This window comes from Martes martes (genome assembly GCF_963455335.1).
Source record: "Martes martes genome assembly, chromosome: 18".
In the NCBI taxonomy this organism is placed as follows: Eukaryota; Metazoa; Chordata; class Mammalia; order Carnivora; family Mustelidae; genus Martes; species Martes martes.
This window is the reverse complement of record NC_137906.1, coordinates 9,130,226-9,191,173: the sequence shown is the minus strand read 5'-3', so window position 1 is coordinate 9,191,173 and position 60,948 is coordinate 9,130,226. Positions and strand designations below refer to the sequence as shown.

Genomic DNA, 60,948 nt, shown 5'->3' with positions numbered 1-60,948 from the left:
CTCAGTTAAAGAAATATATTTGTCCATAAAACCTGTCTGCTGGGGGTTTTAAGTGCACACACACTGTAGCATCTTCCTAACCCCCACTTTGATCCAAGGGTATCTGCTGGGCAGCTGTGGAAGAAGGGGTCAGAGGACTGCCCCGTGGATAAAGTATGACTAATTTCCCTCTGGTCTTCTGACTGCAAGTTGACAAGAGCCCTCTCCCTTGTTATCTCTTTCCCAGCTTTATGCCAAGACGATGTGGACCAGGAAGTTGTACCCAGGTCAAGAAAATCACCAGACAGACAGACCAGGGGAGGCCGATTCTGGCGCCACATTAAGATCAAACCCATGGAGGAGCAGGACAAAGGTATCATGGAAATTTCCTCCTGAAGTTGATCCAGAGTACTCTCTGTCTCACTAAGTACCATATGCTAATGAGATCACCAAAAAACCAAAAAACAAAAACAAAAGGATGGGCACATTTTTCTGTAATTTCCTGTGTACAAACTGATTTTTACCAAGTCAACTGGTGGTAATATTGAACTCAAATTTGAGTTCAATCTTACAGGAAACAACAAGGAAAAGTGAATTGTGGTAAATCGGGGGGCCAGACAAAGCATGAGAGACTATGGAATCTTACAAACAACCTGAGGATTTTGGAAGGGACAGGATGGAGGGATGGGTTAGCCTGCTCGTGGGTATTAAGAAGGGCAAGTATTGCATGGAGCACTGGGTGTGATGCATATACAATGAATCTTGGAACACAGAAAAATTTTTTAAAAAATAAAAAAAAAGAACAACATCTCTAGGTAAATCATAGAACTTATCTGAATCTGGAATACTGGGAGATATTGATCTCTCCCTGAATCACTGTTTCCAAACTTTCTACTTTACTGCACAGGATTCAGAACAGGTTTAGATGAACAGAAAGGCTGAACAGAGAATATAGAAAATTTCTATAAGCTACCCCTCCAGTTTTCCCTAGGAATAACTCCTTCCTTGGGTGTGGAACTTTCTTTTACAATCAGTGCAACCCTATCCATATATTTTAATTCATTCTCAGTACATAATTTACTCTACAATGCGTTTCTTGTGATTTGAGATTCTATGAGTTTTGACAAATGCATATGTCAAGGATTTCCGCATATGGCACATACACAGTCTTTATACCTATGTTCCTAGCACCATGAATCACAGCTGGAATTTGCCTGCAGAGAAAGACCTATATTGTAGGATTCCACTGACTGATCTTATACAGAATAGGCAAATTCCTCAGGAAAGAAAGGAGAGATACCAAGAGCTAAAGGCAGGAGGGAAGGTGGAGTTATTTCTTCATGGGTCCAGAGGTATTTTCAGCCTGGTGAAAACTGTGAATTGTGGGTAAATTGTAGGAATGGATACAAAGAACTCTGAATGCAATTACCACTCCTGAGCGTGGGCTTACAGATGATTCGAAGCATAAATACTATGTATATGACATCCCAATAAAACAAGGAAAAGCCAAAGGACTAGGTGATGAAGAGAGAACCTGTGTGAGTGTGCACATGGAAGTTGAAATAGTCCTTCAGTATGTGGAGAAGAGGGAATTTACACTGGGTAGGATGCATCACAGGACTCTGTCATGGAAACAAGGCATGCCGTTAGTGTTTGCTATACTTCACATTGACTGTTTCACACTGATTAGAGCCCCTTAGCTAAAAAAAGGAAAGACTGTCTCTCACGACTTTCCCACTACTCTGCTTTGCATTTTTTTCATCCACCAAGTAGGTGGGTCCAGCAGCAGCTCAGTCCTCACTTGTTCACCCATCACACTCATGCACTGTAGCTCTGTGTTCACATCAAGCAAAGCTCCCTGAATAATTCCTGAGCAACACAAGCGATGTCCTGACGGTTCGTCTGTGTCTTCCAGAACCTCCAGAGGGCCCAGTGGAGGAGCTTGCAGAGGACGGTGTGGAGGAAGCCACGCCCTCTCTCCCCAGGGTAAGGTCATCTCTTTCTTTTTCTGAGTTAGAAATTTCTCATATTCCCATTCTCTCTCTCTCTGTCTCGTTCCTTAATCATATTCAGGTATGAGAATCACAATGTACAGTAGCAATCTTATTCGCATTTTATTTGTTTAGGACCATGTTGAGTGAATGTCTCTAACAACTGAGAGCTGAAAAAAAAGATAATAGAACTGACAACATAAGTTCCATGCATACTAGCGAGCCTTTTCATTCACAGAAACTTTTCTTTCCTGAAAAAGAATGTTGTATTTGCTGATCAGAATGGACTACTGTCATGGAATGATGAGGCCTTTTCCATAGGTGTCCTCTTTAATTTGTGGGAGCCTTCCACGCTGCATACGTTCTGGTTTCCTGAAATCATTGGAAAACAGTGTATACAATGGTGTGATATTCATAGTGATTCTTTTCTCTATTTGCAGGTGGAGACATGAGAAACAACATTGTCCATAAAATGCAGGTAATGCAGAAGGTGGGGGTGCCCTGACTCCTTTGGAGAAACACCCAGGTTCCAGTTCCCACTGACAATGTGGGTAGGGGAAGCAGTGATAGAAACCACCTCTACTGTAAAACCATAACCAGGCTCCACAGACTCTGGCAGGAAGTTGTTAAGTGAGGTGAGGCTCTTGTGTATGAGGGTGGACGGGTGTCTATGTATGAGTCTAGGAAGCAAGATTGTAAACATGACTGTGCATGAGTGTATGGGTGTGTGTGCGGCTGTGTGCATGCATGCATGCACGTTTGCATGCAAGCGCGCGCGCGCACACACACACACACACACACATTTCCTCAAGAGTGCTTTCTCACTTAACCAGCATGTGCGAGTGCTGGTTTTCTAAACACTCCTTGCGTGCATGATTTGCCTACATTGACTCTTTCCTCCTTCACTGCATTTGTATCTAGGTAATGCTTCAGTATTCTTTTCGGTGACCAGAGATGGAGCAGACATGAATGGCCCTAGCTCTTGACTTCTTACATGGAAAGGTCGCAATGTGAACCAAGGCCTAGGTCCCACTGTTGATGTTCTGGGCTACTGACCTGCACTTATCTCTCAGCCACAGGGTCATTAGAGAGCAAGGGAGTTTCTGCATTCGAGTCCATAACTGGTAGTATCAGAGTCTACAGAGATCCTTCACACTGCCAAAACATGAGAAGGAAGCCTCAGTGGCCACATAAAGCAGAGTAGTTATAGGGGCACTTCACAGCCGATGGCACATAGCATTGATGTGCAATGCACCTAGAAGGCTCACATGGTCCTGGTCAGCCCACAGATGCTAAGGGATGAGAGGGCCCATGCAAGACAGTGCAAGTAACATCTGTCAGTGCTGGGGTCATTGTTTGGTCATGGCTGAGGCAGAGAAGAAGCAGGGAGAGATTTCAGTGTATTTGAGGACATTTGCATAAGCCTTACAAATGCTCAGCTCCTGCAATCACATACCCAAGGGACAGTGGGAAATGGCAACTCAATGGAAACCTCAGTTGTGAGCTAGGATGAATGTCCCCCCAGAAATCCTACCTCTCTTATACGGGCTGTCCCAAACAAAATGCCATATGATCTCATACAGCTCCAACTCATGTTTCTCACAGCTGCAGAGGAGGACACCCTGGCCATATACCATGCTTCTCATCAACTGTGAGCCAGACAGACCCATGGTATCCAGCTCCAGCTTTGGTGCTCCTGGAACCATTGGACAGTAACATGCCCGGAATAACTATTCAGGGGCACTTGACAGCTACAGGCCTCAGAAACAAGTGTGGACTTGTAGACATGTCCGACCTGGAGATAAGACTGGGGATCCCTGAAGACAAGACAAAGGGACCCTCTGAGACTGCCATCACCCCTGAGGCAGGTTTAGAATCACTGCTGAAGACATAGCCTCTCAGGAGGAAGCAGCACTCCAGGTCATGCCCAGTGCACTTCTGGGGGACTCTCAGGCCATCTTCAATGACAGCACTGGACAGCCTTCCAGTTCTTTCCCTCCTGCCTGCAGCAAGGTCCATTCCCCCTGCAGCTGTCCTCTAGCCACCAGCAGGAATGCACAGTAGGAGAGATGCAGGAGGACGCATGACTACCAGGGCCCAGTGGCCACCCTGGATTCCAACTGAGGGGCAGCTCTCTGCATCCTTTATCTCAGAGGGCACACAGCTTGTGTCAGAGCCCCTTCTGGTCACCTCTTCACAGTCACTGTCCCCAGCTCTGACCAGCTGGCTCACTGAACCCTGCTGACTCCCAAGAATCAGGCAGGCTCACCTGCTGGGTCCCCAAACCATTGCCCCTGCCCCCTCCATCTCACCAGGCAGAGCGTCTGCATGAGAAGCCCATCTCCTGACTGGATAGCTCCAGAAGCAGCTGCAGTCCCTTGTCCCCATTTACTGTGAAGCTCCTCCCAGATTCCACTCTCATGGGGAGAGGGAGGAGGCCCTCTGCAACCCAAGGCCTCGGTGACAGCTGAAGCACATGCCAGTTGTGCCTTCCCTGCTGCTCCCAGCACTTCTGAAATGGGAGTCCCCCACAGATTCTCCTGTTTTCAACTGGTAGAGCTCCCCTGCCACTCCAGTCCTAGGAGTGCCCGTCCTCAGACCAGCCTGCACATCACAACAGCTGACATTTCCAGCCTGTTATCAGCACACCTGAAGGTCTGGCTCCCCAGCCAGCCTCTGACCCTGAGGTCAACCTCATAGACACGACTGTGCTTCAAGCCACTAACTGCCCCTAATATCACATTCCCGGGGTCCCGCCTCTCAGAGCTCCCTGACTTCAAATGAAACCCTGCCTGCCCAGCTGCATATATGGGGACTTTTCCCAGGCCTCTCTTCTTAGCAGACCTATCTCTGGTGAACACAGCAGGAGCATGCTTGCCTTGAAGATGCTGCATCCATCCCCTACCCAGGCCTTGTTAGACCTTAAACTGCTGGATCACAGATCCTGATGTTTGCCTCCAAGGCTGGATTGTCTTCCTTGGGGCCCAAGAGGCAGGTGCTTGGCCTCAGGAAATTGCTTCCTTGAGAATTATCCAATGTCCGTCTTCCTCCCAGGCTGGACCATGTGTGAGCTCCGTTTAGAAATAGAGAAATGCATGGATAGGTAGGCCTGACTCTGTGCTCCTGGAGCCAGCTGAGTGCCTACAGTTACAGCACTCCAACCACAGCCCCTGTCCTGCACTTTTGCCCATCGGTGGATGATTTACAGCTGTCGTTCAATCCGTGTGGCCTCAGTCATCATAGGGCACTTCATGGAAATACTCGTCTCCTATTTTCCTCAAAGCCTGGATGTGGCAGGACTCTTTCTGCCAAGCTTGACTCCTCCCCTCTCCCTGTTTCCTTCCCCAAACCCCCATATCCTTCCAGAACTTATTATAAATCCTCATTTCTGTTCTTCCATATGATTCTGATGTTCTTGTGCTCTGTACATCAAGGATTCAAAAGCACTGATTTGGATGAGGGGTGGCATGGGAAACAAACCTGTTTCAAATTTCCTGTGGTTCAGCTAACACAGCATAGAGAGTAGCACACTTTGGTGGCTAGGAGAACTGAGCCCTGCATATGAGAGTGTGTTTGGGACTTAAGATGCAGTCCAGGGTATTGAGGGTCCCAGCAGATGGATACACCAGGAGACTTATACCTGCCTTCTGGAACTGCAGCTGCTCAAACTCCTCTCAGACCTGGAGCTGGCTGGACATCCCTACTGTACACACTACATGGGAAGGGCGAAAAAGAAAAAAGAGAGAGGGAAGCAAACCATAAGATACCCTTAACAAATAGAGAACAAGGGGCGCCTGGGTGGCTCAGGTTGTTAAGTGTCAGCCTTCGGGTCAGGTCTTGATCTCAGGGTCCTGGGATCAATTCCCACATTTGGCTCCCTGCTCAGCAGTAAGACTGCTTTTCCTTCTCCTTCCGCCCCTTCCCGCACCCCTGCATGGAATTCTCTCTCTCTCTCTCTCTCTCCCTCCCTCCCTCTCTCATTTTATGTTTATTAAAATCTTAAAAAATGGAGCTCAAACTGAGGTTTGATGGAGGGAAGTGGGTGGGGTTGGGCTTCATGGGTAATGGGTATTAAAGAGGGAGGGCACTTGATGAGTTCGGGGTGATTGTTGTATCCAAGTGATGAATCACTGAATTCTTCTCCTGAAACCAGTATTGCACGGTACGCTACCTGGCTAAAATTTAAATAAAAATTTGAAAAGAAAAAAATAAAATAAAATAAAAATAAGAACATATGAAAAGAAATAAAAGTTTTGAAGGGGCGGGGGGTGGGAGGTTGGGGGAACCAGGTGGTGGGTATTAGAGAGGGCACAGATTGCATGGAGCACTGGGTGTGGTGAAAAAACAATGAATACTGTTACGCTGAAAATAAATAAAAAATTTAATTAAAACAAAGTAAAAGTAAATACAAGCCTGGAAGAGATTATGCTGAGTGAAATAAGTCAAGCAGAGAGAGTCAATTATCATATGGTTTCACTTATTTGTGGAGCATAACATATAACATGGAGGACATGGGGAGATGGAGAGGAGAAGGGGGTTGAGGGAAATTGGAAGGGGAGGTGAACCATGAGAGATTATGGACTCTGAAAAACAACCCGAGGGTTTTGAAGGGACGGGGGTGGGAGGTTGGGGGAACCAGGTGGTGGGTATTAGGGAGGGCATGGATTGCATGGAGCACTGGGTGTGGTGCAAAAACAATGAATACTGTTACATTGAAAAGAAACAAAAAATTTAAAAAAATGTATAGAAATAAATAATTGACTTAAAAAAGTAAAATAATGGGGCAAATGACTGGATTTGGGTTAACTCAAGGTACAATCTACACAGTTGAGTTAAATGTATTACAATAAAAGTGACTTCTTGGGGCCACCTGGGTGGCTCAGTGCTTAAAGCCTCTGCCTTCAGCTCAGGTCATGATCCTGGGATCCTGGGATCAAGCCCCGCATCTGGCTCTCTACTTGGTGGGGAGCCTGCTTCCCCCTTCTCTCTGCCTGCCTCTCTGCAAACTTGTGATCTCTGTCAAATAAATAAAAAAATCTTTAAAAAAATTAAAATAAATAAAAATAAAAATAAGAAAAAAGAAAAAAAATTTAAAAAAAGGAAAAAAGAAAAATACCAGTGGAATTTTGATCGGAATGGCATTAAAAGTATAGATTGCTCTGGGCAGTATAGACATTTTGACAATGTTTATTCTTCGGATCCAAGAGCATGGAATGGTCTTCCATCTTTTTGTGTCTTCTTCAATTTCTTTCATGAGTGTTCTGTAGTTCCTTGAGTACAGATCCTTTACCTCTTTGGTTAGGTTTATTCCCAGGTATCTTATGGTACTTGGTGCTATAGTAAATGGAATCGATTCTCTAATTTGCCTTTCTGTATTTTCATTGTTAGTGTATAAGAAAGCCACTGATTTCTGTACATTGACTTTGTATCCTGCCACGTTACTGATTTCAAGCTTTACTACAAAGCTGTGATCACCAAGACAGCATGGTACTGGCATAAAAACAGACACATAGACCAGTGGAACAGAGTAGAGAGCCCAGATATGGACCCTCAACTCTATGGCCAAATCATCTTCGACAAAACAGGAAAAAATATCCAGTGGAAAAAAGACAGTCTCTTCAATAAATGGTGCTGGGAAAACTGGACAGCTATATGTAGAAGAATGAAACTTGACCATTCTCTTACACCGTACACAAAGATAAACTCGAAATGGATAAAAGACCTCAACGTGAGACAGGAATCCATCAGAATCCTCGAGGAGAACATAGGCAGTAACCTCTTCGATATCAGCCACAGCAACTTCTTTCAAGATATGTCTCCAAAGGCGAAGGAAACAAAAGCGAAAATGAACTTTTGGGACTTCATCAAGATCAAAAGCTTCTGCACAGCAAAAGAAACAGTCAACAAAACAAAGAGGCAACCCATGGAATGGGAGAAGATATTTGCAAATGACAGTACAGACAAAAGGTTGATATCCAGGATCTATAAAGAACTCCTCAAACTCAGCACACACAAAACAGACAATCATATTAAAAAATGGGCAGAAGATATGAACAGACACTTCTCCAATGAAGACATACAAATGGCTACCAGACACATGAAAAAATGTTCATCATCACTAGCCATCAGGGAGATTCAAATCAAAACCACATTGAGATACCACCTTACACCAGTTAGAATGGCCAAAATCAGCAAGACCGGAAACAACGTGTGTTGGAGAGGATGTGGAGAAAGGGGAACCCTTTTACACTCTTGGTGGGAATGCAAGTTGGTGCAGCCACTTTGGAGAACAGCGTGGAGATTCCTCAAGAAGTTAAAAATAGAGCTTCCCTATGACCCTGCAATTGCACTGCTGGGTATTTACCCCAAAGATACAGATGGAGTGAAAAGAAGGGCCATCTCTACCCCAATGTTTATAGCAGCAATGGCCACGGTCGCCAAACTGTGGAAAGAACCAAGATGCCCTTCGACGGATGAATGGATAAGGAAGATGTGGTCCATATACACTATGGAGTATTATGCCTCCATCAGAAAGGACGAATACCCAACTTTTGTAGCAACATGGATGGGACTGGAAGAGATTATGCTGAGTGAAATAAGTCAAGCAGAGAGAATCAAGTATCATATGGTTTCACTTATTTGTGGAGCATAACAAATAATCAGGTGATTTTATCTATTTTTAATAAATGTAAGTCTAAATGTAACTTGCCACATGTGTCCATGGGCTGTGTATTGAACGACACAGTGTATTGGCCTTTCATTATGGATACTTGCTCTTCAGTCCTGGGAAATTTTCTTGAATTGTTTCTTTCATTTTGTCCTTTCTTTGTTCAGAAACCCCTATGGTCAGATAATAGGACTCCTTGAATTATTCTCTAGTTTTCCTACCCTTTCCCTACCATTTTTTGGATTGAAATACTCATATAAATTAACCTAGTGAACATGTCTTTATATAAAGGTTTTTTTGTATGATAATTCTATTTTTAATTTTTTTTAATTTTTTATTTATTTTCAGTGTAACAGTATTCATTGTTTTTTCACCACATCCAGTGCTCCATGCAATCTGTGCCCTCCCTAATACCCACCACCTGGTTCCCCCAAACTCCCACCCCCTGCCCCTTCAAAACCATCAGGTTGTTTTTCATATAAAGTTTTGATTTGTAATGCTTCACTTATTTTCTTTCTGATTGACTTATTTTTATTTATTTATTCTTTTTATTTCCTGATAAAGAGTTCAGTTATTCATCAGTTGTGTATAATACCCATTGCTGATTACATCAAGTACCTTCCTTAATGCCCATCACCCAGTTACCCCATCCCCAACCCACCTCTCCTCCAGCAACCTTCAGTTGGTTTCCTATGGTTAAGAGTCTCTTATGGTTTGTCTCCGTCTCTGATTTTGTCTTATTTTATTTTTCCCTTGCTTCCCCTATGATCCTCTGTTTTGTTTCCTAACTTCTACATATGAATGAAACTGTTTGATAATCCCCTTTCTCTGATGGACTTATTTTGCTTAGCATAACACCCTCTAGTTCTATCCAAGCTCAGATGTCCATCAACAGATGAATGGATAATGAAAAGTGGTATATATACACAATGGAATATTACTCAGCCACCAAAAAGGATGGAATCTTACCATTTCCCTCATTGATTTCTTTGCATTAATATTGATTTTTTAAAAACATTGTGTTCAGATCAAGTGTATTATTTGTATGCTTCGTGATAATTTGACAATTTTGCCCTTAAGTGGAATGTGTCACTCTCTTCTCTGGTCCTAGTCCTGCCTGGAAGTCCGACTGAATTTTCTCAAACACTGTGTTGGTAAAGAGAGAATGAGATGTCCTTACTCCTACTGTTTTGTGCTTTTGGAGTTTACATTTTCTTGACCCACAAGGCCCTCCACCTAGGGATCTGTTTAGAGACAATTTCTGTCCACTAGGAAAGGAGGACAAGTGGGTTCTCATCCTAGAGTTTCCTTAGATCCTACAGAGGTGGGGAAAAGTGAGGTGTGGTTGTCCTGATCTCTGCCCTGTGTTTACACAGCAGGACAGATACTGCAGGCTCCAATTAGAATCCAGGAAATGAAGTGTCTAAACATCTTGGTCCTCAGTGGCTCCTCACCCATCAGGTGGAAAAAAAAGAGCCATTATTATGTGTAATAACTGATAAGAAGGAAAAAGGTCAATACTCCACACCCAGTGAACTCTCACCTTTTTACTTATGTTTCATTTAAAACTTGAACTCATGTCTCCTCCTCCTGCTAAAAGAAATGGCATTGTATCATTTGGGGCTACTCTATAACTCTCGTCCTCTCTCAGCCACCAGTTGAACTGTTTCTGAGTTCATATTCTGTGAATGTTTCTAAAAGGCCTGCGTGGCTCAGGTATCTGGCTGGGCAAAGTCAATAGATAAACCAAATACCATTACTTTATAGCAGGTTTTGATTTATAGCTTGATAGTTGTATGGTTATTTGTTTAGAGTCTCTCATTTCTTTAGAGTGTCAAGTTCATAAGGCAAGGATTTTTGACTTTTTGATATTTAGTGCTTGGCCCATGGACTAAATGCAGCAAGTATAGAATCCAAGCAATCCTGAATGACAGCGGGAGAGGGGCCCACCTGCTCCAATGGCAGGAATGTCCATGGACCTGTCAATTACCTCACCACTGCCACACCAGCCACAAAGCCCAGCCACCAACACTTAGATACCACCTGGTTATCCAGAATTGGCAAGATCAAGTTTGGCCTTACTGAAAAGAATGGGAGCTTGACAGCTTAGGAACAGACACATAATCTTGCTTTCATTTTTGTACACTTGAGATTGTGACCTGTGAAATTTGAATATAATGCACAAATCATTCCAGAACAACACTGGCTCCCCTACCACGAGCAGTTCTCTTGGCCACTAGAAATCAGGCCCCGCTTCTGAGAAGAGGTGCCATATGGGCTCATGATACAAAGGGATGGGTTTATTAGACAGGCAGGGCTCATTGCATCACTGACGTTCTAACAACCTGTCCATCTACGCTGATACCTGAGCCTAAGTCTTCCCTGAATGGTAGTTGAGATTCAATTTTGACCAATATCTAGGAAGACTGAGAAAGCAGATGAATCTTCTACTGTTGAGGAGGATGCATAATTTCTTTTCTTTGACTGTACCAGAACTATCTGTTAGATTCTTCTATCTTCACCCGGAATCACATCTGAGTTATATTTCTACCCTACGCATTAGAGCAGAAAATGGAAAGTACCTGATGGGAACAGTGCAGGAAGGAGTAGATGAGAAGCACAGGGTGTATGGGGTGTTCTTCTGACACATGGTGTCTTCCTTCACACCTTCTGTACAATTCTGAGGATGTGAGTTTCCTCATTTCAGGTGTTCCCTTCTGGGGAAGGGTGGGGTGCAAAGCTCAAGCCTCTGTTACCCCCTTGCAGACAAGGCCATTTGCACTGGATCAGTGCTGGTTGCATTTCAGGCCCCAGCAATAACTAGCCTATCACTGTTGGGATAGATCCAACCAGCTGGAGCAGGCGGTGAGGTGACAAAGGCAAGTGGATGCTCAAATTAGACTTAGTTATGAAATCATCATAACTGAGTATGCATTTTGGAGAAGGATGAAACCACATTAGTTACCACGGAGGCCTGATTTCCAAGTAAAATAAGAAAAGCTTGGTGTTGGACACCTGAATGTATCAGTTGGTTAAGCGACTGCCTTCTGCTCAGGTCATGAACTTGGAGTCCTGAGACTGAGTCCCACATCAGGCTCCCTGATCAGCAGAGAGTCTGCTTCTTCTGCTGACCTCTCTCCTCTCATGCTCTCTCCCTCCTTCTCTCTCTCTCTCTCTCTCAAATAAATAGACAAAATCTTAAAAAAAAGAAAGGCTTTGTGTTTAGGTGAGAGAAGTAAAATGTCTAGATTATTAGATGGCAGGAATCTCCCTAGTTTGTGTGTATTCTGTGTACCTCTCTGATGGGGAACACAGGGGGGAGATCTTGACTAGCTTGTGTCTTCCCTGTTGAGATGAGGCGGAGTTCTTTGTTCTGGAAGACCCCCAAGGAAGCTGCTGTGTAGGTCGCCATGGGGTTAGGGACAGAATTTTAACCAGTTTGCTGGTGCATCCTAGGTCACCCTATTTCCTGGAGTGACCCTTATCGGGGAAAGGCAAGCACTGAATAATGATATTTCAGAGCACAGACTTTTCAGTCTCTCTTCATGTTTACTTATTTACAATTTGTTCTTGTTATCAGTGGCTGTTGGAAACCCAATGCAGTCAGTAAGTCTCAGTTTCTGTATCTGTAAACAGGGATAATAGCATGACCTCATGGAATGGTGCCCAGTGAAGGCACCAAAAGGGGGCAGAAGTATTTCAGAATTCCTGGGACTCTCTCTCCTACTTTATCTGGGGATCATCTTCCAGCTTCCTATGTCTGTCCATTGTTGCTATTCAAGATTGCAGTCAGTTATTTCTTAATTTTTTAAAAAGATCTTATTTATTTGAGAGAGAGAGAGAGCACAAGAATGGCTAGACAGAGCAGCAGACAGAGGGAGAGAGAGAAGCAGCCTCCTTGTTGAGCAGGGAACCTGATGTGGGGTTCGATTCCAGGACCCCAGGACCACAACCTGAGCCAAAGGCAGATGCTTATCCAGCCAAGTCACTGGGAGCCATTAATTATCTATTTGTAGGGCTCCACTGTATCATGGATTCCATAGGTATGCCACATAATCCACAGTTTCTCAGGCCTTGTAGACAAGGAACATGGGTCAGACCTATGATAATGAGCTGGTATAATTTCCAGACTATGTTCTCAGATCTTTCCCATTAGGAATGTGGTCTGGTCACCAAAGACCCACAAGGAAAGGACACAGAGAGCCAAGCAATTTCACCTCTACCAACTCAACTCCATCAACCCTTCTGGTTGTCCCCTGAGCATATAGTGCTTTGAGGGGGACTAGGTTCATAATGTTGATGAGTACATAGACTGCGCCCTTGAGAATCTCTCTGTTAGGCTAATAGATGTCCAGGGGCTGAAAGGTAGAAAAGGTAATAATAGAACTGGGATTGAGGGGGACAGAAATTTCCCAGGGATGAAGTGGCTATATCTGTTCAAGGATGTTGAGGAGGAACGACTCTAACAGAGGGGATTCTGTTGGAGCTGAGTTTAATGGATGAGGAGGATCCTTATGGGAGTGTAGGGGCATTTCTAGGCACAGAGAACTACATCAGTAAAGATATGTAGATCTATACATTTTTGTTTGAAGAGTTTCAAGTATTTAGAGGTTCAGGGAGCCATGCTAACAAGGACAGGTTAGAGATTTAAGGACAGTGACTTTAATGAGTTTCTGTTACCTTTGAGATTACTGATAACACTGAGTTGTTTATTGATTTCCCACAGAATATGAACTCATAGGAGGTAAATCTGGGAGTGTCCAGGATGCTTTGTCAGCTCTCATGGCTGGGGAGTGCCTGCGGGTGGAGCTCTGGTGGCCCTGCCACTGGCTGTTGCTCCAGCCCTGCCCCCCTTTCAGTGTATATATCCCAGTCCCACTGAATCACCGCTGGTGAGAAGGGAAGCTCCACAGCCACAGGCCAACAAGGACTAGCACACACTGCTGAACGGAAGCAGAGAGAATTCACAGAGGAAAAGTGGCCATGGACCTGATCCCAAGCTTTTCCATGGAAACCTGGCTTCTCCTGGCTACCAGTCTGGTCCTCCTCTATCTGTGAGTAACTGTCCAGGCTCATTGCCTCTGGAACCCTGGATTTGGGTTGCTAATCAGCATCTACCCCATTTTCCTTGTCTGCTTTGAGGATCAAGAGTTAACAAAGGGGAAGTTGCTTAAGTGTTGGGTACCTCAAACATGCTAGGAACACGTAAGGGGTTATTATTGACCTCACCAGATTGAAGAAGTCATGCCCCCCTCACCCCAACTCCAATTGCTGTAGCCAGTAGGTAGAGTGACATTATTTGCTCTTAGGGATGAGCTTCTGATTGACTACCAGCTGGGACCTAAACTAATCAACCATAAGTGGTCAGAGGCAGAGTAAAACCACCAGGTCTGGTGCTCTGGGGCCCTCACCCCTTTCCCATGGTGTGGGAATTCTGGAGACTGAGGGAGTGGCTGGAGTCTTTGTCTCATTATCTTCACCTTCCCCTCTCTGTCCACTACAGAGAGCATGTGGAAGGATGGGGCCTGTGTCATTTAGGTGGTTACTGCTCCCCTCCCTCCACTGCCAAGCATGATGTACACAAAGCGCCTGTTGCAACCAGACTTCCAGGGGGGCTGGAAATGTCTCACCTTCCTCTCCAGAGTGGGCTCTTCCCTCTTTTCTGCCCTTTTCCTGGCCATAGCCTCCTCCGCCCATAATATACATAATATATAATATATACATAATATATGCCTAAATGAGCATCTTTAGAGGTGAGGAGACATGGCAGATTTCTTAAAATTTTATTCATCTCACCTTTTCTTTCTATTCTCTGGGAGAGTTTGCATCAGTATGGAGATTTCTTTACCCATGATATGAAATCTGCTAGCAGAAACAATGACAGAGCCCTGAAAGCAAATTTGGATTTTAAGTTGTTTTTGCCTTTATGTTATAGTACAGTAGGAAGAATCAAACCATCTAGCAGAGGACTTCCTTTTGGTGGTGGGATTTCAGGCATCATGGAACAGGTTGGGAAAAGACTTAGTTTCACAGTGAGGGTAGTGACAGACCATTGATGTCACATTTGACCTCTGTCTAAATTTCAATTTCTTTAAGTGTAGGAAATCATGAGGATATGAACATAGAATATGGAAACCTCATTTTCATTTCCTGAGAGGAAAGGTCAGGAATGCCATGTATTGTGTCAACACATATTCTGTGTGATAATATTTGAGGGGGGGGATAGAGAGAGAGAGAGAGAAGACTAGAAGATATATTTGAGCAAATCATAGCTGAGAATTTCCCTAATCTGGGGAATTAAACAAGCATTCATGTCCTAGAGGCAGAGAGGACCCTCCCAAGATCAAGGAGAATAGACTGATCCCAAGGCATGTAATAGTAAAACTTACAAATCTTAAAACCAAGGAAACAAAGAAACAGTCATCAAAACAAAGAGGCAACCCACGGAATGGGAGAAGATATTTGCAAATGACAGTACAGATAAAAGGTTGATATCCAGGATCTATAAAGAACTCCTCAAACTCAACACACACAAAACAGATAATCGTATTAAAAAATGGGCAGAAGATATGAACAGACACTTCTCCAATGAAGACATACAAATGGCTACCAGACACATGAAAAAATGTTCATCATCACTAGCCATCAGGGAGATTCAAATCAAAACCACATTGAGATACCACCTTACACCAGTTAGAATGGCCAAAATTAGCAAGACAGGAAACAACGTGTGTTGGAGAGGATGTGGAGAAAGGGGAACCCTCTTCCACTGTTGGTGGGAATGCAAACTGGTGCAGCCACTTTGGAGAACAGTGTGGAGATTCCTCAGGAAATTAAAAATAGATCTTCCCTATGACCCTGCAATTGCACTGCTGGGTATTTACCCCAAAGATACAGATGGAGTGAAAAGAAGGGCCATCTGTACCTCAATGTTTATAGCAGCAATGGCCACGGTCGCCAAACTGTGGAAAGAACCAAGATGCCCTTCAACGGATGAATGGATAAGGAAGATGTGGTCCATATACACTATGGAGTATCATGCCTCCATCAGAAAGGACGAATACCCAACTTTTGTAGCAACATGGACAGGACTGGAAGAGATTATGCTGAGTGAAATAAGTCAAACAGAGAAAGTCAAGTATCATATGGTTTCACTTATTGGTGGAGCATAACAAATAATATAGAGGACAAGGGTAGATGGAGAGGAGAAGGGAGTTGAGGGAAATTGGAAGGGGAGGTGAACCATGAGAGACTATGGACTCTGAAAAACAACCTGAGGGTTTTGAAGGGGCGGGGTGGGAGGGTGGGGGAACCAGGTGGTGGGTATTAGGGAGGGCACAGATTGCATGGAGCACTGGGTGTGGTGAAAAAACAATGAATACTGTTACGCTGAAAATAAATAAAAAATTTAAAAAAAAAACTCAATTAAAAAAAAAAAAACAAGGAAACCATCTTAAAGACTGTTAGGGGGAAGAGATTTCTTACATACAGAGGGAGGAACATCAGAATAATGTCAGACTTGTCCACAGAGACCTGGCAATCCAGGAAGGGCTGGCAAGACACATTCAGCTTACTAAATGGGAAGAACATTCAGCCAAGAATACTTTATCTGGCAAGGTTGTCATTTAGAATGATGGAAAGTTAAGGAGTTTCTAAGAACAGCAAAATATTAAAGAATATGTGGCCACCTAACCCACCCTGCAAGAAATGTTCAGGGGGGTGCTATAAATGGAGAAAGACCCCAAGACTGATATAGGACAGAAATTTACAGAGACAATCTGTAGAAATAAGGACTTCACAGGCAACATGATGACAATAAAATCATATCTTTCAATAATCACTCAAAGTGAATGGCCTAAATGCTCCCATAAAATGGCACATGGTTGCAGATTGGATAATAAGACAGGACCCATCCATATGCTGTCTACAAAAGACTCTCAAAAAGTATCTACAAAAGAAAGACTCTACAAAAGACTCCAAAGAACCTAAAGATACTTCCAGACTGAAGGCAAAGGGATGAAGAACCATCTTTCATTCCAACGGACCTCAAAAGAAAACTGGGGTAACAATTCTCATATCAGACAAATTAGATTTTAAGCAAAAGACTGTGCTTAGAGATACAGAAGGACACTATATCATTCTTAAAGGGTCTATCCAACAAGAAGATCTAACAACTGTAAATATCTATGCCCCCAACATGGGAGCAGCCAACCACATAAGCCAACTGTTAACCAAAGTAAAGAGACATATTGACAATAATACATTCATAGTAGGAGATCTCAATACTCCATCTCAGCTAGAGACAGATCATCTAAGCCGAAAATCAACAAAGAAACAAGAGTTTTTTTTTCTTTTTTTTAAAAAGATTTTTTATTTATTTGACAGAGATCACAAGCAGGCAGAGAGAGAGAGAGAGAGAGAGAGGAGGAAGCAGGCCCTCCGCCAAGGAGAGAGCCTGATGCGGGGCTCGATCCCAGGACCCTGGGATCATGACCTGAGCCGAAGGCAGAGGCCCAACCCACTGAGCCACCCAGGCGCCCCAAGAAACAAGAGTTTTGAATGACACACTCTACCAGATGGATCTCGTAGATATATACAGAACATTCCACCCTGAACAACAGAATACTCACTCTTCTCGAGCACACATGGAACTTTCTCCAGAATAGATCACATACTGGGTCATGAATCAGGGCTCAACTGATGCCAAAAGATTGAGATTTCCCCCTGCATATTCTCAGACCACAGTACTTTGAAACTGGAACTTCATCACAAGAAAAAGTTTGGAAGAAATTCAAACACCGGGAAGCTAAAGCCCATCCTGCTTAAGAATGTTTGGGTCAACCAGGAAATCAAAGAGGAAATTAAACAATTCATGGAACCCAATGAGGATGAAAACACTCCAGTTCAAAACCTATGGGATATAGTGAAAGCAGTTTTAAGGCGGAAATACATAGCTATCCAAGCCTCACTCAAAAAAATTGGAAAAATCCCAAATACAAAAACTATCTTTACACATTAAAGAACTGGTAAATCAACAACAAATTCAGCCTGACCCATGCTCAAGGTGGGAAATAATTAAGATTAGGACAGAGATCAACGAGTTAGAAACCAGACATACAGTAAGATTAATTGATATAATTTAATTTTATTCATTTAATAATAGGTTTTCTACTGAGATAAGACTATTTCCAGCATGTTCTTTCTGAACAATGCAACAGGGTTGTTGGTTCAGCTTTTGGGACTATAAAAGTAAATATCTAACCTCAGCCATCTAGAGTAATGTTGGCATTATGAATTTGGTGTGCCCATACATACTTCTATGGCCTAGATTGTATATTTTTTAAATACATGGACCCAGCAGATTATTTTAACCTCTCTGCACAGGTGACTAGTGAGACTGTGAGCCAGTACTGATGTGAGAAGCATCCAGGTAGGACTCTGGGATGGAGTAGGAGACTATTCCTCCTTCAGAACAGGCCTCTGAGAGATATTCCTTGATTCTGATCCTACAGAAGGTTGTCACAGGACCACAGGATTAGCATCTCATCTGCTAGAAGCCAAGAGACAGGACCACTATATAAGTCACACTTTGTGAAGTTTGTCTAGCAGTGGGTCTGTCCCTGGATACTCTCACCACCAGGCAAACAACCATGTAGACTTAGAAGACACTGGTATGCCAGGTGTTATTGCCTATAGACAGTACCTTCTACATACCAGTGTAATGTAAAGGCAAGAAACATGAGTGGCTTTATTTTAATTCCTTCATTTGTACCAAAAGCAGCATGACTCTACCAAGAAGAGGGAGACTGGAAAGCATCAGAAAAATTTACCCAGCCTACCCTCTGCTCCTTCCTATGGAGACATGTGAGTTTAGACACTAGACCAGATCTTTCCTTGGGTCACATCACTCACTTGCTTGGCCTCACTTGGGAGTTCATGGAGCATGTCAAATGTTCAGAAACAGGAATCAATAATTTGTGGTGGTGAGGCAAGGAAGGAATGGAGATGAGATGAGGCCACCCCAGCTTCTGGCCTTTGGTGTTCCTGCGTCCAACTGTTCTGGAGGAAGGATATGAACACCCAACTGTTCCTGACTGAAGTCCCTCTGCTGGTCCCTCAAACCCAGCTCCTTTCATGCAATTTTGAGGGATTATTTGATTATATAATATAAGATTTGCTGGATTTGTAGAGTATCTGGAATATGTAGTGCCTTAAAGGCTGGCCTCCAGAGAAGAAGAGACAAGGTCTTAATTCTAATCTTGGAATATGTTATCATTACTCATTTTATGTTGCATAACATGATTCCCCTGTCGACAAGAGGTATCTGGACTTTGGAAGGCCCCTTATCAGTCAGCTGAAAACACCTACAGGGCTTGTTGAGCCATTTATTCATAACATTCTTTTGTAGCATACTTTCCTAATTTGCCTCTATGGGTTTAGCTTTGTAGGCCTAGCAAGTTATGATTAAAATGCTTTCTGGTAGCTTCTCCCCTCAACCTGTCTTCTTCCTCCACTCTGCCATCTCTCAGCAATACCTAAGTGGAAGTCTTGCAAGGATCCAGAACCCTAATTGTGGGATTCCACACATGACCCATGAAAGATGATTGTAGACAAGCCTGCCATAGGGAGCACCATCTGTAATGGGTTTCTGAGACAGCTGATGCACAGCGTCAGTAAATGAACTGCTTTGTGAGTGACCATCTAAAAAAAAATAGTGTATCTGTTGATACACTGGTTGAAGGACCAGATGCCATGAGGGGAAGAATGGTTTGGAAACAGATTGTTTCCTTACTGATTCTTTTATATGGTATTATTTAGGGCACCTATGGCTCAGTCCCCTTCTCTGCAGCTCAAGAGAACCAGAGTGCCTGACAACAGAGATTTGGGTGGAGCTGAAAGCATCTCACTTTTCAATGAGCCCACTGGAGGCTTGGACACAGTTTTCATTGTATAGAAATGAGAAAACTGTTGTTCAGGTGTCTCAATGAAGATAGATTTAAGAAGGACCAGATCTCACACACTGATAGGTCCTACAAGGAAGGGAAAACACAAAAGTCTCTGAGCAAACTACAACACATTTTCATGGTAGGTTCTCACAAACCCTCTATTATTGAGTGGATATAATTAAACAAATTGTCATTATTGGAACAGAAAGAAATTTTTCTTATCCCTAGAGAAAGTTATGGAAGAGTCATTTACTAAATATGTATGAGGGAATTTTCTGGAAGAAATCAGCACGAGCCTTGAAGGAGCACTCAAGTATGGAAACACTTATCAAGTCTTCACTTTAGGATTGGGACGGTGAAGATTTCAGCTGCTCTTACCCAATCAATCATCATTATGTTTTGTAGGGTTTACAGTGGAGGTGGAAAGGAGATGATGAGTCAATGTAATTATTGCCATTGAAATTGCTCTTATTTCTTATGTTACCTCTTATTTCTATATGTTACCTCCCTCCCTTGCCTGCCCAGTTCTGTGTTAGTGACTGGCCAGCCTCAACACTTATTCCACCATTCCTGTGACCTGGTTTTCTCTTTCACTTCATAGATATGGGACCTCCACACATGGACTTTTTAAGAAGCTGGGAATTCCTGGCCCCAAACCTCTGCCTTTTGTGGGAACTGCTCTGGCCTACCGTAAGGTGAGTGTTGCTTGAGCTCCCTCTTTTGCATCTTATATTTGCTAATCCTAGCTTGACTCCATAGTGAATACTCTCCTCCCCAGGAGAAGTGCTTAGGTTTCAGACTTCCCAGGGGTGTTGTCACAGGCCCCACCCAGTACATGGCCATGTTTACCCCAGGGCTCTGTTGTCTGCTGTTAGGAGCCTCAGAGTTTGCCTCAGTGGGCAACCCAGCTCTCTGGCTGTTTCAACTCAGAGCTTACTGTTCTAGCTTGTGAGCATTGAGAAGAGGCTTTTGTTTCTGGCACGTGCAGATTCCTGGGAAGGCATCACCATACTTGGTATGAGGAGAAAAGTATCAAGGGGGTCCATGCTAGTGGTCCATTAAGCTGTGTATGCTAGAGTCAGACTTTTCTGTTCATCGTACAAGCTCTGGGCCACCTTTTGTTTTGCTGGATAGCTCTGGAACTTCATTTTATTGGGCAGCCCAAATTCACCTTTGGGGATATGCACACACTTGAACCGTCTCAAGAATTGCCAACCCCCGCAGTTATTTCCAAACTGGAACTCACCCATTGCTAATGGTGACATCTGTGGGGATTTGAGAGGTTGACCCAGAGCTCTCTGCTTTACTTATCTACCTTCATTGTGGGTACCTTTTGGGTGAGTTGAGCAGAGAGGAAGTTTTGCTGAGGGGAGATGGTGCTTGTCTATTGACTTCATATTTTAACATTTGATTGAGGTGTGTGTGTGCATGTGTTGTTTTTCACACAAAGGTAGAACAGTTCATACAAAATCACTAGAAAAGAGGTGCTTTGACAAAACTATTAAGAAATTAATGTACTTAATGGGATGTACTAGCGGAAATGCAGACTGATGTTGGTGGAGCCATTGTGGCTCATGTAGCTCCTATGCCTTGTGTGAGGCCCTGCCCCTGAACAGAAGGTTAGGAGCTCATATCAGAGGGTGAGCTGGCTAAGTCTCATGTGCAGACTGCTCTCTGCTGTGGAGTTCCTTTCCCCCAGACCTGAAGCTTGTTTCTCAGATCCCACTTCTCCCTGCTGAGACCCTCTCTGCCAAATATCATCTAATAACTTCCTGGACTTTTTCTCTCTGAAAAAGCAGTGATTCCTTTCCACTTTTCTCAGATCAACTCCTTAGTACCAGCACCTGAAGGTCCACATTTCTGGGACCCTGTTTTGCATGATTAGAACATCAAAATCACAGCTGAAACTTAGGGACAGGAAGTTTTATTGTTTTATCTTAAGTGACAAAACTGAAAACTCCTATCAAGTGTTCTAATTTTTCCCCCCCTTGTGGAGTGGTGGCCTGGTCCCCTCTTTCTGTGCGGGGCTGGATGAGTGAAAGGTGAGGCTGCCTTATCATTCATTCACTCATCTCTCACTTTCTCACTCAACAAACATGTTGAGATATGTAAATTTGCTAGATGAAAAGAGGTCACTGGTGTCTTAATTTCCTAAATCCATTGGAATTCTAGTTGGGCTCTTGAGATCAATGAACAGGATGCTGACTGGGAGTTCAGAGTGTGCAGGTCACACCTACTTTCCCTCAGCTCTTGTTTTCCCACGTGGCCCTGAGGTAATAATTCAGAGGTATCTGAGATTTAGAGACAACATATGCACAAGCCAAACATGCCAGAAATACAGAGGTTCTGTAGCCTTGACAGACAGGGTGAGTTGTTCAGTGTCTGCAGTATTGGAGGAGATTCAAGAGGGACTCGAATTTCTCCATTTCAATAACCTCTTGTTTTCTCTCCTTTCCAATAAGACAGCTGTGAATAAGAGCTTCCCTCTCACGATCTGGGTCATTTTTGTCCCTGTTGGAGGTAGGACTCAGTACATTTAGATTAGTAATATGTTTTCTTTCTTCTTGCAGGGTTTTTCTGTTTTTGATGAGACATGTTTTAGAAAGTATGGAAGAATGTGGGGGTGAGTATTCTGGGAACTTCCATTGGATAGGCTTATTATGATGAAGCCCTCATGGTATGAACAGTCTCTGTTGAGAGCCTTTTGGGATAAAGCCTGCTGTAGTAAAGCTTCTGGATCCTCTGCTTCCTGGGATCCCATGTGTCACCAGGTGTGCAGGTCTAAGTATGAATTGGGCCTGGAGAGGTATATGTTGTCCTGGGGCACTCACAGCCAGTGTTGTACCCCTCTGTACCTCCTTATCTTCTGTGGTCATGTCCTCAGAAACCGTAAGACTCTGCTGAGTTGCTTTGGCCCATAAGCAATATAGTGGCATAGAAAGAACCCAGATCTCAGGATGACCAATGGTTCAGCTCCATTGCCCCTTCCCACATTCAGTCCTGGTTGGCTCTGGATGGAGCCAGTCTTACATTGTGGGCCTTAGTACTGTCTTTCCTACATGGTTCTCATGCTTGGCTGTGGATAAGAACGACCTGGGAGAGCTTGTTAAAAAAGCAGATTCTTTGTTTCCATCCCCCAGAATGCTGAATCTGGAGGATATGGGGTCTGTCTCAAGAATCTGAATTTAACTAGTGGTAGAAACAATATTAGGACTGGGTGAGACCATAAATATATAGTGTTAGCACAGAGGATCATGGGGGAAGGGAGGGAAAACTGGTGGGAAGAAATCAGAAAGGGAAACAAACCATGAGACCCTTGACTCTGGGAAAAAACTGAGGGCTGTCGAAAGGGAGGTCGTTGGGAGGATGGCGTAACTGGATGATGGGCATTAAGGAAGGCACATGATATGATGAGCACTGGGTGTTACATGCAACTAATGAATCACTGAACATTCCACCAAAAACTAATGATGTATTATATGTTGGCTGATTGGATTTAAAAGAAAAGCTAAGGTAAAAGACATCTCTTAAAAAAAAAGGGGTTAGCCAAAAGCACTGTCCCTCGTCCACCCACATGTTTCTGAACAAACATGATGGGACAAGGGGAATCATCCAAAAAATATGATCAGGCCGCTGGGAGAGCAGACCTGAGTGCCACCTCAGTAACTGCCATCACTGCTTTAACACTGAATATACTCGACTCCCACTAAAACCTTCTGAATTTTAGAATACGTTTTGGAGATGGGTAGTATTTACTCTAGTGGTCTCATCCATTTTTAGATGTGATCACAAAACCATTTGAAACTCCTGTATGGCGTTAAGGAAAGAATGTGGGACTTATGGAAAATCTTTCAGTTTGTTCTAGTAAATGCAAATGCAGAATGTTCTAGTAAATAGTGGAAACAAAATAAATTTTACTTATTTATGGTATAATTAAGGTTAGAGTAAACCTCATGCTCGTGACAGATTCCCATTAACAGGCCATATTGACAATCAAGTCAGGCTGGATAAGGATGAATCACATATAAAGAAGATGTGATTATATATATATATATATATATATATATATATACATATATTATATATATGTATATACATATACATATACACATATATATATATATATATATGAATACTCTGCAGCCATCAAAAATCCAAAATCTTGCCATTTGCAACAATGTGGATGGAACTAGAAGGTATTGTGCTAACTGAATTAAGTCAACCAGAGAAAGGCAATTATCATATGATCTCTCTGATATGAGAAATTTGAGAGTCAGGGTGGGGTGGAGATCGTGGGGGGAAGGGAGGGAAAAAATGAAACAAAATGGGACCGGGGAGGGAGACAAACCATAAGAGACTCTTAATCTTAGGAAACAAACAGGGTTGCTGGAGGGTGGGCGGGGGAGGGATAGGGTGGCTGGGTTATGGACATTGGGGAGGGCATGTGCTATGGTGGGCATTGTGAATTGAGTAAGACTGATGATTCACCTGAAGCAAATAATACATTAAATGTTATATGTTATATATATATTTTTTAAAAAGGATGGATCACATATAAAGAGTCAGCTTTGTGTGAGACATGTGCAAAAGTGGGCATGTCTTGCTGCTTAAAGATGTCACACAAAGCCCAAGGAACTCACACCTGGGACTCACATATAAGTATTATGCCTCCATCAGAAAGGACGAATACCCAACTTTTGTAGCAACATGGACGGGACTGGAAGAGAGTATGCTGAGTGAAATAAGTCAAGCAGAGAGAATCAATTATCATATGGTTTCACTTATTTGTGGAGCATAACAAATAACATGGAAGACATGGGGAGATGGAGAGGAGAAGGGAGTTGAGGGAAATTGGAAGGGGAGGTGAACCATGAGAGACTATGGACTCTGAAAAACAGCCCGAGGGCTTTGAAGGGGCAGGGGGTGGGAGGTTGGGGGAACCAGGAGGTGGGTATTAAGGAGGGCACGGATTGCATGGAGCACTGGGTGTGGTGAAAAAACAACGAATAGTGTTACACTGAGAAGAAACAAAAAATTTAAAAAAAAGAATAAATATAAGTGAATACACCAGCTGTCTCTACACCTTAAGGAACTGGAGAATAAATAACAAATCAAACCAACTCCACACACAAGAAGGGAAATAATCAAGATTAGAGCAGAGATCAATGAGGTAGAAACCAGAGATACGGTAGAATGTATCAATGAAACTAGAAGATGGTTTTTTGAAAGAATCAATAAGATCAATAAATCATTGGCCACACTAATCCAAAAGAAAAGAGAGAAAGCCCAAATTAATAAAATTAAGAATGAAAAGGGAGAGATCACAACTAACACCAAGGAAGTAGAAACTAAATCATCAGAAGTTATTATCAACAGTTATATGCCAATAAGCTAAGCAACCTAGATGAAATGGATGCATTCCTGGAAAACTATAAACTCCCAAAATTGAACCAGGAAGAAATTGACAACCTGAATAGACCGATATCTAGTAACGAGATTGAAGCAGTGATCAAAAACCTCCCAAAAAACAAGAGCCCAGGACCTGACGGATTCCCTGGGGAATGCTACCAAACTTTCAAAGAAGAAATAATACCTATTCTCCTGAAGCTATTTCAAAAAATTGAAGCACAAGGAAAACTTCCAGACTCTTTTTATGAAGCCAGCATTACCCTGATCCCCAAACCAGGCAAAGACCCTACCAAAAAGGAGAATTTCAGACCAATATCCCTGATGAATATCGATGCTAAGATTCTCAGCAAGATCCTAGCAAACAGGATCCAACAGCACATTAAAAAGATTATCCACCATGACCAGGTGGGATTCATCCCTGGGTTACAAGGATGGTTCAACATTTGCAAAACAATCAATGTGATAGAACAAATCAATAAGAGAAGAGAGAAGAACCACATGGTCCTCTCAATTGATGCAGAAAAAGCTTTTGACAAAATCCAGCATCCGTTCCTGATTAAAACGCTTCAAAGTATAGGGATAGAGGGAAGATTCCTGAACTTCATCAAATCTATCTATGAAAGACCCACAGCAAATATAATCCTCAATGGGAAAAAGCTTGCAGCCTTCCCGTTGAGATCAGGAACGCGACAAGGATGCCCACTCTCACCACTCTTGTTCAACATAGTATTAGAAGTCCTAGCAACAGCAATCAGACAACAAAGAGAAATAAAAGGTATCCAAATTGGCAAGGAAGAAGTCAAACTCTCTCTCTTCGCAGATGACATGATTCTTTATACGGAAAACCCAAAAACTCCACCCCCAAACTTCTAGAACTCATACAGCAGTTCAGTAATGTGGCAGGATACAAAGTCGATGTCCAGAAATCAGTGGCTTTCTTCTACACTAACAATGAAAATACAGAAAGGCAAATTAGAGAATTGATTCCATTTACTATAACACCAAGAACCATAAGACACCTGGGAATAAACCTGACCAAAGAGGTAAAAGATCTGTACTCAAGGAACTACAGAACACTCATGAAAGAAATTGAAGAAGACAAAAAAAGATGAAAGACCATTCCATGCTCTTGGATCAGAAGAATAAACATTGTCAAAATGTCTATACTGCCCAGAGCAATCTATACTTTTAATGTCATTCCGATCAAAATTCCACCAGTATTTTTCAAAGAGCTGGGGCAAATAATCCTAAAATTTGAATAGAATCAGAAGAGACCCCAAATTGCTAAGGAAATGTTGAAAAACAAAAATAAAACTGGCGGCATCACGTTACCTGATTTCAAGCTTTACTACAAAGCTGTGATCACCAAGACAGCATGGTACTGGCATAAAAACAGACACATGGACCAGTGGAACAGAGTAGAGAGCCCAGATATGGACCCTAAACTCTACGGTCAAATCATCTTCGACAAAACAGGAAAAAATATCCAGTGGAAAAAAGACAGTCTCTTCAATAAATGGTGCTGGGAAAACTGGACAGCTATATGTAGAAGAATGAAACTCGACCATTCTCTTACACCGTACACAAAGATAAACTCAAAACGGATAAAAGACCTCAACATGAGACAGGAATCCATCAGAATCCTCGAGGAGAACATAGGCAGTAACCTCTTCGATATCAGCCACAGCAACTTCTTTCAAGATATGTCTCCAAAGGCGAAGGAAACAAAAGCAAAGATGAACTTTTGGGACTTCATCAAGATCAAAAGCTTCTGCACAGCAAAAGAAACAGTCAACAAAACAAAGAGGCAACCCACGGAATGGGAGAAGATATTTGCAAATGACAGTACAGATAAAAGGTTGATATCCAGGATCTATAAAGAACTCCTCAAACTCAGCACACACAAAACAGACAATCATATTAAAAAATGGGCAGAAGATATGAACAGACACTTCTCCAATGAAGACATACAAATGGCTATCAGACACATGAAAAAATGTTCATCATCACTAGCCATCAGGGAGATTCAAATCAAAACCACATTGAGATACCACCTTACACCAGTTAGAATGGCCAAAATTAGCAAGACAGGAAACAACGTGTGTTGGAGAGGATGTGGAGAAAGGGGAACCCTCTTACACTCTTGGTGGGAATGCAAGTTGGTGCAGCCACTTTGGAGAACAGTGTGGAGATTCCTCAAGAAATTAAAAATAGAGCTTCCCTATGACCCTGCAATTGCACTACTGGGTATTTACCCCAAAGATACAGATGGAGTGAAAAGAAGGGCCATCTGTACCCTAATGTTTATAGCAGCAATGGCCACGGTTGCCAAACTGTGGAAAGAACCAAGGATGAATGGATAAGGAAGATGTGGTCCATATGCACTATGGAGTATTATGTCTCCATCAGAAAGGACGAATACCCAACTTTTGTAGCAACATGGATGAATGGATAAGGAAGATGTGGTCCATATGCACTATGGAGTATTATGTCTCCATCAGAAAGGACGAATACCCAACTTTTGTAGCAACATGGACAGGACTGGAAGAGATTATGCTGAGTGAAATAAGTCAAACAGAGAAAGTCAAGTATCATATGGTTTCACTTATTGGTGGAGCATAACAAATAATATAGAGGACAAGGGTAGATGGAGAGGAGAAGGGAGTTGAGGGAAATTGGAAGGGGAGGTGAACCATGAGAGAATATGGACTCTGAAAACAACCTGAGGGTTTTGAAGGGGCGGGGTGGGAGGGTGGGGGAACCAGGTAGTGGGTATTAGGGAGGGCACAGATTGCATGGAGCACTGGGTGTGGTGAAAAAACAATGAATACTGTTATGCTGAAAATAAACAAAAAATTTAATTTAAAAAAAAAAGAAAGGACGAATACTCAACTTTTGTAGCAACATGGATGGGACTGGAAGAGATTATGCTGAATAAAATAAGTCAAGCAGAGAGAGTCAAGTATCATATGGTTTCACTTATTTGTGGAGCATAACAAATAACATGGAGGACATGGGGAGATGGAGAGGGGAATTGGAAGGGGAGGTGAACCATGAGAGACTATGGACTCTGAAAAACAACCTGAGGTTTTGAAGGGGTGGGGTTGGGAGGTTGGGGGAACCAGGTAGTGGGTATTAAGGAGTGCACGGATTGCATGGAGCACTGGGTGTGGTGCAAAAACAATGAATTCTGTTACGCTGAAAAGAAATACAGAATTAAAAAAAAAAGAATAAATATAAGTAATAAAAGGAAATATATTCAAAACGAGTTATATTTTTCTGTATTTCTTTTTTCTCTTTTCTTTTGTTTCAAAATTTTCTGACTTAATGCTGTCAAGGATTTCTATCAATATTAAAATAATATTTCCTTTTGAATATAACTGGGAAGCATATTTCAGTAAATAGGGTGAAGAAATAATTCATAATTTTTGCCATCACTTCTTGAGCATTCCAAGTCTTTTCATTTGCAGACACATCTTCCATATATGTGGTCAGTGTATGTGCAATTTTCATTTAATATTCTCTGTGATGCCTTTCATGTTTGACGTAGCTTCAAAATTATAATTTTTAGATACTCAGTAGGTGGATTCTCCATTTTTTTTTGTTCCTAGATAATTTACTTGCCTTCAGTTATTTACCACCCTTACTTCCTTTTTGTTAATATATATAAATTATTTGAAATGCTTGACATACTTCTAAAACATTTGAAATATTTTATTTTTATTTTTTATTTTTATTATGTTAGCCACCATACCATATGCCATTAGTTGTTGATATAGTGCTCCATGATTCAGTTTGTGTATAACATCCAGTGCTCCATGTAATACTTGCCTTCCTTAATATCCATCACCAGACCAACTTCTCTCCGCACACCCCTCCCTTCTAAAATCCTGTTTGTTTCTTGGATTCCACTCTCATGGTTCATCTCCCCCTCCAATTTCCTCCCTTAATTTCCCCCTTTCTTCTCCTAATGTCCTCCATGTTATGCCTTATGTTCCACAAGTAAGTGAAACCATATGATAATTGTCTTTCTCTGTTTGACTTATTTAACTCAGCATAATCTCCTCTAGTCCCATCCATGTTGATGCAAAAGCTGGGTATTCATCCTTTCTGATGGCTGAGTAATATTCGATTGGATATATGGACTACATCTTCTTTATCCATTTGTCTGTTGAAGGGCATCTCTTCTCTTTCCACAAAACGTTTGGCTATTGTGGACATTGCTGCTATGAACATACAAAAAATTATGGAGAATGGTCCAGGAAATATCCGTGTACACATCTAAATTTAATAACCATTCTAATGTTTTTTCTAACCATGATCTCAGAGAATGGATTAGGTACATTCAGGATAAAAGTCTCTACTTCCAGGCATGACTGCAGCTATACAAGTAGAAACTGTCATGTTAAGTGTAATCAGGTCTTTTTCCCCCCACACAGGTTTTATGATGGGCGACAGCCTGTGTTGGCTATCACAGATACAGACATGATCAAAGCAGTACTAGTGAAAGAATGTTATTCAGTCTTCACAAACCGGCGGGTAAGCATGGATTTATTTTAAATTTACATAGTTAAGTATAAAACTTTTATTTCAAAATAGAAAGGATAGAAAGAATAGATTCACAGGAAGTTGTCACAGGAGGTCCCATGTCATGGAACTTTCAGGCTGTTTCTTCTATGGTAATATCATGCCTAACCATAGTACAGTGTCCAAGCTGAATTTGACATTGGTTCTAGTCACAGAACTTAGATTTCAACAGTTTTATATGCACTCATGTTTGCCATCCTGTTTTTTTTCTTCATTTTTTATTATGTTATGTTAGTCAGAGGCAACCGACAGAATAGGAGAAGATATTTGCAAATGACATTACAGATGAAGGGCTGGTATCCAAGATCTATAAAAAGTTAGTTGTAGTTTCAAAAATTGTGTTTTAAGCTTTCACTAGAGTTATAATTAATTTTTACATCACCAGTACAATATCACTGTGTTCTGAATTTAGACATTTGTATTTACCAGTGAGATTTAGAATCTCATGTGATTTCATGTTACTAGTTACTGCCCTTTTTTGTTTTTTCAGCTTGAAGAACTCCTTTAGTATTTCCTGTAAGGCAGGCTTAGTGGTAATGAATTCTGTCCACTTTTGTTTGCTGGAAATGTCTTTATCTCTCTCTCATTTCTGAAAGCCTTGTTTTACTGGATAAGGTATTCTTAGTTGGTATTTTTAATAGCATTTCAAATAAATCACCTACTGTCTTCTGCCTTTCATGATTTCCGCTGAGGATTCCACTGGTAGCACATGATGTTCCCTTGGATGTGATGAACTCTTTTTTCTATTGCTGCTTTCAAGATTTTTCTTTGAGTTTAATTTTTGACAGTTTTATTATAATGTCTCTTGGAGAAGTCCTTTTCAGATTCAATCTTATTGGGGACTTTAAGCCTCATGACCCAAGATTTCCATACATTTCTCTAGGTTTGAGAAGTTTTCAGCCATTGTTTCTTTCAGTAAGCTTTCTGTGCACTTTTCTCCTTACCTACTGGGACTCCCATAATATGAATATTGTTTCACTTGATGATATCCTGTAAGTCCTGTAGGCTTTCCCCCCAATTCTTCCCATTTTTGTTCCCCACTCTGACTGGATAATTTAAAATAATCCAGGAGGGCATGGTTGGTTCATGCATTTGGGGGCCACACCTTGAGCAACTGCATGATCCTTGGCAACAAGAACAGAGGAGGGTTCGTTGTGGCTGTGGTGGCAGTTGGGGTCTTCAGCACCACCCCCAGATCCAGCACCAGGAGACTGGGGAAGGAGAATGGTGGCCAGAGTTGGTGCTCTGCACACACTCATCGGGAGGGCTGAAAGCAGGCTCATGCCCAAAACAGAGCTAGTGCCAGTGGTGGGGGCTGTGCCAACTGTGGACACACAGGTCGCTTTGAGTTCCTGAACTGTCTGTGTGCACTCATGTGGCTTTGGGGCTAGCCAGTACTGCATGCACAGCAGTGGGGGCTCATAACTAGATGTCAGGCTGGCAGTGTGTAGGTGTACATCTTCAGGGTTTGGCTGTGGTCTCAAGTGTCAGTGCAGTCCAGCGACAGAAGTCAGGCCTGGCCTCAGGCCCAGAAACTGCTGGGGCTTGGGCTAGTGTTGTCCATATACCCAGTCATAGAGGCCAAGACTGGCTGGTGGTGTAGATTTAGGGCTCACAGTGTTTGTGGTGGCACTGGCTGAGGCAGCTCATGTGAGTGTAGATGGGCCACAGCAGGACTCTGGCACCTTGAGTCTGCAAGTGTGAAAACCTCTGGGACTATCAGCAGCAAAATCTTAGGGGGCACACAGTGCTAGGCCGGCTGTTTGCCTCAGCAACAAAGCGTGCTGGAGACTTCTGCAGAGCAGGACACAGAGAAGCATGGTCACTCCTTCCACTTGACCGATGCTGGCAGTCCTGTCCTTCTTTGTTCCTAGCTGTGTCTAGCTGTGTCAGCCATGCCAGTCTCTGGGAGGTTTGAAACCAAAACAGGTCATTTGCGCCATGCCCTGAAAGGCTGGGGCTAATGGTCGCTTACCCTTCTGCTGCTCCCCAGGAAGGGGAACTATCTCATGTCAGAGGGGGTCCTCTTGGTGCTGAGCAGTGCTGGCCTGGGTCATGGGGTGATGCAGGCAAAATGAAACTCTTCTCTCTACTTTTCTTGTACAGTTATTCTCAGGAGATTTTCTCCACTGTGTTGTTGAAGCTTCTTAAATGGACTCCTAAGCCTTGGAGCCCATTTTTGCTTTGCATATAGCTGTCTGATTGTTGGTGTTTGTGGGGTGACAGAGACTGAAGTGTCTTGTTCCATCATCTTAAGGATATAACATCTGTCTTTCCTCACTGGGGTGATGTTAGCTGTAAGGTTTTTAGATGCTCATTATTAAATTGAAGAACTTTCTGTCTCTTCCTTGTTTGTGAGTTTTGATCATGAAATGTTGTTGAAGGTATCCATTTTATTTTTTATTTTCATTTTATTGTAATTAAAAATTTGCGGAGGGGGTGTGGATGCCTGGGTGGCTCAGTTGGTTGAGCATCTGACTTTGGCTCATGTCGTGATCCTGGGGTCCTGGGATTTAATTCTGCTTCAGGCTTCTTGCTCAGTGGGGAGCCTGCTTTTCTCTCTGCCTGCTGCTCCCCCTACTTGTGCTCTCTCTCTCTCTCTGACCAATAAATAAATCTTTAAAAATGTTTTCAATTTAAATTCAATTGAGTTAACACATACAGTATTATTAGTTTCAGAGGTAGAATTCAGTGATTTGTCATTGCGCACAATACCCTGTGCTCATTATATCAAGTGCTCTCCTTAATGCCCATCATCCCGTCACCCTATCCCTCCACCCCCCTCCCCACAGCAACTTTTAGTTTGTTCCCTTTAGTTAAGAGTGTCTTATGGTTTTCTTCCATATCTGTTTTCCTCTTGTTTTATTTTTCCTTCCTTTCTGATATGTTCATCTTTTTTTTTTTTGACATAGAAAGAGTGAGAGAGCACAAGCAGGGAAGAGAAGCAGAGGGAGTGGGAGAAGCAACCTCCCCAGTGAGCAGGGAGCTTGATGTGGGATTCAGTCCCATGACCCTAGTATCATGACCTGAGCCACACAGACACCCTTGTTATGTTTTTTAAATTCCACATATTAGTGAAATCATATGGCATTTGTCTTTCTCTTACTGAATTATTTCTCTTAGCATAGTACCCTCCAGTTCTATCCATGTTGTTGTAAATGGCAAGATTTCATTCTTTTGATGGCTAAGTAATATTCCATTGTGTGTATGTATGTGTGTGTATATATGTATGTATGTATGTATGTGTGTGTGTATATGTATAGACATATATATCTGTATATACACACCAGGTCTTTGTTATCCATTCATCAGTCATGGACACCTGGGCTCTTTCTATATTTCGGCAATTGTGAACATTGCTGCTGTAAACATTGGGGTGCATGTGCCCCTTCAAATCACTATGTTTGTATCCTTCTGATAAATACCTAGTAGTTCAACTGCTGGGTTGTAAGGTGGCTCTATTTTTAAGTTTTTGAGGAATCTCCATACCGTTTCCAAACTGGCTATACCAGTTTGCATTTCCACCAACAATGGAAGAGTGTTCCCTTTCTCAGCATCCTTGCCAACATCTGTTGTTCCCTGAGTTGTTAACTTTAGCCATGGAGATATCCATGTTAAAACAAAACATAGTTTGGGAAAATGCAAGAAATATTCAAACTGGTTGGCTTGCTAGGCCAATCCCTAAATGAGAAATAGAGTTAGTTCTCTCTTTTTCCCTTATGTTCCTGGGGGAAAATGGGGAGAAGAAATTTCCATGTTATTGTACCATTTTGTCACAGGAGCAAAGAGATTCCTAATCTTTTTAGTGCTAACTACAATTTTTTTTTTTAAATCACCATGTCAAGTCATCCAGTTTTCAAGTTTCTCATGCTGTGGATATATGTAAAAGGTAGAACTGGTCTGAGGCAACATGCAGTTTTCCAGGCTATCTGGCTGCCTTCCACCAATCCAGTTCTACTCTGCTCAGCTTAGGAAAATGTATTAGGTGTTAATCCTATGTATTCTCCTGGAGCAGTAATTTTCCTGCCAAATTTTCCCATACCACATTTGTGTTGAAAAAGAGATGGAATATAAAGGCTGGAAAGCACAGCAGGTGGCTGGATGTGTCCCCAGCCTTGCAAAAATTAGGCATTTGGGATAAGTATCTGTTGATCACCTACCATAGGGCCTATGACTAAGTTGATAATCATGAAATATTTGATAAATAATTTCTGCCTGTTTAACAAATTTGCCAAAACCTTTGAGACCTCCAAAACTTATGTAGGGCAAATTGTGTTTTTCTTTGACTCTAGTCTTTTGGTCCAGTGGGATTTATGAAAAGTGCAATCTCTTTGTCTGAGGATGAAGAATGGAAAAGGATACGAACATTGTTGTCCCCTACTTTCACTAGCGGAAAGCTCAAGGAGGTGAGAAAAGAAGATGTACAATTAGAACGTTAAGGAACACATCTGGGAGCAGGTAGGAAATACAATCATAGTCCATCTCTAAGGGGAAGTCTGCGGAATTTGGGCTTCATAAAAATGGTCTTTTCATGTCCTACAAGAGATACAATAAGATTTGTTATTACAAATCACTGCTCCATGCTTGTGAAAGCCACATCATTCTAGGACTTGATTCTTGGATTTAACTTCAGGTGGTATTGTGTTTTGTGTGTAGATGTTCTCCATCATTGGCCAGTATGGAGATGTGTTGGTGAAGAACATGAGGAAGGAGGCCGAGAAAGGCAAGCCTATCAACTTGAAAGAGTAAGTAGGAGTACAGCTGCTGGGATCCCAACTCTGTCATGACATTTTCCAGCTGCTGCCACAGAGCCAAATTGCCACTGTTGAGTGACTCCAGTGAAGCAGCTGAAGTATGCGTGTGGTGTCACAACTCCAGTGGGCCAGCCCAGAAGAGGTAGCTCACCTAAAAAGGCAGGGCAGTCAGGAAAGAAAGGGTTTCTTTTAGTGTACATGAGGCAGGATTAATTTATCTGCTTAACTGTCGCCTTGGATATTCCAGAAGATAACACTACATGCCTGAAAAAAGGAAACATGATTGTACCAAATCTTTGAGTGTAGAGGGTATGGTATGGTGGGAGGGGAAGACAGTTGGTAAATGTTGGTGAGCACTGAGTGAGACAGGAACATTAACATGTGGAACATGGAACAACTTGAGCCCCAGCTGTCCTCCTTTCAATCTCAAAAGAGAGAAGGCCCTGATCATGGGATGGGAGTGTGACTATCTATCTATCATCTCTCTCTCTCTCTCTCTATTGACTAACCTGGGATATATTTTAATTATGCAGGATGAACAGGTCTGTCCTAGGAAAAATTGTGGCATATAACCACTTAGCTATGGAATCTCCTAAATCAATTTTGGTGTGATTTAATATACATATTTAAAGGATGAACATTCTCAGTTCTTATTTTTTCCAGAAATGAGTGCATCCTCAGGGCAGTCTCAGATCAATGAAGATGAGACAGAGTGGGTCTTTCAGGAGCCTTAGCAGGGGTGTAGGGAAGAAGAGATGGTCTTCCTGGCAGCACAGAACAGGGTGTTGTTGTTCTGTAATGTGCTGAAGAGGAATGAGCTCAGAGCACAGATACTGTATTGAGAGAAGATCCAGATCAGTTTCACAGTCCTTGACTTCATGAGGAAGAGTTAATCATTCCACCGTTTGTCCTGCTCAGACACAGTGCTTATCCACCTTCTGCTGTCCATACTCAAAACACACTACTGTATTTTGTCCAACTTTGGGTCTCTATCCCTCCATGACTGAGCTCCTTGAGCTCAGAGGTGTGTCTAACATGTCACAATGTCCCCATCACCCCCAGCACACAACCAGCTGCATCATTGGCACCTCACGAGCATCTCATGAGTCAGTGTGATGGCATCTAGACTCTTCAGATGATGCAGCAGCTGGTTCTGAATGTGTGGCTTTTGTCTTGTCTGGACATCGGAATCTATACGCACTTTTTGCTGCATGTGTTGGATAAGGACAGTAAAGAGGTGGTGATTTTAATTACACATGTTTTTCTTTCTCACAGCATCTTTGGCGCCTACAGCATGGATGTGATTACCAGCACATCATTTGGAGTGAACATTGATTCCCTCAACAACCCACAGGATCCCTTCGTGGAAAATACTAAGAAGCTCTTAAAATTTGATTTCCTTGATCCATTTTTCTTCTCATTATGTATGTACAATACCAGTTTTCTTTTTTCCTTCCTTCCCCTTTTTCCCTTCCTTCCTTCCTCCCTCACTTCTTCCCTTCCAACCTTTCTACACCATTTTTACTGAGATATAACTTCATCTAACATATATGTCCCCCTTTTAAAATATACAATTCAATTTTTACAGTCTGAGTATTCATCGTCCAAGGAATGGATAACGAAAATATATAATATATAATATATAATTATATATATAATATATATTATATAATATAATATATAATATATAATAATGAAAATAATATATATATAATATATAATAAATATATTCATCGTCCAAGGAATGGATAATGAAAATATATAATATATAATATATAATAAATATATTATATTTTCATTATTATATATTATATATTATATATTTTCATTATCCATTCCTTGGACGATGAATACTCAGACTGTAAAATATATTATATATTATTATATATTATATTTTCATTATTATATATAATATATATTATATATAATAATATATATAATATATATTATTTATATATATAATATATGTTATATATATTATATATAATATATATTTTTTATATATGTTTATATAATGTATATATAATATATAATATTTTCATTATTATATATAATATATAATAATATATATAATATATAATAATATATAATAATGAAAATGACTCTTATTCAGCCATAGAAATGGAAAGACATTCTGTATTTGGACAATATGGTTGGATCCCAAGGGCATGATGATAAGTGAAATGAGTCAGACAGGGAAAGGCAAATACTATATGACTTCAATTACATGTGGAATAAAAGAAAAAACAAACAGTACAAGAAACCAAGTCCTACAAAAAGGAGCTCATATTTGTGGTTATCAGAGGCAGGGGTTGTGGGGTGGTACTTGAATGAAGGTGACCAGAGGTACACACTTTCAGGCATAAGATGGATGAGTACTGGACTGTAAACACAACGTGGTGTCTAGAGTTGACACTGCTGTATGATGTTCTGTAAGTTGCTAAGAGTAGATTGTAGAAGTTCTCATCATAATAGAAAATTTTGTTTTTATAACTATATGGATGATGATGTTAACTAATCTTATTATGGTAATCATTTTTTATATATGTATGTCAAGTGTATGCAGTACACCTTGTCATATACATATTGTATGTCTGTTATAACTCAAGGAAGCTGAAAACTCTGCTTAGTGCATTCAAAGATAATGTGCAGCTTTAACTGCAGTCAGTGGTTGGAATATTGTTGTCAACACAGAAGTCCTGTACTTTTCTTTTTCATCACTTCCACTTCCCACTTTTTTTTAGCCCTAAGCAACCACTAATCCTCTTCTGTCTTAATAGATTTGTCTCTTCTTGGACTCTTTATACAGATAGAAACATATAATATGTGATCTTTGTGGCTGCCTTCCTTCTTTAGTGTAATGTTTTCAAGGTTTATCCATGTTGCACCAGCCATCAAAACTTGCTTTTTATGGCCAGTTAATATTCCATTGTATGAACATATTGCCTTTTATTTATCCTTCTATCATTTGATGGATGTCTGGACTGTTTCCAACTCTTGGCTATTGTGAAGAGTGCTACTATCCACATTCATGCACAAGTTTTTGTTAGAATACCTCTTAATGCTAAGTGAAATAAGTCAGAGAAAGTCAATTATATGGTTTCACTTATTTGTGAAACATAAGGAATAGCATGGAGGACATTAGGAGAAGGGAAAAATGAAGGGGGAGAAATCAGAGTGGAAGACGAACTGTGAGAGACTGGGCTCTGGGAAACAAACTGAGGGTTTTAGAAGGGAGGGGGAGGGAGGATGGGTAAGCCCGGTGATGGGTATTAAGGAGGGCACAGAGCACTGAGTATTATATACAAACAATGTATCATGGAACACTACATCAAAAACTGATGATGTACTGTATGGTGAGTAACATAACACAATAAAAAAAAAGAATACCTCTTTTCAATTCTTTTGGGTATGTACTCAGAGGTGGAATTGTGAAGTAACTTTGCTATGTTTGTACATGCTTTTCATTGTAACTTGCTATGTTCCTGAAATATAGTGTGGTTAATTTAATAAGGAAGTGCCAAACTTCTCTCTACAACAGAGATACCATTTTACATTCCCACCAGAAAGTAAGAAGGTTCTGGTTTCTGCCCATCCTTGGCGCATTTGGTGTACATTTGTCTACTTTTTTGGTGATGGCCACATTAATGGTGTGAAGGGTATCTTATTATGGTTTTGTTTTGCATTTTTCTAATGATTAGTGGGGTTGAGCAAATTTTTATATACTTGTTGCTTATTTCATAACTTCTTTAGATAAGTGTGTGTTCAAATTCTTGCCATTCTTTTTTTTTTTTTAATTTTTTATTTATTTTCAGCGTAACAGTATTCATTGTTTTTTCACCACACCCAGTGCTCCATGCAATCCATGCCCTCCCTAATACCCACCACCTGGTTCCCCCACCCTCCCACCCCGCCCCTTCAAAACCCTCAGGTTGTTTTTCAGAGTCCATAGTCTCTCATGGTTCACCTCCCCTTCCAATTTCCCTCAACTCCCTTCTCCTCTCCATCTACCCTTGTCCTCTATATTATTTGTCATGCTCCACCAATAAGTGAAACCATATGATACTTGACTTTCTCTGCTTGACTTATTTCACTCAACATAATCTCTTCCAGTCCTGTCCATGTTGCTACAAAAGTTGGGTATTCGTCCTTTCTGATGGAGGCATAATACTCCATAGTGTATATGGACCACATCTTCCTTATCCATTCATCCGTTGAAGGGCATCTTGGTTCTTTCCACAGTTTGGCGACCGTGGCCATTGCTGCTATAAACATTGGGGTACAGATGGCCCTTCTTTTCACTACCTCTGTATCTTTGGGGTAAATCCCCAGCAGTGCAATTGCAGGGTCATAGGGAAGATCTATTTTTAATTTCCTGAGGAATCTCCACACTGTTCTCCAAAGTGGCTGCACCAGTTTGCATTCCCACCAACAGTGTAAGAGGGTTCCCCTTTCTCCACATCCTCTCCAACACACGTTGTTTCCTGTCTTGCTAATTTTGGCCATTCTAACTGGTGTCAGGTGGTATCTCAATGTGGTTTTGATTTGAATCTCCCTGATGGCTAGTGATGATGAACATTTTTTCATGTGTCTGGTAGCCATTTGTATGTCTTCATTGGAGAAGTGTCTGTTCATATCTTCTGCCCATTTTTTGATATGATTATCTGTTTTGTGTGTGTTGAGTTTGAGGAGTTCTTTATAGATCCTGGATATCAACCTTTTATCTGTACTGTCATTTGCAAATATCTTCTCCCATTCCGTGGGTTGCCTCTTTGTTTTGATGATTGTTTCTTTTGCTGTGCAGAAGCTTTTTATCTTGATGAAGTCCCAGAAGTTCATCTTTGCCTTTATTTCCTTCGCCTTTGGAGACATATCTTGAAAGAAGTTGCTATGGCTGATATCAAAGAGGTTACTCCCTATGTTCTCCTCGAGGATTCTGATGGATTCCTGTCTCACGTTGAGGTCTTTTATCCATTTCGAGTTTATCTTTGTGTACGGTGTAAGAGAATGGTCAAGTTTCATTCTTCTACATATAGCTGTCCAGTTTTCCCAGCACCATTTATTGAAGAGACTGTCTTTTTTCCACTGGATATTTTTTCCTGTTTTGTCAAAGATTATTTGACCATAGAGTTGAGGGTCCATATCTGGGCTCTCTACTCTGTTCCACTGGTCCATGTGTCTGTTTTTATGCCAGTACCATGCTGTCTTGGTGATCACAGCTTTGTAGTAAAGCTTGAAATCAGGTAACGTGATGCCACCAGTTTTATTTTTGTTTTTCAACATTTCCTTAGCAATTCGGGGTCTCTTCTGATTCCATACAAATTTTAGTATTATTTGCTCCAGCTCTTTGAAAAATACTGGTGGAATTTTGATTGGAATGGCATTAAAAGTATAGATTGCTCTGGGCAGTATAGACATTTTAACGATGTTTATTCTTCCCATCCAAGAGCATGGAATGGTCTTCCATCTTCTGTTCAGTCATTCATATGTTTGTAAGAGACCTCTGTGTCTTCTAGATGAAAGTCCCTTATCAGATACATGACTTGCAGATTTTCTCTCCCATTCTGTAGGTGTCTTTTCACTTTATTTTTTATTTTATTTTTTTTAGTGTTCTTTTTTAAAAATTTGTTATTTTTTAAAAAAAATAAAAATTTTTTAATTTTTGTTTTTCTTTTTTTAAAATTTTTTATTTTTTAAATAAAAAATAAAATTTTTTATTTCTTTTCAGCATAACAGTATTCATTGTTTTTTCACCACACCCAGTGCTCCATGCAGTCCGTGCCTTCCCTAATACCCACCACCTGGTTCCCCCAACCTCCCACCCCCCGCCCCTTCAAAACCTTCAGGTTGTTTTTCAGAGTCCATAGTCTCTCATGGTTCACCTCCCCTTTCAATTTCCCTCAACTCCCTTCTCCTCTCCATCTACCCTTGTCCTCCATGTTATTTGTAATGCTCCACAAGTAAGTGAAACCATATGATACTTGACTCTCTCTGTTTGACTTATTTCACTCAGCATAATCTCTTCCAGTCCCGTCCATGTTGCTACAAAAGTTGGGTATTCGTCCTTTCTGATGGAGGCATAATATTTTTTAAAAATTTTATTATGTTATGTTAGTCACCATACAGTACATCATTAGTTTTTGGTGTAGTGTTTCATGATTCATTGTTTGCATATAACACTGTGTTCTTTGTAGCACAGTTTTAATTTTGATGATGTATAATGCATGTTTATTTTCTGTTATTTCAGGTCATATTTTAGAACTTCTTGTAAGATCTGAGGTCATGTGACTTGTCCCTGCACCATTTATTGAAAAGACCATTTTCATTCCATTGAATGGTATTGGAAACCTCAAAATTCAGTTGATCATAAACATATGGGTATAATTTTGGACTCCAAATTTAATTTCATTGATCTATATGTCTCTCCTTATGCTGGGACCACACTGTCTTTTTTTTTCTTTTAGTATAAATAACTTTATTAATTTTTTTTTATTTTTGGCAAAGTTTATTCATTAGTATATTAAAGGTGTATATATATCTTTTAAATTTATTTTATTTTTTCAGTGTTCCAACATTCATTGTTTATGCACCACACTCAGTGCTCCATGCTGTTCATGCCCTCCTTAGTACCCACCACCAGGCTCACCTAACTCCCCACCCCTCTCCCCTCCAAAACCCTCAGTTGGTTTCTCAGAGTCTGCACTCTCTCATGGTTCTTCTCCCCCTCCTATTTCCCCCAATTCATCTTTTCTTTCCTTCTCCTAATGTCCTCCATGTTATTCCTTATGTTCCACAAGTAAGTGAAACCATATGATAATTGACTTTCTCTGCTTGACTTATTTCACTCAGCATAATCTCCTCCAGTCCTGTCCATGTTGATTGAAATAATTTTATTTTTTTTTCAGTGTTCACTGATTCGTGTTAAGTAAAAACACTCAGTACTCATCACAGCACATGCCCTCCTCAATACCCATCACCCTATTACCTCCTCCCCCACCCTTCTCCCATTTGAAACCCCCAGATTGTTTCCTGAAGTCCATAGTTTCTCATGGTTCATCTCCCTCTCTAATTTCTCCCCTTTTGGATTTCCCTCCCTTCCCCTATAGTCCTCTGTGCCATTGCTTATGTTCCACATATGAATGAAACCATCCGATAATTGTCTTTCTCTGTTTGACTTACTTCACTTAACATAATCCCCTCCAATTCCATCCATGTCGATGCAAATGGTGGGTATTCGTTCTTTCTGATGGCTGAATAATATTCCATTGTGTATCTGTACAACATCTTCTTTATCCATTCATCTGTTGAAGAGCATCTCGGCTCCTTCCACAGTTTGACTATTGTGGACATTACTGGCATGAACATTGGGGTGCCTGTGGCCCTTCTTATCACTACATCTGTATTTTGGGGGTAAATAACTGCACCTAGGAGTGCAATTGTTGGGTTGTAGAGTAGCTCTATTTTTTAAAGAGTGCATGTTTAATCCAGCTTTATTCTTTTTATTTTATTTTGTTTTATTTTATTTATTTTTAATGTCTTGAGGAACATCCATACTGTTTTCCAAAGTGGCCATGCAGGCTTGCATCCCACCAACAGTGTAAGATGGTTCCCCTCGCCAACATTTCTTGTTTCCTGCCTTGTCAGTTTTTTCCATTCTAACTGGTGTAAGGTGGTATCTCAATGAAATTTTGATTTGAATTTCCCTAATGGCTAATGAACATTTTTTCACGTGTCTATTAGCCATTTGGCTGTCTTCATTGGAAAAGTGTCTGTTCATGTCTTCTGCCCATTTTTTTGACATGATTATCTGCTTTTTTTTGGGTGTTGAGTTTGAGAAGTTTTTTTATAGACCTTGGATATCAGCCCTTTGTCTGTAGTGTCATTTGCAAATATCCCCTCCCATTCCGTGGGTTGCCTCTTTGTTTTGTTGACTGTTTCCTTTGCTGTGCAGAAGCTTTTTTTTTTTAATGTTTTTTTTTTTTTTTCAGCGTAACAGTATTCATTGTTTTTTCACCACACCCAGTGCTCCATGCAATCCGTGCCCTCCCTAGGACCCACCACCTGGTTCTCCCAACCTCCCACCCCCTGCCCCTTCAAAACCCTCAGGTTGTTTTTCAGAGTCCATAGTCTCTCATGGTTCATCTCCCCTTCCAATTTCCCTCAACTCCCTTCTCCTCTCCATCTACCCTTGTCCTCCATATTGTTTGTTATGCTCCACAAATCAGTGAAACCATATGATACTTGACTCTCTCTGTGCAGAAGCTTTTGATCTTGATGAAGTCCCAAAAGTTCATTTTTGCTTTTGTTTCCTTTGCCTTTGGAGACATGTCTTGAAAGAAGTTGCTGTGGCTGATGTTGAAGAGGTTACTGCGTATGTTCTCCTCAGGGATTTTGATGGATTCCTGCCTCATGTTCAGGCCTTGTATCCATTTTGAGTTTATCTTCATGTATGGTGTAAGAGAATGTGGACCACACTGTCTTGATCATTATAGCTTTGTGCTAAGTTTTGAAACTGGAAGTTGGAGTTCTATAATTTTGTTCTTTTTTCTTTCAAGATCGTTTGGCCATTCTGGATTCTTACAAGTCCATATGAATTATAAATTCAGTATGTCAATTTCTACAAAGAAGCCAGCTAGGATTCTAATAGGAAATGCATTAATCTCTAGATCAGCTTGAGGAGTATTGCCATCTTGACAATATTAAGTTCTAATCCATGGTCATTAGACATTTTTCCATTTACATAGATCTTCTTTAATTTATTTCAAAATACTTGTGGTTTTCAAAGTATAGCACTTTTTTCATTAAAGCTGTTCCAAATTCCGCAATTAAACCATTTGGGTCTCAGTTTATATTTATGGGGAGATATCAGTTAATATATTTCCTTGTTTTTTTTTTTTTTTAAAAAAGCTATTCCTAAGTATTCAGTTCTTCTTGATGTTATTGTAAAGGAGTTCTATTCCTAATTTCACTTTTGGATTCTTTATTGCAGTTTATGAAATACAATTGATTTTGTATGTTGATCTTCTATTCTGAAACCCTGCTAAACTGGTTTATTACTTCCAGTATACTTCTATTGCATTCCTTCAGATTTTCTATGTACAACATTATGTTGTCTGATAATAGAGATGCTTTTACTTCTATATTTTCTCTATGAATAACTTTTGTTTCCCCTTCCTTCCTTCCTTCCTTCTTCCCTCCCTCACTATCTTTCTCCCTCCCTCCCTCTCTCTCTCCCTCCCTCCATCCATCTTCTTCCCTCCCTCCCTCCCGTCCCTCCCTCCCTTCCCTCCCTTCCCTCTTTCTCCCCCGCCCCTTTTTGCATACATTTCCTGGCTAAAACTTCTAGTACAACGTTGAATTGAAGGGTAATAGAGACATCCTTGTTTTGTTTAATCTTAGGGGAAAGTCTATATCCATTAAGTGTGGTGTTAGCAATGAGTTTTTCATAGATGCCCTTTATCAGATTGAGGGTGTTTCTTTCTGCTTTTAGTTTGTTGAGTATTCTTATTGCCAAATTGTGTTGGATTTTTGTCAAATACTTTCTCTGGCTGTATTGAGATGACTGTGTGGTTTTTAAAAAAAATTTTTGTCATTATATTGTATTATATAACCTGGAATTGGTAGGATAAACCCCTCTTGTTTATGGTATATCCTTCTTTCAATATGTTGCTGGGTTCAGTTTGCTTGTATTTTGTTGAGGATTTGAGGACCCATGTCATAAGATACATTGGTCTGTAGTTTTCTTGTTCTGTGGTATCATTGTCTGGTTTTAGTATTAGCATAATATTGGCCAAGTACAATGAGTTTGGAAGTGTTCCCAGCTCTTCTATTTTTGGAAGAATTTGTGCAAAATTGGTGTTGATTGCACTTTAAATATTTGCTAGAACTCACCTGAGAAACCACCTGGAGCTGAGCTTCCTTTTTGTCAGTAGTTTCTTCACTACTAACTCAGTCTTTTTATTTGTCTTTCAGATTGCCTGTGTGTGTGTGTGTGTGTGCGCGCACATGCACACACACACACACATGCGCATTTGTTTATGTCACTTTCTAGTTTCTCTTTTTCTGGAAATTTTCCCATTTCATCTAATTTATTGGCATTCAGTTGTTCATAGTATTCCCTGTAGTCCTTTTTAGTTTTGTAATGTCAACAGTTATCTCCTCTTGCACTTCTGGTGACAGTAATTGGAATCTCTTCTCCTTTTTCCTTGGTTGTCTAGCTAAAGGTCTTTTGAAAGAATTAGCTTTGCTTTCTTTGAATTTTCTCTTGTTTTTTAGTTTCTATTTCCCAAGTTTCTGCTCTTGTCTTTATTATGTGCTTCCTTCTGCTTGCTTTTGGTTTAGTGTGCTCTTGTATTTCGGCATGTTTTTGACAGTGTTGGGTCATAGATTTGAAATCTTGGTTCTTTTAAAAAGTAGGTGTATATAATGATAAATTTCTTTTCGGCCATTGCTTTTGCCACATCCCATGAGTTTTGGTATGTGGTTTCCTCAGTTTTGTATACTCCAAGTAATTCTAAAATGCCCTTTAGATTTCTTCTTTGCTGACTGGCTGTATAAGAGTGTATTGTGTAATTTCCACAGATTCGTGGGTTTTCCATGTTGGCTGTGTTCTTGTTTCCTACTTTGATTGCATTGTAGTTGGAGGACCTATTATGTATTATTTCCATCCTGACACAATCTTAAAAACAGCATGATAAATCAAAGTAACGTATTATGGTCTTGTGTTTCCAAAGAGGTTTTAGTCCAAAAATAAAAGGCTAAGAGATCCAGGAATGTAATCCTGTTCCTTTGGTCACTCCAAAGATGTGGCAGGAGACACTGACCTGACTGCTCTAGTGGTGGCCCTTGTGTGTGACTTGCTCTGGCTCAGCCATTGGCTTGAAAGGTCTAGTAAAGGTCACAGAAGGAATAACTCCTGATATGAATGAATCCTGGTGTCTTTTAATCCTCAGGTTGGTAGACCAAATTATAATTGCTTCAGGGAAATTTTGCATTTTCATTGATATTTCCATTGTTTTTTTTTTTCTTATAGTACTGTTTCCATTCCTTATCCCAGTTTTTGAAATGTTAAATATCTCACTATTTCCAAAAAGTGTTACTGATTTTTTCATGAAATCTATAAAAAGGATGAAGGAAAGTCGCCTCAAAGATAATCAAAAGGTAAATCCAGTGGTGGTTCCATGTGCATGTTCACTTTTGATTTTTTATTGAGCTGTATACATCTGATGTGCACACTACTAAGTATGTGTTTGTGGTAAATGGAGAACTCTAGAGTTTAGGACAAGAGACTTCTAACATTTTAGAGTGAATGAAGGTCAGGAAAGGCAATAAGAAGATCAGTCAGACGATGTTTAAAATTCAAGAATAAGCATGTCAACGAGTACACCACTACATCACTTTGGTGAGAGAAAAGCTACCACTTCCCTTCAATAAGTGGTCAAAACATAAAAATTACTGTGTAAAATCATTTTCCCGGTAGTATAATTTTGCCATATCTTACAATGGCCAAAAATCCCTTCAATTCCAAGCCTCTTTTCTTACACATTCTCCAGTGGAAGTTTCCCTCAGGCACCTGCTTATGTTAAATTTGAGGCTGTCATAGTCTGGAGTGAGCAGGTGTCTTTGGGCACTGAGGCTGCAAGCTGGTCAAGCAGGCTTTGTCTTCATGAGGCCTGGTGGCCAGCACTAGAATGTGTGCAGGACAGGGAGACAGGACTGGTACCCTAGGATGTCTCTGAAGTTTGTGGGGAGTTGTGGAGCATTGGAAGATGCTGACACAGAAGCTTCCTATGGACCTGCAGAGGCCAGGGGATTGGTATATTTGGCCATTCATTAGGAATTGAGGCTGAGAGACTATGGACTCTGAAAAACAATCTGAGGGTTTTGAAGGGGCAGGGGGTGGGAGGTTGGGGGAGCCAGGTGGTGGGTATTATGGAGGGCATGGATGGCATGGAGCACTGGGTGTGGTGCATAAACAATGAATTCTGTTAAGTTGAAAATAAATTAATTAAAAAAATTAAAAAAAATTGAGGTTGAAAAAACAAAAGGACTAAAGTCAGGGACTTTTTCCTGAGCTAGTAGTAGGTGTGACAGGAGAGGGAGCAGACAACTCTTGGGGCAGGAAGCTGTGGTGAAAAGCCAGAGAAGCTGAGGAACAGAGAGAGCAAGAACCAAAAAGCAGTGGGACATAATGGCTGGATTCCTGTCAGGGAAATATCGTGCGCTCCAAGATTTGTTGCTGGACATTTTTGTTCACTGATGTCTTGACAACATTAATTAAATTTCTGGGTGTAAAGGCGTCATATACTCAGGAAAGAAGTTAGTATTTCTTGCTCCACAAGTGAGTTTTTGTCATTGAAATGTCTCTTTCTGTGTCCAGCACCGAGTGGACTTTCTTCAGCTGATGATTAACTCCCAGAATTCCAAAGAAATGGACACCCATAAAGGTAAGCCAAGAGTGCTTCAGAGGGCTCTTGATGGGGAGGTTCAGAGATAGGAGATCGTTCTGAGACATGGAGGAAGATTTTTAGCAGATGGAATATCAGAAAATTGAAGCAAGACACATGTTCAGATACAAATGGTAGCCAGAGCATTTTCCAGAAGAACACAGCCACAGTTTGTTCAAAGCTCGAAGGGCAATGATAGACAAAGCTCTCAGTGGTCTGTCACATGGGAGCTTGTTTACAGTGGCAATCCTCCAGCCTAATCCAGGCCCACTGAATCAGAACCTCTGCCTGGAAATTCACATCAAGGCTTCCTCACATCAGGAGGCACCTGGCCCCAGATTGGCGACCTTCACTTGGAACACTTGGTTAAACTTGTGTTCACTGGCTTAATCTACTGCAAGTTTTTCTTTTCCTTTTGTAATTAAGAAGTAACTGGTGCAGGATGCCTTTGTAACTGTGTACATATGGTGTTTCTCTTTAAGCCATCACCTACTACTTTTATCATCCATGGATGGTATTTGACTAAAACCATTATTACTATGATGGTTGGAAATGATGACTTTCTACTTCCACCATTGCTTCTACATTAGGAGTGATAGTGCATTGTTTTTTAAAAAAATTAATTTATTAATTTATTTTAATAAACATATAATGTATTTTTATCCCCAGGGGTACAGGTGTGTGAATTGCCAGGTTTACACATTTCACAGCACTCATCATAGCACATACACTTTGATAGTGCATTGTTAGGGTGCGCTTACCATTCACCATCATTATTGTATTGGTTTATTTATTTTTATTTTTATTTTTTTATTACATCAAGTTAGCCAGCATAGAGCATATCATGAGTTTTTATGCAGTGTTCAACAATTCACTAGTTGCATATAACATCCAGTATCCTGTATTTGTCTATTTATATATGTCAATATGATCTCATATATTACTAACTTAGTCTCTTATATCATTTATTTGGATTGTTAATTTTCTCAGATTTGCCCTCTGTATGCCCTTCATTTGGGCTCCTGTGTCCTTTTTTTCTTCCAACTTCTTTTTTAATATTTTCAGTAGACTTTGTTTATTTATTTTAAAAGATTTAATTTATTTACTTGTTAGCAAGAGAGATAACACAAGAGAGGGAGAGGTAGACAGAAAGAGAAGCAGGCTTCCTGCTGAGCAAGGAGACCAATACAGGACTTGATCCCAGGACCCTGGGATGATGACCTGAGCCAAAGACAGACACCTAACCGACTGAGCCACACAGGCATCCCAATAGACTTTATGCATTTTTAAAAATATTTTATTTATTTATTTGAGAGAGAGAGAGTGAGAGAGAGAATGAGAGGGTAGATGGTTAGAGGGAGAAGCAGACTCCCCCATGGAGCTGGGAGCCCAATGTGGGACTTGATCTCAGGACTCCAGGATCATGACCTGAGCCAAAGGCAGTTGCTTAACCAACTGAGCCATCCAGGTGGCCCTAGACTTTAATTTTTATAGCAGTTTTAAGTTCACTGCAAAATTGAGTGAAAGACACAGTGATTTATCCCATATTCCCCCTACCCCACTTACATGCAGCACCCCCCCATCAAAATCACCCATGATGTGGTAATTTTGTTGTAGTCAATGTCCATACAGTGACACCTTATTACCACCCAAAATCCATAGTTTACATTACAGTTCACCCTTGGTGTTGTATATGCTATGGGTTTAGACCTATGTATAGTGATGTATATCCACCACTATAGCACACAGAGTATTCTGTATCCTTTTGCCGTATTATTTCCTGAGTATCTCCTTGCATTCTGATGTGGGACATTCCAGTTTCTCTTCTGTTTCCATTGATGAGTCTTGGAATCAGCCATTTTCTCCAGGAGGCTCTGTTTCCTTTTAGTGAGAATGGTATTTAGAAACCAGAATCTGGGGTCTAGGAGTGCTTGCTGCTAGGAGGGTTTCTTTGCTTCTATTTCCTCTCAGTGGGTCAAGCCCAGAATATCAACTATATTTACACAGGACTAATCAATAAAAATTTTTCTTTTTTTTCCTTTTTAAAAAAAATATTATACAGGCACGTGGGTGGCACAGTGGGTTAAAGCCTCTGCCTTCAGCTCAGGTCATGATCCCAGGGTCCTGAGATAGAGACCCGCATTGGGCTCTCTGCTCAGCAGGGAGCCTGCTTCCCCCTCTCTGTCTCTGCCTATCTGCCTACTTGTGATCTCTGTCAAATAAATAAATAAAATACTTTTAAAAGATTTTATTTATTTATTTGACAGACAGATAAATAAATAAATAAATAAATAAATAAAATACTTTAAAAAGATTTTATTTATTTATTTGACAGACAGAGATCACAAGAAGGCAGAGAGGCAGGTGTGGGGGGGCGGGGCAAAGCAGGCTCCCTGCTGAGCAGAGACCCTAATGTGGGGCTCAATCCTAGGACCCTGAGATCATGACCTGAGCCAAAGGCAGAGGCTTAACCCATTGAGCCACCCAGGGGCCCAATATAAATATTTCTATATTCATAACCAGTGATCTAATATGGTCTCTGCATCTGAATGAGAAAAGGGGGGTTGATGTATAGTGGTTTCTATGACAGAAATATTCCCATTGTGGTCAATTTCAAGCTGTGTATGGTTTGACAACCATCTCACAAAATTCTTGACCATATAACAGTTTATTCTAGAGAAAAATGATGGACTTACTCTTTTATATCACTAATATCTGTATATGTGTATCTATTACTCTGTCTACTTCTATTCTTTTTAAAAAACTTTTTTTAAATGTTTTATTTATTTGTTTGACATGGAGAGAAAGACAGCAAGAGAGAGAACACAAGCAGGGCGAATGGGAGAGGGAGAAACAGACTTCCCACTGAGCAGGGAGGCTGATGTGGGGCTCGATCTCAGCACCCTGGATAATGATCTGAACCAAGGCAGTGTGACTGAAGATCTGAATCTTATATTGGATTTAGTATAACTAAGTAAAATTTAAATAAAAATAGCCACATCTGGCAAGTGGCTACCTTATTGGACAGCACAGCTCTAAACTTTGATTATCATGGAATTATCAAGAATTTGATAGTTGAATTTATCCAAAGCATCATCACAGAAGTGTGACTGGGAAATCAGAACTCTATAGACCTTTTATACACTCTTCGTATTACTTTTGGTTATGAATTCCATGTTTATGGTGGAATTGCCATTCCGGTGCTCTAAGTATCTAAATATCCTGATACAGTTCTGATGAAAGAAATTAGAGCATGACCATGCTGAGTTCCTGCCAGGAGAAAATCAAGGGAGATGCCAACTTATATTCAGAGTGGGGTCATTCCATAAGGAAGGTGACATCCAGGCCGTGATTGAATAGGCATCGCTAATTCCATTCACTGGATACAGTTTGTTTCTCGCTAGCTAGTACCCTGCTATTGACACCTTCTTTCTTCTGCTCCTTTAATGGTACGAATTATCCTAGTTTAGTCATCACTCTTCTCATTTGGTCTGTGTCGTATTTTCTGTACATACTGGAGAAGTTGTGTGCCAGGTCTTCTATTAGCTGAGACTTCGGGAAGGTATACGCTGTGCTTCTCAAGACAGGTTGTGCACACAGATCACCACATCTCATGAAAGGTCAGATTTTGATTTGATTGTTCTAGGGTGACGTTTGGGATTCTGCATTTCTAGTAAGCTCCCAGATGCTGCAGATCCCACATTTGGAGCAGCAAGATTTTATCTGTAACCCAATTATGTTCTCTTAAAGTTCCCACAAATATGTTTAGATGAAATATCATTCATTTTTCCTGACAATGCCTTTCTGACTAAACCTTAACGTTGCAAACTCTCTCCCATCCAAGTACTAACCAGGTCCGACCCTGCTTGGCTTCCGAGATCAGATGAGATTGGGCGCGTTCAGGGTGGTATGGCCGTAGACACATTGCAGACTCTCTAAAGAAATATATATTCTGTTTTAGCTGGAAGGACTTAAGTTTTCCTGGGGAGAATGCTATCCCATGTGACTTAGGACTGAAGTCCTGTTGGGATTCTCCAAAGGACATACTGATAACTCTGTGTATGTTAGACAAAATGCCATTTCCTGAAATCACCTATCTGTGTTGGTGGGAAAGGTGGTATGAGAGGAGTGGATGGTCAAGAATAGTATAGGCCATGGGAATAACCAGGTCAAGAAAACTTCTGGCTCTTCTGGCTCTGTAAGATAGACATCAGGGTGTAAACCACTGTGAGTTTGATTCTGGATTGCTTTTAAATTTTCCCCCAAGGGAATTGTGAGTTTCAAATAGATTGCTCATCATCTATAATGTGGTATAATATATTCATCTGTTTTAGTTCAAATGTCTCCCTTCTCCTTTTAGCTCTGTCTGATCTGGAACTCGTGGCCCAATCTGTTATCTTTATTTTTGCTGGCTACGAGACCACTAGCACTTCTCTTTCCTTCCTTGTGTATGAATTGGCCACTCACCCTGATGTCCAGCAGAAACTGCAGGAGGAGATTGATGCGACTTTCCCCAAGAAGGTGAGTGGGTCCTACTGAGGAGGGAGTCAGAATAGGCTTGGTTATATCTCAGTAACAGATTAGCTCTCAAATCGAGTAGGTTTTCATAAAAAGGTTTACTTCTAACTCACGTTTGCATGTCCAACATGGGGGTGAGTCTCTGCTTCATATAGTTGTTTGGTGGTACTGGGGAAAGAGGCTCCACTTTCTTATACCTGTATTATCTGAAACTTGGGGACTAATTGTTGGCTGGGGAACAAGGAACTAAACTCCCAGTTTATGAAGAGACCTGGCCTCAGGGGCTGGAGTGGCTTATTGAGCAAAGAGTGAAACCCCAGACAAACAACAAGGAGACCTTTCCAGCAATAGAGGGTGGAGCTAAGATCTGATCCCCTTCCCAATATTCCCTAGAACTGAAATTGTGTTCCCACAGTCAGTGGCATCCAGTCCTACCCCTTTCTTGCCCTATTTGTGTTGAAAGGAACTGGTGTCTCCCCCAATTATAGTTTTTATGTAATACAGTGTTTCTCTCTAAATACTGTAAATATAATTGAAAAGAGAGAAAGCAGGGTATTTCTACTAGAAGAGTTTATGTGGCAGAGGAGATATTTTCTGTTGTATGTTCTTCCTCTACGGTGTGGGTGTGTGACCTCTGTTTTGAATGGAAATGGTGACTTCAACATATTTCACTGAAGACTAAAAGTCATAGGGAAGAAGAAATAAAATAAGATAAAAACAGAGAGGGAGACAAACTATAACTCTTAAATATAGAAAACAAACTGAGAGATCCTGGAGAGGAGAGGATAGGGGGATGGGGCAACTGGGTGATGGACATTAATGGGGGCACCTGATGTAATGAGCACTGGGTATTATATGCAACTAATGAATTATTAAATTCTACACCTGAAACTCATAATACACTCTATGTTAACTAAATTGAACTTAAATAAAAAACAAAAAAAAACCATTAAGTGTCAAAGTCTTGGTCTCTTTTGTTCACATGAGGAAGAAAAATCACTACCTAGGAAGGATTTCAGACCCCGTTTAGGGGATTGTCCCAGCAGTCTCCCCTCGTCATTACTATTGCACACATGTCAGTGGGCCACTGAGCAGGTCAAAGGACATGGTAGGTATTAAAACGTCCATAAATGCCCTTACCAAAATACATGATTCTTAGGTGTTCCTAACACTTCAGTAATAATGTGTAGAGTGAGTTGAATGTTGATTCCAAATCTCAGTGTATCAAAATCTGTTTGTTTCCTTCCAGGCACCACCCACTTACGATGGCCTTGTACAGATGGAGTATCTGGACATGGTGTTGAATGAAACTCTGAGATTATACCCAATCGGTAGACTTGAGAGAGTCTGTAAGAAAGATGTGGAAATCAGTGGTGTGTTCATTCCCAAAGGGACAGTGGTGATGGTGCCAGTCTTTATTCTTCACCGAGACCAGGATCTCTGGCCAGAGCCTGAGGAGTTCCGCCCTGAAAGGTACAGGAAACCCTAGAATGGGGATCCTACCCTCATTTTGGAGGATATTCTGATATTTCCTTCATATAGATGAGAAGCATGTGGTTGACAATTATTTATTTGTACATATTTTTATTTTTAGAAGTATTTTTTATTACAAGATGATCATTGTCAAAATTTTGCAAACTGTAGTTGAGAAAAAAGAAGATTAATGTCATTACCAGTCATATACATCATTATTAATCATATGATGTATGTCCTTGTGGATATTTTTCTATGCATATAGATTCATAAAAGTTAGTATAGCATTATATATATATACACACACACATACATATACATACATATATATATATATATATATACGCACACACACACATATATATATATACTTTTTTAAAATTTAGTTTTATTTTTTTAGTGTTCCTGGATTCATTGTTTATGCACCACCGCCAATCTCATTGCAATATGTGCCCTCCTTAATACCCACCACCAGGCTCACCTAACCCCTGACCCCCGTCCCCTCCAAAACTCTCAGTTTGTTTCTCAGAGTCTACAGTCTCTCATGGTTCATCTCCCCCTCAGACTTTCCAATTCATTTTTCCTTTCCTTTTCCTAATGTCCTCCATATTATTCCTTATGCTCCACAAGTAAGTGAAACCATATAATTGACTTTCTCTGCTTGACTTATTTCATTCAGCATAATCTCCTCCAGTCCTGTCCATGATAATACAAAAGTTGGGTGTTCATCCTTTCTGATGGAGGCATAATATTCCATTGTATATAGGGACCATATCTTCATAAAGAAGATATAGGGACCATATCTTCTTTACGAAGATATGGTCCCTATATATCATGGCATTATATATTTTTTGAACTACTTACTTAATGTAACAGTAAGCTATAAACAACATACCATATTTGTGTTTGTGATTATGCATATACCATAACATACATTACCGTTATCCTTTTTAAGACAATGGGACTATTTTTCCTTGAAGTTTTTCTGCTCTCTCTAGCTGTCTGAATTTACCCCTCACACTCTCACATTCCATCTTTGCAACCCTGGGCCACCATTTCTGCTAGCTGTAGTGGGAGAGCAGCGGCTGGGGAGCTGAGAGTTCATGTCCCTGACAGGAGGAACAGTCTCAGGGAGGACATAGGCACACAGGCCTGTGCCGATGGCTGTGGTCCTGTGCCAGCTCCCACCTCTCTCAGCATCTGGGTTCATCCAGAGCAAGCTCACTTGCTCTGTAGCTGACTGAGACATCCTCCTTGGAGGGGTCTTGAACTTTCTCTTCTGATGATTCAGAGCAGAGTCTGGATTTGGGTGCAGCCCGAATTCTGCTACAGTCCGTGCTTTCCTGTTTTTCGTATTGGTGAGCAAAATTTGGATGAACGTTTTAGTGATTTAGATGTTTAGCCCCTGCCTCTAAGCTCCTCGATGGCAGAGCCCTTGTCCTGTTGCATGGCATCCCTAGTGCTTGCAATGCAGCTACACATACTTGCTGAAAGATCTCAAAATGACCAAGTCATCTGTTTTCTGTACCAGGAGACCTGATGGTTCCCAGAAGCTCAGCGTTCCCTCTCCTGTAGCTTCTCTAATGGAAACCAGGGAGCACTCCTGGTACTTGTCTGTGATTCATTCAGTCACGAGAGGAAGTGCTCATCTGTGTATGTCAGGGACTGTGCCAGGCAGTATGAAATCCATGCATTAAAAATCCCTTTATAGATAATTTTATTAAAGATTTAATTTATTTGATGGGCACCTGGGTGGCTCAGTCATCAAGCGGCTGCCTTCGGCTCGGGTCATGATCTTAGGGTCCTTGGATCGAGCCTCACATTGTGCTCCCTGCTCAGTGAGAAGCCTGCTTCTCCTTCTTTCGCTTCCCCTGCTTGTGTTCCTTCTCTCACTGTGCCTCTCTCTCTGTCCAATACATATATAAAATCTTTTTTAAAAGATTTTATTTATTTGCGTGAGAGAGAGGGTGAAAGAGCACAAGTGGGGGAAGGGGTAGAGGGAGAGGGAGAAGCAGGCTCCCCACTGAGCAGGGAGCCCAACATGGGGCTTGATCCCAAGACCCTGGGATTATGACCTGAGCTGAAGGCAGACACTTAATCAACTGGCCCACCCAGGTGCCCCTATTGTGGAGAATTCTTGACTATATATTCTATAGACACAAGTCTATGAAATACTTTACATGAATCTGTATGTGCCCATCACTTGCCCAACAAACACCAACCCATATCAGCTGCCTCATCCATGCACTCTTATAATTCCTTATCTGTTTTCCGTATTACATTAAAGCATATCATCGGTTAACATTCTAGTATCTTCTCTATAATATAGTGAGTTTTAAATAGTACCTCACCACAATGCCATTATCACTTTTCATTGATATAAATATGGAGGAATAAATTTTGAATAAACTGTAGGTCTATCCTTTAAGGAGTTTATAGCTTTGTGGGGCAGATAGACAAAAACTCAGTAATTAGAGTGATGATTCATAATCGTGAGTATAATCACGATTATGATAATCATGAGTTGTATCACATGCCTATGTAAATCATCTGAAAATCAGTTGGGGGTGGTCCTAGCTGGAGGGTAAGGAGGTAAAGGGAAAAAATAACAATGTAAACCATAGGAGGCATGTCCTGCTTTCTTTTTCCATGGATATATGACCAACATCAGTCAGTGGAGGCAAGATCCTACATTTCCTTCATCAGGCTCATTTCTTGCTTGCCTTTCAGAGGGTGAACATCTCACCTCCCTGAATATAATTCTAGTGTTTAAGATAAATCTTTTCAAAAGCATTCATCCCATCTCTTCAACAAGACTGACTGCCCCCATAGGGGAAGGGGTATGCAACAACTTATATGTATGTATACACATGTAAGTTATATGTATAAGCTATATGTAGCTTATAATTGTCACAGCAGAGTAGCATAGCAGGACTTCTGTAACCAGCCCATCCAAATTTCCTATGTATCCTTGGTTGAGAACCCCAATTATGTAGCTCTTGTGGTTTTTATGTTTCCTAACTTGTTTCCAACTTGTATTGTGGAACCAGGTTCAGTAAGAAGAACAAGGACAGCATAAATCCTTATACATATCTGCCTTTTGGAACTGGACCCCGAAACTGCATTGGGATGAGGTTTGCGATCATGAACATGAAACTTGCCCTTGTCAGAGTCCTGCAGAACTTCTCCTTCAAACCTTGTAAAGAAACACAGGTCAGAGAGAGCACATTCTGCAAAAAGAATGTTTTATTGGTTTTTTTTTTTTTTGTAACTAAGAGATATGGAATAAGGCTGTGTGAGAGCGTGTGTGTGTGTGTGTGTGTGTGTGTGTGTGTGTGTGTGTATGGACTCATTTATGCCTAGTAATTTGTTCTATTGGCCAGAGGATCTATTTGAAGCCATCTGTGATGTTCAAGGGCCCTTCCATTCCTGAGTGCCATATCAGTGGTTTATGACCACCCAACCATAAGGGTCACATGGTCAGTAAAGTTCATGTGACATCATTATACACAGACTGATGACCTTGAGCAGTATTTTAAATTTCTTTTAAGTCCACAGAAAGGAAGGAACCAAGTTGTGCACAGTCACGACTTGCAGTGATAACCACGATGTGACTTTTGAACAATGCTCTTCACCACTACAACTTATAGACTATAGACACAACTTATAGACACTCTGGTGACCGAGGTTCTCAAACCATCATTCTATGTGGGAATCAGTGGGTTTGTGAAAAATCCTGATGCCCAGGTCATCTCAGAAACTCTAATCTAATTCACCCAGAGTGTGGCTTTAAAGGAACCCTTGTGATTCTCAAGGGCAAGCAAGGTTGAGAATCTGGTGTGAAGCATGTCTGCCTGATGTGAAGGACTCCCAGGGTCCAGGCCACCCTGGATACGTGGCTCCACCTTCTGCAAGCCTGGCTCCTGTCAGGCTATGCTTCCTTCCCATCCCAATCTATCATCATGAATGGATGTTTCCACAAGAAAAGTGACAGTATGCTTAGCAGTGCGGACGTCCATACAACAAAATGTGGAATAAACACTCAGGAGTCAACGTATAGAAAATTAACTCAGACACTTTTCAAAATTGTTTTCCACAATGGCTAAGAATCTGTTTTAGATGTTAAAGACTCATCCTCTTTCCTTAAAATTAAAATAAAAGAAGAACACCAGCCAACATGAATGTATCTCCAGCCTGGTACAGAGTAACAATAGATCATCTGTTGAATGAGTGAAAGATGGATGTTTCCATGCTCCATTCTTGACAGCTTACAGAGTAATTTTAAAGAATCAGAGATAGATGAATCTAATAATAGTATTTATATGTTTGTAATGCATCATTGTCCTTCATGTACCTTGCCTTCTTTGCTTCTGTTGTTGGCAGGGTTTCATTTGTTGGTTCTCATATGCTTGTTTAACTGTTGCAGATCCCCATGAAATTAAGCATTCAAGGGTTAATTCAACCAGAAAAACCCATTGTTCTCAAGGTTGAGCCAAGAGATGGGAGTGTGAGTGGACCCTGACTTTCTCTCTGGACGTCCTCTTTTTTCTTCAAGAAGCTATATCCCAGATCACCAGAGACCTCAATTTCCTTTGTGAGTAAAACCCAGAAATGAAGATGGCCTGCATCTACTGCCTGTGACAGATGACTATGGCTTCCATACATTCATTTAGCCTTTTTAGTGTCTGTGTGGAGCATTCTCTATTATGGAGAGTGAAGGAGGTGTCCAATAAATGCCATAGATGTAGACTCAGCCTGTCTGGTTCACATAGACTACCCCCTGTTAGTAACATCTGTTCCCCTGATCAAGAATAAAACTTTCTCATCAATTTTATCAACCTACTTTAATGAAAATGAGAATTATTGTCATGACTATGGTAGTGATATTTCTATCACGTGTCTTATTTTGAATATGCTACATTAAATATCACACTGAGCAAGTCAATCAACATCACTTTCAAAAGTCTGAACTGATGGTTTTGTGCACATGAGAGGGGGATCCACAGAACAATGAGTGAGAGCTAGTAACTGAATGTTTTGACCATTACAGTCGCTGGGTGAGAGGAGCTCATTCAGAACTCCAATGTGGTATATTAAGATAAGTGAGAGTTAATCCACTGTGACTTTGCCCATTGGTCAGAAAGTATATTCACAATTTAATTCTACAGGTTTTGGAGGACATGTTTTTTCTAACTCTCAAATTGAGGCACTTAGTATTATATGATTAGTTTTTGTCTCATCTGCCCTGCTGTTCTGGTAGGCAGAGGACGTGCTTTTTCTTTGTGTTCTAGCCTCAGCTCGCAACTGTCCTGACAGAATGAACATTGAATGCGAGGTGGTTGATTGGCCAGTTGACTTGGCAGGAAGGCTAAAAGCATTTGTCCATTTCAGTTGGTATGAGGGGCTGCATGGAATTCTTCCTATTTCTCCCCTCCCCTCCAGCCCCTTCTGTCTCCTCTCCTGACCTCTTCCTTTGCCTTTCCTTTCCGGATAATTCAGTCCTAACGCCATCAGTGGGGCACAGCCAGGTGGGCAGCCCCACACTGAGGTCAGGGGCAGAGAAGAGAGTCACAGTGACTCCTAGTAGATACTGACGGCGGTAGGGAGGCTATGCACATGAAAAAGCAGGCTGGCATGGGTGTGGGAGCCCAAGCTAGATGAGAAGGGCACCCACACAGAGGGTTGGTCTGAAGGAGCCCTCGGAGCCCAAGTACAGTGTGGAGAACCCAAGTAGCATGGAGGGGGCATACATGAGTTATACATGAGGGCACAAGGGATGGAATGAGGGTTAGTTACATAAAGGGGGATTAATCAAATAAGTAAGTATATTACCACTAAATGGTTTCAGGAGTTTCTCACTGTTGGAGAAGGGAGTCACTGATTTGGAAAGGGAGAAATTCAAATGAGGCCTGTATATTCGGAGACTGGAAGTGAGTGTGTCAATGCAGTGTTGTGCTTTCCTCTGGATAGATGATAAATTGGTAGAGAGATAGAAATGTGTGTGTGTGTCTCTGTGTGTGCAATAACACATATTCCCCACCTCTCTCTATGGACAGTTCTTAGAAACAGTGACATGGTAAGGGCAAAGAGCACACCTAGTGCCCAGATCTTGGCTCACAAATGTCATTTTCCATTGAAGGGAACTAGGGATTTTCAGAGAAATGTCTGATTCCAGGCTGGGAGAGCACATGATGATCCAGGAGCATCTTGTGCTCCACAGTGAAGGGAAACGTCCACAGGACACAGAGCTAACATGCGGGGTCTCGTCCACCTCTCACACACGATTTGGGCATCATGATAACTAATGATAGGAAGAGATTATAGCCCACTGAATAAAACTGGACACTCGAGTACACACAGGTGGAGAGAAATGTAGGAACAGATTACAATCGATGAGGACACTCACACAGTTTCAAAGTACTACAGCTCAGACACCCATGAGTTCCTGAAGGAAGAGCAGCTCACAGAGCAGAGACCCAGCAGACCAGTGAGCATCATCAGGAACAGGAGGAAGGGGTGGAGCATCACCGGAAAGGATGCGGTGAGAGGAACCCAGTATCCCCTCTGGGATATTCTTGCCAAGGAGGCAAACCTGAAAAGAAATCCCCCAAATTGTGAGACAGACCTGAATGAAGGAATATCTACCTCTAATTTGTAACTTGTGTGTAATCTTCTACAACATCATGGCCCTGAAAGAAAAAAAAAAACACAAGCCAGGATTGCAGTCACTGGCCCCCAACCACACCTCACAACAAACAACCGTGTTTCAACCTATCCCAGGAAGGGGACCATTCAAGAGTCTGTCTGAAATTTCCTGATGTGCACTAGTGAGTCGTTGGCAGGATAGAAACCCTGCAAGTCCATTCCCCAGAATGAAGGTGTCCTGTCCTGAAGCAATGCTTCCTTTTCCTTCTGTGCTCTTCCTGCCCCACTCTCCTCCCTAGAAAACCGTGCATTTGTACACCTCCTGGGAGCATCTGTCGAGTTGGCAGGTGGGATGGTGCCAGTGCATGAATTGCTTAATAAAGCCGATTAGATGTTCAACTTGCTTGCTGGATTTTTTTTTCACCAAAACCAGAGACAAAGTAGGAAGTGTTCCAGACTGAACAGAAAAGACTAAAGAGGGGTGACATGTATCCTCAGTGTGTGAGCAGCGTGCTTCTCCTATGAAGGACATTGTGGGGCTGCTGGGGAAATCGAAGGATCTGACTGTTACTTATACTAATGTGTCAGTGTCCACTCCCTGACTTTGATAGATTACGGGGGATTATGAAATACCGGGTCAGCATTTACTCTGAGATGTGTCAGGAACTAGTTCTTGGAAGAGACTCTTCTGGAAGGTTGTGATTTTGTTCAGGAGAAGAGGGTCACAAAAGCAGCTTGAGCCTACACAACTCTCCCCATCACTTGTCATTGTCTGACTTGTATTATTTAATACACACAGTGATTGAGAGATGGGGAGCTCTGAGGCTGGAGCTCCTGGGGTTTGAATCCCAGCTCAGTCCAGGGCTGAGTCTAGACCAGTCAGTGGCCTTGGGTAAGTGAAGAAAAGTTGCCTGTTTTGCATAGCTGGGCCCACAAGCTTTGGGCCACATTTCAACACCTGTATGCCCCTTAGCTGAATGCCACTGTGCACAAGTTAGCTTGGGCTTTGTCATTGTCTCAGGTCAGGTCCCTAAAAGTAGAGCCTGAGGTGGGGGTTCTAGAGCAAATGGTCTACTAAGGCAGTGCTCTCAGGAGAAAGGATTGAGGGGAGCTGGGTATGGCAGGTGTACAAGCTCAGCAAAGCTGTGGTAGGCGGAGCCTAATATCATGGAGAGCTCTGGAGTCAGAATTGTATTTCAGAGTTTATATCACTGTGAGGCAGTCACTGGCATTTCGTACCCCATCAGTGGGTCATAGACTGCCCTCCCACCTCCAAGAAGCACAAACTCCTAGGTGAAGTGGGTTCAGTTTGGCCAAGGGCGATTCTCCAGAGAGTGGGGCAACCACGAGCTCATAAGAGTGAATATTGCCAGCGACTGGGAGATGAGTATGCTGCCCAGCGACAGGAGTCTGGTACCCTCCTCCTCTGTAGACACTTTTACGGGGAACCTGGAGTTAATTAGTTAACACCTTCCCACCTTGGTACTTAGTGCTTCAGATTGTGTAAAATAGGGGCAGAATACCAGTGCCTGT

The 60,948-nt window shown here is 41.3% G+C and overlaps 1 protein-coding gene and 1 long non-coding RNA gene across 2 annotated transcripts; both read left to right on the top strand.

Moving 5' to 3' along the window:
- The first annotated feature begins 218 nt into the window (after window positions 1-218).
- On the top strand, window positions 219-2,545 carry LOC308359182. The gene is made up of 3 exons (XR_013968386.1): window positions 219-352; window positions 1,895-1,965; window positions 2,411-2,545. It is a non-coding gene; the product is annotated as an uncharacterized lncRNA (long non-coding RNA).
- Window positions 2,546-13,527: 10,982 nt separating this feature from the next.
- LOC308359178 (cytochrome P450 3A12-like) lies at window positions 13,528-57,643 on the top strand. The gene is made up of 13 exons (XM_080829952.1): window positions 13,528-13,691; window positions 20,185-20,278; window positions 22,154-22,206; window positions 29,432-29,531; window positions 33,872-33,985; window positions 34,236-34,324; window positions 35,609-35,757; window positions 45,366-45,493; window positions 46,713-46,779; window positions 51,140-51,300; window positions 52,547-52,770; window positions 55,821-55,983; window positions 57,197-57,643. Exons 1-13 carry the CDS (start codon window positions 13,621-13,623, stop codon window positions 57,290-57,292), a joined length of 1,509 nt encoding a protein of 502 aa, XP_080686078.1. The 5' UTR covers window positions 13,528-13,620; the 3' UTR covers window positions 57,293-57,643.
- Window positions 57,644-60,948: the final 3,305 nt, after the last annotated feature.

What these genes read in the sequence shown, in the direction of transcription:
- LOC308359178 (XM_080829952.1), top strand. Translation starts at nt 13,621, where the DNA reads ATGGACCTGATCCCAAGCTTTTCCATGGAAACCTGGCTTCTCCTGGCT. An exon ending in AAGCCTATCAACTTGAAAGA is followed by an intron (nt 34,325 to 35,608) that starts GTAAGTAGGAGT and finishes TCTTTCTCACAG; the next exon opens with CATCTTTGGCGCCTACAGCA. An exon ending in TCCATTTTTCTTCTCATTAT is followed by an intron (nt 35,758 to 45,365) that starts GTATGTACAATA and finishes TTTTTCTTATAG; the next exon opens with TACTGTTTCCATTCCTTATC.